Source organism: Perca fluviatilis, chromosome 2 (genome assembly GCF_010015445.1).
Source record: "Perca fluviatilis chromosome 2, GENO_Pfluv_1.0, whole genome shotgun sequence".
In the NCBI taxonomy this organism is placed as follows: domain Eukaryota; kingdom Metazoa; phylum Chordata; class Actinopteri; order Perciformes; family Percidae; genus Perca; species Perca fluviatilis.
Window position 1 is genome coordinate 23,501,987 of NC_053113.1, and position 70,137 is coordinate 23,572,123.

The following is a 70,137-nucleotide window of genomic DNA, read 5'->3' on the forward strand; positions in this document are numbered from 1 at the left end:
GAAAGCCTAAATGAGTAAAATCCAGCAGAATTTCTGTCGGCAATGAAGCAATCCCGGAAGTGGAACGTCGCGAATATAGACTACTATAAATGTAATGTTACTACAGAAACTTGAAGGTTCTGATATACCTGATTTAGAACCATGGTCATACTGTTGACTGTTTCAGGTGTGCTAAATAAATTAGGATTCTAGCAAGGGGGCAAGGTGAACTGATACCAGTCTTGATCAGTCCTGATCAAGCTCATAGTCCTAATGGACACAGAGTCCTCAAGTGTCTCCCAAAGGGACAGGGATGCTGAAACTCTTCTGGCTTTTTTTTTTTTTTTTCATGTGTCCCGACCTGCCCATCTGTCACGGCCAGGCTCGAATAGCAACAATATTGGCAGTGAGCAGGTAGCAGTTCAGCACGTCAGCGCTTCTGCAGACCACATCCCCTGATGGTGCTGTCCTGATAAATGATATCCAGCTGTCATTGAATGGGCAAAGACTTATGCATCTATTCTCTCTCGTATGCACCTATTCTCTCTCGTAATAGAAAGCACTTCTCGTAAAATCCAGAACTGACTCGTTGCTCAATCTGACAACCTGTACACTGGGCTTGTAAAGCAAGTCCCACAGAAACACAGGTGCTTATTCTCTGCCATCCCTCGCACAATCAGCCATCTTTTGAAAAGTGCTAAATATGATAATACCGTTAATTATACAGAGATAAAAATGGTACTGATCCTTGCCTGCAACACACCTTGGAGAAAGTTGTTTTAAGATTAAATCGAAGAGCTTCTTAAATATTAAACGGTTTCCAAAGGGCCATGTGATACATCTTCCTTCCTCTATCAAGGCATCCAACATGTCTTTCTCTCTATACCCATTTTTCTTTGTCAAACAAATTTTGGTAGCTTTGATCGGGATCTTTGGAGGGATGGGGGAAGATGAAGGATATTTTACCACTCCGTATGAGAGAAATTCACCTCAGGCTCAGGGAGGAAAGCCGCCCACACTTCATCTGCCTTACACCTCAAAATAGTAGAAAGAAAAGCTCAAATCAATGAGATACACACACACACACACACACACACACACACACACACACACACACACACACACACACACACACACACACACACACACACACACACACACACACACACACACACACACACACACACACACACACACACACACACACACACACACACACTTTTTTACCCTACAGAAATTCTGTTAAGAGCAACATGATGATAGATGTAACCGATCAGTGGCCATTTTATATATTCTTTAACTGAGAATTAGTGGCACAGATGCACACAAACAAGAACATGGCATCTTGCTAGAAGGGTGCGTGATGGGGTGGGTTTGGGAAAGAGGTTCAAGGGGGAGTTTGTTTCTATGCAATAAATTTAGGTATGAATGAACAGGCAGAATTTGAGGGACATATTTACAGTAGAAGATGGAGCATAAGTTTTTTGCACAAAGCTGTTGCATGTTTGGCTCCTGAACTGCTGTGTCAGGTGAAAAAGTGGTGAATGTAGTTGGTCCTGTAAGAGGCTTTCAGTTCATCCCAACATGCTAGTACAGCTTAGTCCACTGCAGCATTTTATTAAATAGCACAGCTGTCATTTTTGGATGATTCCCTTGCATGCTCTCTGCCTGGACATGACATCCTAAACTCAATGTTTCCACAACCCACAGATAAGTTCAAACACTCAGAGACTTACAGTTCTTGAGTGCCTGTAGTGCTTTGCATGAAGGCCTGTTTTTCTTCTGTGTGAGACTGGAACATATATTAAGCCATAAAACAGAATTTGGCATTCAAGATGTGTTAGACGTATAATTTAATTTGAAAAGCAATTTAACTGAATATTATTACATCACATTAGATCCATCCATTTAAATCTCACTTCTGAAAAACTCATTTTCTTATAGCAGACAAATCTTGTTTTTATACCAGATGTGAAAAATCACCTTTGGATCTGGACCATGTGCCATTGGTCATTATCTAATAATACTGATGAATAAACTCATATTTTTTCTTTCTATAGAAATCAAGGAGACATTTTCTTTTTCTCCTTTCTTCTCTGCATGTGCTATTCTTGTTTTCTCTTAAATGATCAAATCGACTGCATCAACTACCACGTCCTCTGGGCTATTAGGAGGCAATTGAGCAGTTCCCTCTATTTAACCGAAACACACCAATCAATGGCAGCAACATGACAAATGTATTCACAGTATAACTGATGGCAGTTTGGAATATAATGCAGTGGCAGCCTAATTTTTTTAAAGTCAGCTAATTTTTCACTCTAACAGCTTTAGACATGCATCTTGCACTTGTTTGACAAACTTGCTGAAATCTGAAAAGCATTTGCTTGAGGGCGAGCTCTATCCTTTCATTAATAACATGTTCTCATTGGATATTGTATTTTAGGTTTATGCTCTCAATGTGGGGCACTAGTTTTATAAATTATATATATATATATATATATATATATATATATATATATATATATATATATATATATATATATATATATAAAAATTCTCAAATTTGAGAACCATCAAATTTCCATCCAAACAGTAATCGGGGGCGCTGGGGTAGCTCACCTGGTAGAGTGCTCGCCCATATACAGAGGCTCAATACTCAATGCAGCAGCCCCTGGTTCGGTTCTGACCTGCGGCCTTTTACTGCATGTCATTCCCCCTCTCTCTCCTTTCATGTCTAAGCTGTCCTATCAAAAAGAAAGGCCTAAAATAAAAAAAAATCTGCAAAACAATTAATCGATTGTCAAAATAGTTGATGATTAATTTTTGTCTGATTGACTAATCGTTGCAGATCTAATGCCACTGCATGAGACTGCAAAGACTAAACCTAGAACCACAGATGTTGCCACAGAAGGGGCAGGTGAGAGCAGAACCTGGGGATGGAGAAGGTACCTTCAACAGGTGAAGGGAGAAAAACAAGAATGTCTAGTAAACCATACAGTACAACTAACTTTAATTCTATTGTAGTTTTTGCCAAGCAAACATTGTAACTGTAGGACTTAGCCAACCATATTGTATCACCACCCGGGCCATTTGTAGTTCAACCAGGAGAGACTTGTTTTATGTGTCCAAAATCATATCCTATTTACTGTAAATTGTAAGCCATTTTATTTGCACTGGGATTTGTTTGGATGCCTTCAAAAGAAAATAAGTTGATACATCAAATGGGAAACAAAGCAGTCACGAAGTGGAAATATACACTCCTTTTAGTTCAAACATCTAAAACAAACAAATCCAATGTTCAGAGATCTGGGAAATATATTCTGCAAGAAAGCTATGCCTTCTTCTCTTTAATTCTTTTTCCTATGATCTATACAAGAATAACAAGACACTAGCTCTTATTAACACTACCTCACCACAGAGGCAGTAATGGGTTTTTGGGTCTCATTGCTCTAATTGCATCTTTGCTGCAGAAGAAACCAATAAAATCCTTGCTGTTTATGTTTGGGTTTCCTACCAGTTAATACCCATTTAACAGAACACGTTGTCATATTTAGGTGTCATTTTTTGAGAGTTTTAAAAAATGTCTCCATGTGTTCTTGCATCCCACATGGACACATTTTGTGCTCCTGTTCAGAAAGTCTTTCGCTTCATTCAGCAATTTCATGTCTCATAAAATACAGCTTGAAGTAATCTTTAGAACCAGTTGCCAATAATGTCATTGGGAAGTCGGAGGAAACCAAGGTCTTCTGGCTGTGTAGTAATCAAGCGCTGACTCATGATGGCTGCTCCCTCGTTTGCTGCTGAGTTGACTGGTTCTCTCTTTTTAGGACTACACTCTGCTCTTTGGCTAAAACACATCGTTATTCATTTAATGGGAGAATCTACAGCGTCTCTGCCTTTTCCAGCTGAGCCAAGGACAGTGTGAAACAACGTAATTGCACACCTCACGTGTGGATTCTTTTTGTGCATGCTTGATTTTACACTCTTTCTGTGAAGGAAATGAAAGTCAACCGAGAACCACCCTTTATCCAAGAAACACTGTGCTAGCAGACTGTTCATCTCTGTCCTCTCAAGCAGCATAAAAGCTGCACCAAACCAAACAGAGTGAATTGAAGCTCCGATGTGTCACTGTACTTTTTAGATTTGACCTGACATTTTCAGACTCACATCTTTGAGTTTTTATTATGTAACTATTCCAGTATACAGACTGTCAGACTGGTTTCTGGTTGTACGGTTTTGCTGTTTTATGTGCAGTAAGACGATGCGATAAAAACACTTTAGCATAATGGAACAGCTGCTTACTACTCCATAAATGTGGTCCTGGTAATGTAAAAGAAAACGTTCCTGGCATGAAAGTGCTACACAAATAAATTGGTATTTTGTAGCAATTGACATTGTTACAGCTCGATATTGTGACACAAATCTTTCTTTGATATTTTCATGTAATTGTTGTACAAGATGATGGCGTAAAAATGGTAATAACCCTCAAGCTTCTCTTGTCTCTTCTACCAGCCTTCTTCCATCTCACTTTGTGCCAACTACTAAAGTACACTGGATTTATTATATATATATATATATATATATATATATATATATATATATATATATATAAACATACAGTGCCTTGAAAAGTATTCGGCCCCTTGAACTTTTCGACCTTTTGCCACATTTCGGGCCTCAAACAAAGATATAAAACTGTAATTTTTTGTGAAGAATCAACAACAAGTGGGACACAATCATGAAGTGGAACGAAATTTATTGGATATTTCAAACCTTTTAAACAAATAAAAAACTGAAATATTGGGCGGCAAAATTATTCAGCCCCCTTTAAGTTAATACTTTGTAGCACCACCTTTGCCGCGATTACAGCTGTAAGTCGCTTGGGGGGGGGTCTCCATCAGTTTTGCACATCGAGAGACTGACATTTTTGCCCATTCCTCCTTGCAAAACAGCTCGAGCTCAGTGAGGTTGGATGGAGAGCGTTTGTGAACAGCAGTTTTCAGTTCTTTCCACAGATTCTCGATTGGATTCAGGTCTGGACTTTGACTTGGCCATTCTAACACCTGGATATGTTTATTTGTGAACCATTCCATTGTAGATTTTGCTTTATGTTTTGGATCATTGTCTTGTTGGAAGACAAATCTCCGTCCCAGTCTCAGGTCTTTGGCAGACTCCATCAGGTTTTCTTCCAGAATGGTCCTGTATTTGGCTCCATCCATCTTCCCATCAATTTTAACCATCTTCCCTGTCCCTGCGAAGAAAAAGCAGGCCCAAACCATGATGCTGCCACCACCATGTTTGACAGTACGTGGGATGGTGTGTTCAGGGTGATGAGCTGTGTTGCTTTTACGCCAAACATAACGTTTTGCATTGTTGCCAAAAAGTCGATTTTGGTTTCATCTGACCACCGCACCTTCTTCCACATGTTTGGTTTGTGTTCTCCCAGGTGGCTTTTGGCAAACTTTAAACGACACTTTTATGGATATCTTTAAGAAATGGCTTTCTTCTTGCCACTCTTCCATAAAAGCCAGATTTGTGCAGTATACGACTGATTGTTGTCCTATGGACAGAGTCTCCCACCTCAGCTGTAGATCTCTGCAGTTCATCCAGAGTGATCATGGGCCTCTTGGCTGCATCTCTGATCAGTCTTCTCCTGTATGAGCTATGAGCTGAAAGTTTAGAGGGACGGCCGGGTCTCGTTAGATTTGTAGTGGTCTGATACTCCTTCCATTTCAATATTATCGCTTGCACAGTGCTCCTTGGGATGTTTAAAGCTTGCGGAAATCTTTTGTATCCAAATCCGGCTTTTAAACTTCTCACACTACAGTATCTCGGACCTGCCTGGTGTGTTCCTTGTTCTTCATGATGCTCTCCGCGCTTTACACGGACCTCTGAGACTATCACAGAGCAGGTGCATTTATCACGGACTATAATTGATTACACACAGCTGGATTCTATTTATTCATCATTAGTCATTTAGGCCACCATTGGATCATTCAGAGATCCTCACTGAACTTCTGAGAGAGTTTGCTGCACTGAAAGTAAAGGGGCTGAATAATTTTGCACGCCCACTTTTTCAGTTTTTTATTTGTTAAAAAAGTTTGAAATAGCCAATGAATTTCGTTCCACTTCATAATTGGGACCCACTTGTTGTTGATTCTTCACAAAAAATTACAGTTTTATATCTTTATGTTTGAGGCCTGAAATGTGGCAAAAGGTCGAAACGTTCAAGGGGGCCGAATACTTTCGCAAGGCACTGTATGTATATATATATATATATATATATATATATATATATACACAGTACAGGCCAAAAGTTTGGACACACCTTCTCATTCAATGCGTTTACTTTATTTTCATGACTATTTACATTGTAGATTCTCACTGAAGGCATCAAAACTATGAATTAACACATGTGGAATTATGTACTTAACAAAAAAGTGTGGAATAACTGAAAACATGTCTTATATTCTAGTTTCTTCAAAGTAGCCACCCTTCGCTCTGATTACTGCTTTGCACACTCTTGGCATTCTCTTGATGAGCTTCAAAAGGTAGTGACCTGAAATGGTTTTCCAACAGTCTTGAAGGAGTTCCCAGAGATGCTTAGCACTTGTTGGCCCTTTTGCCTTCACTCTGCGGTCCAGCTCACCCCAAACCATCTCGATTGGGTTCAGGTCCAGTGACCGTGGAGGCCAGGTCATCTGGCGCAGCACTCCATCACTCTCCTTCTTGGTCAAATAGCCCTTACACAGCCTGGAGGTGTGTTTGGGGTCATTGTCCTGTTGAAAAATAAATGATGGTCCAACTAAACGCAAACCGGATGGGATGGCATGTCGCTGCAGGATGATGTGGTAGCCATGCTGGTTCAGTATGCCTTCAATTTTGAATAAATCGCCAACAGTGTCACCAGGAAAGCACCCCCACACCATCACACCTCCTCCTCCATGCTTCATGGTGGGAACCAGGCATGTAGAATCCATCCGTTCACCTTTCCTGCATCGCACAAAGACACGGCGGTTTGAACCAAAGATCTCAAATTTGGACTCATCAGACCAAAGCACAGAATTCCACTGGTCTAATGAGCATTCCTTGTGTTTCTTGGCCAAAACAAATCTCTTCTGCTTGTTGCCTCTCCTTAGCAGTGGTTTCCTAGCAGCTACTTGACCATGAAGGCCAGTCTCCTCTTAACAGTTGTTCTAGAGATGTGTCTGCTGCTAGAACTCTGTGTGGCATTCATCTGGTCTCTAATCTGAGCTGCTGTTAACTTGCAATTTCTGAGGTTGGTGACTCAGATGAACTTATCCTCAGCAGCAGAGGTGACTCTTGGTCTTCCTTTCCTGGGGCGGTCCTCATGTGAGCCAGTTTCGTTGTAGTGCTTGATGGTTTTTGCGACTGCACTTGGGGACACATTCAAAGTTTTCGCAATTTTCCGGACTGACTGACCTTCATTTGTTAAAGTAATGATGGCCACTCATTTCTCTTTACTTAGCTGATTGGTTCTTGCCATAATATGAATTCTAACAGTTGTCCAATAGATGGCTGTGTCTCAACCTGACTTCTGCAATACAACTGATGGTCCCAACCCCATTAATAAGGGAAAAAGTTCCACTAATTAACCCTGATAAAGCACACCTGTGAAGTGAAAACCATTTCAGGTGACTACCTCATGAAGCTCATTGAGAGAACACCAAGGGTTTGCAGCGCTATCAAAAAAGAAAAGGGTGGCTACTTTGAGGAATCTAAAATATAAGACATGTTTTCAGTTATTTCACACTTTTTTGTTAAAGACATAATTCCATATGTGTTCATTCATAGTTTTGATGCCTTCAGTGAGAATCTACAATGTAAATAGTCATGAAAATAAAGAAAACGCATTGAATGAGGTGTGTCCAAACTTTTGGTCTGTACTGTATGTATGTATGTATGTATGTATGTATGTATGTATGGTATGTATGTATATATATATATATATATATATATATATATAAACAGCAATAGAGCAGACAAGAGCCAACACTGAGAACAGCAACACACATCAATTATAGTCATAATCATGTTTTAGAACATTCTTAAATGTGTATTTGTGGCACATTTACAGGCTGCAGATCCAGTCAGAAACAGGTGAAGTGGCATTCTGGATACAATACTAGTCAGGACCATTTACAAAATGCTTACAGAAAAACTACAATTAAAGTGACAAAAACTAGGTGAATGACTATAACAGACAACATTAAAGCTTTCATGTAGTAATATTGATAACTAAGCAGACTCAAAATCCGTTGTAAATAATAATTACACCATTAAAAATTTCTTAAACAATTTTAATAAAAAAAGATTTATAAAACATTTTTCTTAGTACCATTACAAAGTGCTGTAAAAAAAACGCCAAAAAAGACAGAACTAACAACTGAACCAATTATAACTAATTATGATAAAACATTTAACATGAGAGAAGATCAATACCACCTTTATATAAAAGGTACATGAGATGGTTAGTATAGCTTAGCATAAAGACTGAAAACAGGGGGAAACTGCTAGCCTGTCTCTGTCCAAAGCTAAACAAAATCTGCCTACCAACACCTCTAAAGCTCACTATATAACACAGTATACCTTGTTAACTTCCAGGAGTCATCTACTCATCTACCTATTTCTTTAAGGTGCTGAATTTTTGCATTATTTTAAGCTTCAGTGCTTCGTTAAGTTTATTTTCATATTCCTTCTCATGTGGCTTCACTGCGCAGTTTTCATGATACACAAAGCTCGCTGCACTCCTCACATCGAATTTGCGATCAAATGACAATACAAATATCCGTAATTTGCTATTGATATACATGATGAGAAGGATTGGTTTAAGATGGATTCAATTACTATCAATATGTTTCTCCCTGATATGAATAAAAAGCAGTAATGCCAATATTCTGAGACCGATCCATCTATGTGCAGGTGCTGACATTGCACATTGGTTTGGCCCCGCTGCCCTTGTAATACAGTTGGTATTGATCAGCAGCACAGACAAGGCAAGACAAATTGAATCCTGACCACACCAGTTTGCAAAAAAACCCGCTAAATTCACTGTAAGGGCATCAGGTCGGTGGGTTCCAGTTCAATCACTGTCTCTCTCAGTCAGGCAAACATTCAACTGGCGCCTGACATGAAGACAGCCTATCATCACTTTCCTTTGACTGGCAACAGTCCTAGTAATTAGGCACTAATAACTGCAGTGTGCAGAGCTGAGACATGAAATGAACTGTCTGTGCTCTACTGGAGATCCCCACTAGGCATGGCAGCTGGAGAGCTGCACACTGCACAGTCGGGAAAATGCATGTGTAGGGGGTGAGAAAGGTGTATGTGTGTGCGGATAGTGTGTAGGAAAGAACAATGTGAGCATGTGTGCACATGCCGTATACGCATGCATGAGTGTTCATCTTTTTTATTTCATTTTCATTCGCATGACTTCAGCTGACTATCCACATTGTAGGGTCAGATAAGAACAGACTAACAGGGAGAAACAGCTAGCCTGTCTCTATCCAAACGTAACAAAATCCAACTACCAGTAACTCTAAAACTCACAAATGCGTAAAGACATTATGTTGTGGTTTTACGCAAAGTCATGTGCCTGGACTATTTCTTTGCCAGGAGGAGAAACTTCCAGAAATCTCTGCTGGTTGTCTGGCATCCTCACAGTGACAACAAGATTCTAGGAAGTTGCTGTTTCCTGCCAAGAAATAGTCAGGCACATTATCCTCCACAACTTGTCATCTTTTCACATTGGTTTCCTTCAGAGCCAGGCTAGCCGTTTCCCCTACTTTTAGCCTTTATGCTAAGCTAAGTGAAAGGGATGCTGGGTTTAGCTTCATAGTTTCCGTACAGACATGAGAGCAGTATCAATCTCCTCAACCAGCTCTTTTCTTTTGCATCTAAAATGGTAAAAAATAACTCAATAGTCAGACCTTCTTTTTTTCGGATCTTGAAAATAGAGAATACATGTTGTGATCTACTGTATCAGGACACACTTTGGTGCCTAATGTCTTCCAGCACTGATCTAGTGTATCAGTGTTTTTCTTCTCCTTTCACAAACACACAGTATGCATCTCATTAGCTCTACCCTAGTTTGTCTTCAGTGAGCTATGTGCTAATAGAGGCTGATTGGCTCTGTGGCTTTCAGTGCCCAGCAGCTAGCACTTATTATAAAAATGGCTCGGCACACTCTGATGAGCAGCAGCGTTTCGCCACGCAGGAACCCAGCCTCAGCAGACGATACTTCGCCGAGATGGGGAGCATCACAGAAACGGACAGTGAAAGGAAGTGTGACAGCAGTTGGGAGCCCCGCAGAGGAGGGGATTTTAAAGCAAGGACGTAAAGAGGAAGACAAAAGAAGAGTGTGGAATGACGGAGAGAGACAATAGGTGTAGATCACGAAGAAGAGGATCCAAGGCAGGCCGAGCCGTCAGGTTTTCCCTGTGTGAGATTTCATTATGTGGCTGTCTCTGGCTCTCCAGTGTTGGCTGTGCTCACAGGATTAAATTAGGTTGCCAACCACATAAAAACAAAGAGAATGTCCCCAGGCTTTTTGACACAATGTTTGTTTAGAGTGTGTGAGGATGTGCACACACACACACACACACAGACACACACACACAAATCAGTGATGGTTGGCCACATATAAGAACTACAATATGTAGTAAAGCTTGAATGTACAAAGAAGGCAGCTGAAAGGACAAGAGGTTAATGTTGCTTTACACTAGTTTTATTATTATAAAACATCCATCTTACCAGCCTGTATCACAAATTTAGACTGCAACATAGAACAGTAGCTCCATACCTCAATTACTGTTGAAAAATTGCAGATTTGTCCATTCAAAATTCCATTGTCGCATACATTTGTTGACCTTTCGAAAGTTAAAAGAGCACGCTCCTTCATGATAGAGAAGGCATAGTGAGGACTTATGCCATGACTGCTTTGTATAATAAATATAAGGAATATGCATGTTAGTTATGGGTCATATAAATCACTCAGTGCTATTCCAGCAGAAGCAGCACAATTTTAACTTTGCACTCACGCATCCCACACTGACCAGCATTACAAGAGCTGCACTTGGAACGGGCCAGCTGTATGGTTGTACTTTAATCCAACATGTGGAGACAAGAGACGGAGCGCTAAACGATTCAATGGCTCGAGGCTTACAAACAGAACAACCTAATACAAGAGGAATGAGGTTGCTTTTTATTTGTACCTTCTAGCTCTGTACTGGGACTTGGCCCCTGATCCACAGATGAACTACTAGACAGAAAGTTATGATGGAGCTCAATCCAAAATACACCACTTCCAAAATCCAATGCTGATGGAATACTGTATGTAAAGGTGGAAAATCGACAACTGAATGTTGAATTCTCACAAAATACCCATCTTAAAATTACATGTAAGGCTGAGAATTTGGACAGAAAATACCAGTTGCATATTTCATTTTTATAGAAAGTGATGAAATAAACTTTGCATAAGAAAATACATTGTGGAACAAAAGCTAATGGAACAGAACCTGGAAGTGAGATCAAGACTTGAGAAAACATGAACATTTATCTCATGTCTGTGACAGGAGGCACTGTTCTCTTACTATCAGCCTCATTACATATTAGGACACACTACTTCTGGCATTGGCACTAAACGTTGGCACTGAATTGCCCAAAATGTACGTAATTCCTAGATATACTAGGCTGGTGTTTGTAGGAAGGATGATCTTCGGTTGTTCAGCCTGAGCTACACAAGAAGTAGCCTCCTACACCCACCATTAATGTTGCTCTTTGCCTTTCAACAGAAAGAGCTCCTTCAGAAGTTCTTGCTCTTGAACAGAGAAAGACACTATTTTTTATTTTACTTTCAGATACTTGTTCTGAAGCAATAGGAAGTTTGTTTTTTGAGTCCAAAGAACCATGATTCCAAAGCAAAAGGATCAGCCGATGGCAGCGTCCTCGAGTGTGAGCTCCTCCTTTGAACTCTGCTGCGCTCGCCTTTTCATCTTCCTCATCATCTCCACTTCTTCTCTTCAACACCTCTTTCAGTCTCCTCTCAAATCCCTCCTCTTCCTCAGTCAGTTCCTTCCTGAAGCTCTCATCAGACTTCACCACTCTAAATCAGCTCACTCTTCTTTCTCAGTTTGACCAAGACCTGAGCATGCACTAGGGCACGATATTGGAGGCAATGATAATTTTTTTTACCATTATTCAAATTTTCGTTGAAAATATTAAAATCTTATACTATTTTATATTTATTTATTTAATTTATAGAGTGATGTTTTCTTTAGTGTGTAGGATACATTTTGTAGGCTGAAACATATCTTGGCTTTAACAAATATTGCACCCCCCTGCGATTTGGATATTGCAATTGTCCATATTGCGATTTCAATAAAATTGCGATTAATTGTGCAGCCCTAGCATGCACATTTGCACAAGACTCATTTTTCATAGCATGGCTACTTTAGTTAGAAGTTAGTATTCACTTTCTTCTGTCCCTTTACATAGCTCAGTATCTTGTTATTTCCATCGCCAGCTGTCCTAGTCTACCTGGACTTCGTTTCACTGAAAGGCACCTTTGATCATCTCACCCTTCTTCTTCCAAGCAGCTCTGATCTGTTTGTTCTCCTCCTTCTCCTTCCTTTCTTTATATGTCGCTGCATTCAGTGTCATCGTGTTTGCACCATACAGTATGTTCTCTTCTTTTTGCGTTCCTTCTTCTTAATGTTTTTGTAAACATTATGTCGTTATATAGCACTGAGCTGAAAGCCTGAACATATTTTGTGGATTTATTAATTTTATTTATTTATCATTTAGTTAACTGCACAAATTAAACTCTTGTCACACTAGGCTGAAAAATTGACTATTATCTCCTTCTCCCAAGATCATATCTGGCTAAGTCCAATCCCAAAGGCAAAAATATGTGTTGGAAAGAACATCCAGTACATATAGAGCTAATGTGGAAGGATATCATTTATTGTTGCCAGTCAAAGCAAACAGTATGATTTGTGTGTAAGTCATGGGCATGTTCTTCTTCATGGTGCTAGTGATACATATCTGGGGTCAGGTAAACTGCAGGCAGCAAACTACAACTGCAGCTCAGCTTCCTTCTGTGGAGTCTGAAATAACATAATGATAAATATAAATCACTTCCCTCTGCAGATACAATCATACTGTATGGTACATGTGTGAAAGCACATAGTGCTTTATAGTGCTGCAGAGTGGATGTGGATGTGTGGGCTATGTCACTACTCGACTGTGCATCATATACAGCATCTCTGATGTCCCTTTGCAGGGCACTGTGACTGTGAATTATACTGCTATATGCTCCTGTTGTTCAAGCGGTGTGTACTGTGAAACTCTGTAAGCTGTCACTAAGTCTTCACCAGTGTCACAAATAGAAATAGCTGCCTTCTTTGTACATTCAAGCTTTACTACATATTGTAGTTCTTATATGTGGCCAACCATCACTGATTTGTGTGTGTGTGTGTCTGTGTGTGTCACACACTCTAAACAAACATTGTGTCAAAAAGCCTGGAGACATTCTCTTTGGAAAACAGAAAAAAAAATCTGTGTGCATCTATTCTACTCACTGATTCAAGGGACTGTGAATTCTACTGCATGCGAATAATACAAAAACAGGTTCGGAAACTTTTTCCAGCCCTAAAATTTGAACTAATCTAATGAAAACAAATGACTTCTTATCAGGCCAACAGAAGCAGTGCTGCAGTGAATATCTGTAGGTATTTTATAGTATAGCTACATAAACGAACCCCAGTCTAAATCTGAGCTTAAGATCATATCATACTATAGCAGTTAATTCTATCGGGACAGTATATGTGGTATGTCTTGTGTTGTGCTTTAAACAATAACGTGGTATTCTAAATGTTTCTTTTTGTCAATAAATCCTGGTAAGGAACAAAACAAACAATGTGCAAGTCTGTTTCATGCTTTCCGGCTTCCCTAACCCTCTCTGTGGCACTAATCTCCCTACCCACTTAAGACTTTTGAAAGTAGGTTACACATTTCATTTAAACCACTTTCTTTAAAAAAGGCAAAAAATGTTCTTAAGCAGTTGGACATTGTAGTTTTTAGCACACATTACTCAAACAGTAGTAAATTAGTTTTTAACTGCGGTGTAATACATATTTAGTGCTCTAGGGCAGTAGTTCACAACCTTTTCGAGTCACGACCCCCCAGAATAATCAGGTTGGCGTTTGCGACACCCCCGCACCCTCTCCTTGACGACGACGACAATGTCTCAGGTGCTCCAGGCACTGTGAATTTTTGATGCGTTCTGTGACTTTTTTCACTCCCCCTGACCCGCCGGCACAGCACACATGAAAGGTACCAAACTCACACAGTAATGTAAACACCATTTCTCAGTCTTAAATAAGTTATTTTTTTTCCTCCACAACCATTTGGTGAACCCCGGAAATGATCTTGGGACCCCTTTGGGGATCCCAACCCCCAGGTTGAGAACGACTTCTGTAGGGAGCAGCAAGATGGTGTACTGTATGAGTCAGAAAAGCATGAAACCCAAGGCACTGTTGCTGAAGACAATATTAAAATGCCTTATTGATGCAGCTTATGCATAGCAAAAGGTAAAAAAATACGCACCTACGCGTTGCGGCACACAGGCCTTCAGGGTGACTAACCAGAAGTGAGATACAAACAAGAAATATATAGAACAAAGCCAGGAAGTGACATCATACTCAAAACCATATTAACATGGCGAATTAATCAGAATAAAAGTCCCAAAGTACTAAATAAAAGTGGAAAAATAATTATGTGTATGTGTGATTGACTCAAAATAAACTACACTATCCATGATCATGGTAATGAAAGAACATGTTACCCAGTGCAGGTTTGTTTATGCTATTTTTTTGGGCTCTTGACAACAATGAAGCTCTATGGCACCGAGGAATACATAGCACCAGGCTTTGTCTACACAAACAATACTTAATAGTAGAATCAATTCATCACTAGTTCCAGTCTTGCTGTGGGATTTGTTGACAGTAAGAAAAATACAAAATATTGCCAACCGTTTCCTTTAAACTGTGAAAAGTGAAGATATGTTTACTCTGGGCGGCTGTTTTACCTGAGTATTCAATGTGTGGAGTTTACTACATCAGGATAAATAAAATAGTCAGATGTTTATTTTACAACAAACCCATTTTGGATGTTGTAACATTGTGATTATAATGCATTTCTGGAACTGTCTTTGTATCAACTGCATCCATGTTGTATTTACTGCATGAGTATTGACAAAAACTATTGAACAGGCTTGATAGCTAAATAACCTAAATGACACACTTTGTTTTGTTTTTTTCCGAAATGCTCAGCTACAGTATTAACTACCTCAGTGACTTTACATTTTTAAACAAAAAGTTGTACAGTTATGGTCATGATAAAAGTGATGATGAGGATGATGATAGCGATCTAAAATATTCTGAATATCTATATTGTTCATTCACATACATTTCCAACTGGGTTTGTAAAAGGGGTTTATTTTTATCCACATTGCCTTGCGGTAAGAAGAGCACTGAGGTCACTCTCTTTGTTCCTGTGTTTTAAACTGCTGTGCTGGGGTTGGCTTCTTCAGACAGAGAGAGATGAAAGGGAAACAGTTTGTGGTACAAATATTCTCTGTTTCTCCTTTGATGGAGATGCTTCATGGCGGAGATATAGAAGTGTAATGTCGTTGACCACACACACCAGGTTTGTTAACTTTCACATTTTGACCGTAAGATAACACACTTTTTAGATCGGTTTCTCCTCTCGCGTTATTATGCTTAAGTGGAAAACTGATCACAAAACATAGCCAGACACTGTAAAAACATGTTACCCACTATTGCTGTAGCATTTTTTTTCAGATGGAAGAAATGAGGTTGATTCATAATCATAAAGCATAACAATACTATTACCAGGATCTTAATGATCAACAGCACCACTTTTATACTTGTTACATTTTATTCAGTACAGTTTGGGACCCCCTTGAAAACAAGATGGTACATCTCAAAGGGTTTATCCTGATATGCTTTTTAAGAAATAAAAATAAAAAGCAGTTTTGGCTCCAGGCACAAAAGAGCGGAAGCAATATCAGACAATATTACATCACATATGGCGGCTGGCAACATGGATATTCTTTTAGAGACAATTAAAATGACAGACAGTATGGTCTCATTTGAGCTTCCAAACAAAACAGCTAAATTATTAAAATCTTGGAGAAATCAATGCAAATGTCTCCAAAAGGCCTAGTTAACATACATTTACATATGTGTGTGCAACACATCAACACACACACACACACACACACACACACACACACACACACACACACACACACACACACACACACACACACACACACACACACACACAGTGTAAAAAGTTTTAAAATAAATAGATGCTGTGCATCTCTCTGAGGGAGGATATTCAACACAACAAAGCAGAATAAAGATGTTCATCGGAAAAATTCAAAGTCAAAACCCTGATGGAAATATAACAGAACGGCATCACAAACTTGCACAGTGGAATGTGATATGAGATACAGACAGAAAAGATGAGCAGTGGACAACATGATATAGTCAATCAAGATAATAACGGCTTCAGCTTTTAGTCACTATGCATTACGCATGGATTTCGCAGCCTGGAGTGCAGTGTGGTTGTAACATTACAGGAGTAAGAACTACAGTCTGAACTTGGATTGTACAACATGTTGAGTCTTATTTTGAAGACTGTAAAAGCCCTGATGGTGATACAGTAAGTGCAATATCTCATACAGATGTTAGGAAAATTTGATTTTACATATTACTGTCTTGATAATATTAAAACTGCATAAGAATGACATATTAAAATGATTTCAGTCCCAAAAGATAACATGGGAGCCACTAATCTATCCTGGTCTGCCTGGAGCCTGAGGACAGGACATGCACTCCCTGACCAGATATAGGAGACGTCATCGACTTTGACCAGATAGAACAGACGACATCAACATTGTATTATCACTTTGTATTATCACTGCATATCATTAATTATAAAAAGCGCCTGTAGAGAGCTTCTCGTCAGTCACTTTTCTGTACTTATGCTGTGAGTGCTGTAAACTGATTCTACTTGCAAGTAAAAACGAACGAATCTTCAGTGTTTCTGTCTATTCATTGATAATAAAATTATTCTAACAGATAACATGCATCCTAAAGAAAATATTAACTGAAACAGAGTTCAACAAAAGATTTAGCTAAACCTTCATCCGTCATTTTTATGTATATAAACAAGTTCAACATTTACCACTGTAGAGACGGCAATGTAACAATCCACTATGGTCTGAGCAGTCAATTCAGGTGCCACACGAGTGATGTACTGTACGAACCTTACATGAGTGACTTCAGAGTCGTGGTTATTAATCCTGGATCTATTTTATTCAGGTAGGATACAGGCACACATACATGCACACAGCCAGCATCCATTTCCCTTTATAAGCCCCTTCTATCTATTGTACACAATATGCAATCCTTTGCTCCTCCGACTTAAACATCATGTCTTGCCTTCAGGTGGTGTTCACGGTCTCCTGTGGGTCTACCATCTGTTTCCCAAAATGTATGACGTCTCTCTGCCACTAGCTGACTGACAATGTTCTTGCTTGTAAATGTTTCACTGCCATCTACCCCATGGACAAAACCAGTTATGTTCTTTTTAGATTATATTTGTGCTTTATTGGCCTTTATGGGATAGGACAGCTGAAGACAGGAAAGCAGGAGAGAGAGGGGGATGACATAGGTAGTTTACAGACGTAAACATCTCCATACTCAACATCTGAAAAAGTGTAAGGCAATAACCAGATGAATGACTCGCCGATCCTCCATGCATGCTTGTTTATGTGGAGCCACAAAGCCACACTATTAAGGCGTTGCAGGACTTTAAACCACTTCCTCTTGTGTGATATGACCAGCGTTTTTTAACTTCTCTGCAGTTAATGTAAAGAAGGTGTCTTGCACACTGTTAAGGAAAACATAAGCCCAGCTATAACGCTACACTGCAGGCATCACATATTGTGTTGTGCTTCGCTAACTTCTTAAAGCAACACCAAAGCACTTTTCCTCTTCGGCCCCCCTACGGGTTGGAAGCGGAATTGTCCATTACCGCTGTCATTCGAACTACAGATCCGCCGGTAGAGAGCCACAAAGCGAATGCAGAAGTGCCGTTCACCCTGTTACGAGTTGATGAACCACTGAAACGATTTTGGAAACATTATTTTAAAGGTACAAAAGAATCTTTGGTGTTGCTTTAAGCTTCCACACAGACCTCAGCAACATCTGCAAAAACAACACAACTTCCTTCCCTCAAGCTATGTGAAGCAGAGGAATAGGAGGAACATTTTTGCAGAACAAGGACCACAAAGCAATTTTTCAGTGCAAATTTACTCTAGCTTGTTAGATGCTTACCCATAGATAGTTACCCAGATAGTTACCCAGAGACACACAGGTCAGGTCAGAGCAGCAGAGATGTTAGGCTTCATTTGTAATCGGTTTCCTCTTCTCCCATCCATCAAGACCCCATTGGGACTTCACTGGTGCTCTAGTGACAGTCCATAAGAAAGCTTAACAGCCTTCAAGTTGCATACACAATAGAGCTTTGTGAATATTGGTGCTGTTTCTCTTTGTCTGAAACTATTCCTATTTAGAAGTGCAGGAACCAGAGGTTACAATGGATTTTGGACCCGAGTTGCCGCTTGCTTTTTGAACGCTCAATTTGACAAACACCGCCTGTATTGAATTTTTTAAATGGATATATGGATTTAGGACAAATGATAATTAGCTACCTCAATTTGTGAGATGGATGCTGAAAGGGTTGAACGGGAGGGAATGGAAAGAGCTGGATGTAGTTAGATTGATGCAAAAGCATTATACAAGCCTGCTAGAAATAGGCACTATTCTATCTGAAAAATCACCAGCACTTTTTCTTTCAACAAAAAAATTTAATGAAGTTAAAACGCAAAGCTCGTTCTCGTGGAGGCAATACATTTAACATGCGGTTGTTTGGGACACCAGAAATCTCATTTGCTTATTATATCACAGTAAACCTTTATTAGATATAATGCTATAAAAATGTGATGATGCCCGGCAAATCACAACACATTTCATGAAATAAAAAATAAACTATAAAATGTAAAGTCATTATTTAAACATTATAGCAGATTTAAAAAAGCACATTATGTTACAGTAAAGCACCCCAGACAAACTATAAATCCCCGTTTATGAAAGGGAAGATAAAAAGGCAGAACATCATTTTACTTTTAGAGCTTTTGTTATGAAGCTCACACCCATGCACTATTGCACACACTCAGGTGGGAGTCTCAATGATACATGTAGTGAAATAACAATTTCTCCTAATGACATGATGACTGGTGCATGAAATGCCTCCCAACGCTCATTTGTGTTAAAGGAGAGAGAAGCTCTGTTTGGCTGATTCTGATGAAAAGGGCTTACACAGCTTATGAATATTTGAAGGAGTTGGGTGGTGACTTGGGAGACACATTTGCCCACGGCATTCCTATTGGTTTATTGGTGACGTGATGACACGGAGGAGTTGGGCTTAACACTTTATAAAGCTTCTCTGTCTGCAGCGAGCCACTCTTTTAAAAGACCACTGTTGCTGAAACTTCTCATCCCGCAACTCACGTAGTGGAAGCAGCCGAGAAACCTCGACATTACCGTCCATCATGAGCGAGGTAGGACTATTTTGTGTTTTGAAACAAAGAAACGTCGGGGATAACCCAATTACGCACGATGGGTGCGCTAATGCGCAGAGGGAAACATCATTTATGAGAGATTTAACAGCCAGACAAACTGCTGCTGTTATCGACGACGGATTCCTGTTAACTGATCAGATTTCTGATCCGACATTTACTGTTGTAGCGCGGATATAATTTATTACAGAGTGTAAAATGCAGCACAGCTGCTCTGTCAAAGTGTAGGGAACACCAGGGCGCATCTGTGCGTCGGGCTACTACTCCGCCTGAAGCGACACTATAGTGGAGTTACGATAGGTAACGGTATCTATTTTTCACTACAATGGTTCAGACCTACTTCACGTTCGGTCATGATTTGATACTAAAACACAACAAAAACTATGTGGCGAAAACGAGCGCACTGTAAACAGGTTTAGAAGCCTATTGTGAAAGAAGTGAGCTTTTTTTTTTTTTTAGGAAAACAGTAATTTAAATTCTCATATTGTTACAGTGTACCAGTTTGTGGATGAGAGTACATTGTGGCAGTGCGGGTGGATATACACACCACCTATACTGTATATTACTGTAGTTGTTTCTCTCGGTATAAATAACCCACCACAGGGGGTTACAGTTTGCAACTGCCGTTAGGTTTTCCCACAGCTCGCAGCTCGCTCCCCTCTGATTCCATACAGTCACAGATGTCCCAGCTCAATGCATTTGAAAGTGGAGTGAGGAGGGTATTAATAGCTCTCTTTTTTTGCATAGTTTTTATTCTGCAGAAACTCAAAAGTGCAATGCTCTGGAGCATTCTGCTAATGTCACTAGTAGAATTTTTGTGTGTGTAGTTTGACACTAATTTGGGAAGTGTCAGTCGAGGGTATATTTGACTAAATATCATGATAGTGATGCAGTCTTGACATAAGGACCCAAAAAGCTGATCATGTCTTAAAAAGAAAAAGGTGCTCTAATCTATTCTCAACATACTGGCGTTTATTTTATTTTTTTGCTCATCAGTTAAGAGTGACACTATCATAAGACTTATCTGCACCCAAGTGACACCTAGTTGTTGGTGTTTGAAATATTTGCGACACGTCAGAACATTGTGGGACATCAGTTATGTTAAGAAAACACCTTTCAGTTGTGCGCAGCGGGGATGATGACAAGTCACATTCCATTTCAGTCAGTCGATGCAAGTTGTGAATGACAATTCAGTTCACATCTAATCTCAATTATAAATGTTATGGAATGAAAATAATAGTAAACAGCACTTACGGAAAATTGTATGTATTTTTGAGAAAATCTGCTAAATTGTGCTTCTCACTGCTGCGGCTCATTGTTGTGACACTTAAAAAAGAGGGAAGATAAAACATGAATGACTTTGCCTTGTAATTCTGCTCTGAAATTCTGCTTTGACACTTCAAAACAAGCAGTCTATATTCTGCTGCACGTTAGTACAGTAGGCTGCAGTTAAATGCAGTTGCAGGAGTATTGTGTGTTTATGTGGGTATATATTTGTTTTTTAAAAGATGATGTGCATCCATGCAAATTCGTGTTTGTTTACATATGCATAAATGTATGCACAAAGGATAAGTTGAAATGTTAAGAGTCATTTGACTCTGCAGAGTGTAACAGTAGCAGTAAACCTCCTCAGACCTGGCACTTCAAACTCAGAGGTACCCAGGTAAAAATGTCCAAACCGCTTCAGGTTAAAAGGCAGCGTTATTTGAGTTCAATCCTGCAGTCTGGTGGGTATGCATTCGGTCAGTCCTTAAAATGGATTGGTGACAGACATCACCGTACTTCCCTGTGAGCTGTTTATAACAAGTCATTCATCGGCCAGCTAAATAAAAGATGGATTCAATGTGCACACACAACAGGAGCTATAACAGCTTTTAAATAATTAAATCGCTTGCCGGCAGCGAAATCACCTGAGCCTTTTGTTTGTAAAATGAATGTGCAAAGTAAAGAGAAGCTGCCATATCCTGCTGATTAAAAGAGGTGTAATTTTGAGGAAGACGTGAAGCCAGTAACCGACGCAGAGCAGCTCAGCATGTTCTGGATGGATGAGTCTCGCAGTGGTCAGCACTGCAGCGATCCCTCCTTCATCCCCACCACTCTTTGCCCTTGTTCTCTCCACCTCCCTCTTTCTCCCCCTTATCTACACAAACCTGCTCAGAACAAGTAGAATACTCTAGGTAATACTGTCACTATACTTATTTTCAGACACGCTGTTGGATGTTGTCCTCCTCTCCTACTTCAATGCCTAACAAATCTATCTCTTTCTCTCCCTGACCCTGTCTTTCACTGGTTGAAGCCTGGAAATATTGTAAACAAATTAATAACCTAACTAATTCCACTGGTCGGACTGTTCAGCTCTGTTTCAGACTGATACCTCCGGTTCAGGCATGGTCCTCATCCTCAACATGTGCCTTTTTCAGTCGCGGAAAATACTGTTCAATACTCATCTGGATTGAAGCAGCAAACATTCAGTGTAAGAGTAAACATTATTTATAATAATTTTATTTGATTCACAGCTGCTACATCTTGTGTTTTGACCTCGACAACCCAACTGAATTTTACCGCAAACTTGCGACTAGTTAACTTTCTAAAGCAGGCGCAATCGCTTGTTTGCTAAGAGAGGGTCGGTGATTGTGAATGTCCCTCGGACGGACGACAGCATGGAACACACCGAACAGAGTCGAGTCACTGACCTTGCCAGACTGTCCAACGGCTGATTATCGGCTTGGTGTGTCTTGGGCTTTATTTGAGCCGGATGTCCCTCACCTCCCGCTTTCTTTGTTTTGGCATTCTAAACTCCGGTTGATTTATGAGGACTATGGTTAACTGCTCCTCAGATCTCTGCAGGGTAAATTGAGACAGCTATCTGTCCAATCTGAGACTTCTGTTGCACAATAAAACAACTTTTGAATGTACACGTTCCACCAAAACAAGTTCCTTCCCAAGGCTATTTTGCAGAGGCACCGTTGCTTCGTACGGCGCTTAGCACCGCCCAAGAAGATTGTGATTGGTTTAAAGAAATGCTAATAAACCAGAGCACATTTTTCTCCTATCCAGGAATTGTTCTGTGGACTAGCCAGACCTTCCGCTACAGCGTTGTTGAAATAGGTCTGGCAATGCGGGACTATCTATAACGTTAATGCTGCATTCACATAATGTCGACAGAATGGGAAGAGTTACCAGAAAACCCCCATGTTGCAAGATGGTTACCTCCGCTGTTAGCCTTGTGGCCACATCATTTAAATAGTCTAAATTAGCAGCTTTTGGGGGGTTATGTATTTGTGGCAGTTTGTTAACATGTGAAAACCAGATACAAACTGTCCTTTTAATATAGCTGAATCAAATGTATTAGTGTTGGACTACTGGAGTTTAGTTAGCCTACACGTTACTGCCGATGACTTTGCAGCTATTTTGCCAATCTTTTGTTGACCTTCTTGTAGTTCTTTTAGCCAAGTGGGAGATATTAGGTACGCCTCATGTCGTCAAATTGCATCCACGTGGTCTTCACTTGCTTCCCTTCCTCTCGTCTTAGTCTGTCCCACCGAGGAAGAATGGGAGAGACTTGAGGAAATCATGCGAGGAGAGAGGAACAGCTTTTAGCTGCACGGCTTCCGGGAAGGCTGCATTGTGTATCCCTGCTCTTTGGGGCAGGAATAAGAGCTTTGAGACGGCCTTGACGAAGGAGGGCCAGAACAACTTCCGGTTCAAGCGAGGAGCTATCAAATGAGAAACATGAAATTCAGCAATAGTTGCTGTTAGAAATTCTTGTTATCTTAATTCCAACTCAGAGGCTCATAAATACAGTCTAAAAACAGTATGACACAAACGCAGCATGAGCCTGAGCAGTGAGCCAGCGACAGAAGCGGCACACCTGAATGTAATGCAGCCATAATTATTGATATTGATTACACCTGTGCTTCTGTTGCTGTGACATGTCAAAATTGCTGCTGTTAAAAAGGCCCACTACGCTCTGTAAGGCTTTTTAAAAATCACTCAAGAAACGATTTTAATCAAACCCAAAGCGAACCTTACAGAAACATCAACCTTTTGCACTAAAGATGAACGCAAATACAGCAGGATTAAATTCACCAGTTATCAAGGGGACGTCCACAAGGCATTGGAAGTTTGCACAGTTGCCTGTAGGTGGTCACTGTGTTTCTATAGGTAACTTTGCTCTGAAAAAGCCACTGTCAAGAGTTACTGCACATTTCATGGAACATTTTCCAAGGATGCTTGAACTCTTGTTGACTCACAGGTATTTTCGGACTTCAATATTGCACTCGGCTGTTATTTTCCTGCAGTCACTGACTCAAAACTAAGCCGTCTTTCAAGCCAAAAAAGCTCATATGATGGCAGCCTCCTGTAAGAATTAATTTTTCTGTCACTGTCACATCAGCTCTGTCAGTGTTTGTGAGTGCGAGAAGAAGCAGTTCACGCTTTGAAGACAGTGTCTAAATTAAGTCAAAGATATTCTTAGATCTTATTGATCTTACCTCGACACCTCCTATCCATATTCCGCTCTGTGCTAATTAACATCAAAGGAGCGTTGTTACGTACTGCTGTAACTTAATGCACCAATACAGATGTGGTGGGTATGTTTATAAGCAAATATAAGGAAAGTTGTTTGTACAGTATGTGTATGAGTTTTTTCCCACCAATTTTTTAACAAGTTTGCCCAGCTGGGAATGGACAGAAATGCTGATTAGCTTGATTAAAAGCATAAGCATAAACTTAGCCTTGATTGGCTGCCAGATCTTCACTACAAGTACCAGCTTCTTTGGATACTTTTTAATGATAAAAAAAGCCGGTTTTTATGTCGGTGACTGCAGTGAGAAATCATATGTAGTATTCCAGCTACTCTGAATTAGCCCTGCCTTACTTTGAAATTCAACAGCCCATGGACAGGAAACATAAATTTGACAGAAAAAGCGGTTAATCCACTTTAAGCAGAGATTGAAATTTCTGTAAGTACTTAGACTGAAATAACCCTGACCAGGGATGTAACGATGAGGTCATCACATTAATAGTCAGCACAAATCAGACAACTCTGAATAGCTTCTTAAGACATTTGCTTATTAGCAAAGTAAGCCTATTGTACTACACTGCACTCTATATGGTTAATAACTTAGTAGATCTCCCTTAAGCTTTGTTGTTCTTGACCAAATAAGAATTTGAACAAATACCATCACATGACCTCCATTTTCATTTGAGGTCATTATGTGAAGATCTACTTTAGATAATGATTTTTTTCCTCTCTGATGGTGCTCTAAACACTTTTAATCTCAGAGTTCACATTTGTTCTCCATCCCATTTCAAAACTGACATCAGCAGGTTTTACCATGAGTAGCATGAGGTGCTCCATCCGCTGTGTCTGAGGGTAGAAATCAGCATTTATTTTTAGTTTAGCAAAAGCAAGTAATAAATCTGTCCTAGTCTCTCAGATTGGTAAACCTACAACAGGCAGTGGTCTGTCCCTATGTCCAAAATATTAAGCAGCTTTAGAGCATGGACTGCTGGATTAGGGGTATTTTGTGGATTGTGTAGATCTGCTGTGTCACGGTTCTTGTTAGCTGTCCAACAGGCAGATGGACCTCACTTGAAGAGATTTTTTTCCTCCTAAGGGTACACAGGGTTAAATTGGCTTGGCTTTGTAAATAGACTAAAACTTGCAGAAATAAATACTCACCCAGTTGTGATTCATTTATTGTCTGCACTAGCATGTTTGTCCTTTAAAAGTAGTTTTAATGTGATGGACAGTTGAGCATGGTTCTATGGTTTGTTAGCTGGTCCATCACTTTAGCTGGTACATGGACATTCATGGTGTCCAGAGGATGAATCCTACTGACTTTGGTGATCTCCTGACTTTTCCTCTAGCACCACCATGAGGTTGACATTTGTGGTTTTTAGTGAAATTTGGTTCACACATTCATGTCCCCCTCAGGATTATTGTAATAACATTCCCATCAGCCTCAGCTGTACTTTGTGTTCAGTGCTAATTAGCAAATATTAGCATGCTAACACTTTAAAAGGCGCTGTACTTGATATTCAGCACAATAATATAGTAGCAAACAAATACTGACTTCTTGAATGAAAGAATCAATGTGTGTTGTAATCTGAGTTTCTGTGTTCTTTGTTTTGATAGCCGGTCCAGCTGTACATGTATTTAAGTGCATGTGGCCGTGAAAAAATGTAGGTATGTTGGTATGTAATCCCAGCCTGTTTTTTTGAAGATGCCCTTGAAGCCCTTTGAAGATGGTGAACATTGTAAACATATATATACCTTCTGATGTTAGCATTTAACTAACCTGTAGACTCAGTTTAAATTAAGTTAAAATCCATTCAGAGAAAGAAAAAAGAAAGCACACCAAACAGCACTTTCTCATAATGTCACGCTCTTTCTAAAAAGTGCTGTTGCAACATCTCATCTTGATTTTGTAACCATTTAAAAAAGGTCACTGGCATAGCAGTCACTTTGCAAAGGATGTTTTTTTAATTATTATTGAAAAATTAAAAGTTTTAAAAGCATCTTTAAACGGTTAAAATAATTCTTTAATTCCCATTGTAAAACAATTGTATCAACAATCTAATACTATTAGCATATTTATTATTTTCATGTTGATTCATATTATGTTTTCCTCGTGTGTCTAATCAACAAAACACTCCATCAAAAAAAAACACAATCTTTATCAACAGAAAAGAAGATATGAATGGCAATTTACTCAACCGCCATCATAAATCACTAAGATTGCTGTCGAACGCCCAGTGCAACTATTACACACTGGGTGGTTAAGTGACTGGAATGTAAACAGTTTTTGTAATGCATGTGTGGCTGTCTGATTGTTATGCAGCCATAATTTCACAAGCTGTTTACACAAAGCTGACAGGCTCCTGTTCCTCAGTTTCACAGATTGCGATGTAAAGTGAATCAATAAAGTAAATCGACATCTTTATTAAGCCGGTTGCTTTAGTGAAGTGCGTTGGAAGGTGTTTACCGAGCTCTTTTCATCCTGTGGCTGATAGATGATTTGCTGTCAGATTAAACTACATGTATGCAACAACAACATAAGTTGTTAACAACATTAAGTTTCTGTTTTTTAGGTGGATGACAAATTCATTAAAAAACATTTTAAGATTATTTTTGGGGCATTTTACGCCTTTATTTTGATAGGACAGATGAAGACATGAAAGGGGAGAGAGAAGGGGAATGACATGCAGCAAAGGGCTGCAGGACGGAGTCGAACCCGCAACCGCTGCGTCAAGGAGTAAACCTCTATATATTTGCACCTGCTCTACCAACTGAGCTAACCCGGCCACATCTGTAAGCATTTTGAACTATCCGTGTGTATGTCTATGCTGTATACAGCGGAGGACAGTCTGCAACGCCACAGCGTAAACATTATCGCGAGGCCATGGTTGGGTTTAGGAAACGTCACACGCGGGTTGGGTTTAGGAAAAGAAGAAGCGGTTGGGATTAGGAAAAGAAGAATGGGGTTGGGTTTAGGAAACATGACACGTGGGTTAGGGTTAGGTTTAGGTTTAGGAAAAGAAGAATGGTGTTGGGTTTAGGAAAACAACAAACGTGGAAAGGAAACATCACACGGGTTAGGGTTAAAGGTTAGAGACGCGATCCCCACTCTTCTGGGTGAAAATCCTGTGTTTTACCCAGGAAATGTGACACACGGGACAGGATCCCCGGTTTCCTGGTTGAAAGTCCTGTGTTTTAACCGTCCATCTCCCCATGCGAATTTTCGCCCTTTCATACTTCTCACTACGGCGTCAATTCACATGCAATCTCAAGGTAATGTAAGTCAATGGAGTCCAAACGGCATAGATAAACACGCTAAAAAACGAGTATGCGTCTTGATAACACGCCAATAATGACATACGAATTGGCGTATCATACATATGCCACTTCATGAGATCAGTCTGGTTTTGGCTACATTTCTTTTGATTTTGTAAGCAACCTAAAACCAGCCTACTGACGTTGTGTAACCCTTTTTATCAACAATGTCTTCAGCTTGAGAGGATAACGCAAGAAACATATTCACAATGGGAACACACTTCGACACAACACTGGCAACTCAAATGCTCACAATAGGAAGTGGGTGTATCTGGCATCCAAGCCGAAAAGGCAGACTCTGGCAGTTGTGTTATCGGGTAAATATGTCCAAAGCTTATCATCGTTATCGACTTGAATTTTATTGCGACCCCGTTTTGAGATCGTTTTATCGGCCAGTCCTCCATCACAATCATGAAAATCACACATTTCAGCAATGTCAGCAACAGTGCACCATGTACAGTACAGGCCAAAAGTTTGGACACACCTTCTCATTCAATGCGTTTACTTTATTTTCATGACTATTTACATTGTAGATTCTCACTGAAGGCATCAAAACTATGAATGAACACATGTGGAATTATGTACTTAACAAAAAAGTGTGAAATAACTAAAAACATGTCATATTTTAGATTCCTCAAAGTAGCCACCCTTCGCTCTGATTACTGCTTTGCACACTCTTGGCATTCTCTTGATGAGCTTCAAGAGGTAGTCACCTGAAATGGGTTTCCAACAGTCTTGAAGGAGTTCCCAGAGATGCTTAGCACTTGTTGGCCCTTTGCCTTCACTCTGCGGTCCAGCTCACCCCAAACCATCTCGATTGGGTTCAGGTCCGGTGACTGTGGAGGCCAGGTCATCTGGCGCAGCACTCCATCACTCTCCTTCTTGGTCAAATAGCCCTTACACAACCTGGAGGTGTGTTTGGGGTCATTGTCCTGTTGAAAAATAAATGATGGTCCAACTAAACGCAAACCGGATGGGATGGCATGTCGCTGCAGGATGCTGTGGTAGCCATGCTGGTTCAGTATGCCTTCAATTTTGAATAAATCCCCAACAGTTTCACCAACAAAGCACCCCCCACACCATCACACCTCCTCCTCCATGCTTCACGGTGGGAACCAGGCATGTAAAATCCATCCGTTCACCTTTTCTGCGTCGCACAAAGACACGGTGGTTGGAACCAACAATCTCAAATTTGGACTCATCAGACCAAAGCACAGATTTCCACTGGTCTAATGTCCATTCCTTGTGTTTCTTGGCCAAAACAAATCTCTTCTGCTTGTTGCCTCTCCTTAGCAGTGGTTTCCTAGCAGCTACTTGACCATGAAGGCCTAATTTGCGCAGTCTCCTCTTAACAGTTAGTTGTTCTAGAGATGTGTCTGCTGCTAGAACTCTGTGTGGCATTCATCTGGTCTCTAATCTGAGCTGCTGTTAACTTGTGATTTCTGAGGCTGGTGACTCGGATGAACTTATCCTCAGCAGCAGAGGTGACTCTTGGTCTTCCTTTCCTGGGTCGGTCCTCATGTGAGCCAGTTTCGTTGTAGCGCTTGATGGTTTTTGCGACTGCACTTGGGGACACATTCAAAGTTTTTGCAATTTTCCGGACTGACTGACCTTCATTTGTTAAAGTAACGATGGCCACTCGTTTCGCTTTACTTAGCTGATTGGTTCTTGCCATAATATGAATTCTAACAGTTGTCCAATAGGGCTGTCAGCTGTGTATCAACCTGACTTCTGCACAACACAACTGATGGTCCCAACCCCATTTAATAAGGGAAAAAATGTCCCTAATTAACCCTGACAAGGCACACCTGTGAAGTGAAAACCATTTCAGGTGACTACCTCATGAAGCTCATGAGACTGCACTACTCAGTATGACACGATGTGCCCTGCTATGACATGAACTTCCACGATTACCTTCGAAGTCACTGTTCCATTATCTTTAATGTGACAGATTATGATTATCTGCCACTGTTCATCACACCCACAACCGTCCCCGTCAGACACCGCCTACCAAGAGTCTGCCGAGGTTTCTTCCTAAAAGGGAGTTTTTTCTTGCCACTGTCGCAATAGCCACTGCTAATGCTTGCTCTTGAGGGAATTACTGTAATTGTTGGGGTTTTGGAATTTATAGAGTGTGGTCTAGACCTACTCTATCTGTAAAGTGTCTCAAGATAACTCTTGTTATGATTTGATACTATAAATAAAATTGAATTGAATTGAGAGAACACCAAGGGTTTGCAGCGCTATCAAAAAAGCAAAGGGTGGCTACTTTGAGGAATCTAAAATATAAGACATGTTTTCAGTTATTTCACACTTTTTTGTTAAGTACATAATTCCATATGTGTTCATTCATAGTTTTGATGCCTTTATTGAAAATCTACAATGTAAATAGTCATGAAAATAAAGAAAATGCATTGAATGAGAAGGTGTGTCCAAACCTTTGGCCTGTACTATATGTGTGATGGTGTGTAGGTTTCAGTCCTTCACCTTATGAATGGAGTGGGTGGGGAAGGGCTGAATTAGCAGAGCGACTTAACTGCTGTACGCTGCAAATTTAACTCCCACAAAATCATTACAGCCTAACACTCTACAGATTTGAGGCTGACAATAACACTTCAGGAACTGCAGGGGTCTGCAGGCCAATCTAATGAATTAGGAGGTTACAGAAACGGGTTTGTGACTGCAGGGTCCCCAGTTTAGATATCAAGATGAATGGAAAAATCTTGAAACATGAATTTGTAACCGGTTTTATTCCCTCAGTCATCACTATCAATGTGGTTTTGGGAAATGCAACCTCAGTTATAAAAGGAGTAAATAGGTTTTTCCCACCTCCCCATCCACTCCCTCAGGCTCTACATTAGACTGTGTTCTTATTGTTAATTTGTTTGGTTAAATAGGTTGCAACAGTTTTTTTTTCTCCTTTTTTATAGTTATCTTATAGCTTTTATTTCTTGTAAAACATCAATTGACAAAGTTGCTAATGTATGCATTCTTAAACATATTAACCAATATTTAGACTTTAATTACTGGTTTTGAGATGGTAGTGGGTGCAGGAACAAGACATTAAATGAGGGTAAAACTACTTTTGTGTGCATTATCCAACCTTGAATCACAATGTTAGTGTTCATAATAAGATTTCTGTGTTCAAGGAGAATGAAAGATAAAACTGTGTCTGAAGCTGAAATGTAAAGCAGTTTGATTTCCAGGTTGAACTTTTCATTCAGCACTTCCAAGACCTAAACTGAGGTCAGGTTAGAAGCCGGTTTCTTACTGTAAAGAATAAAGAGGAGCCAGGTTCATCATGGGGTTATAATACACAATTTGTCTATAAAATGAATTGCAGCAAGTTAAAATTTTAACTTGTAAGTGGCTTGTAATTTTTCTTTTTGGTGTAAAACAACACATACTGTAAGGTGTATAGTACCCTTGGTAATGTTAAATGGCAGGTTAAGCAGCGTCTTTATTCTCCATTGAGAAGGTTTTGGTGGCTGCTCATCTCTTTTACACATTTCTCCAGCTGACTTTGTTCTTCAGCTGTTGTGTCAAATCAGCAAATTACCTTTGACTCCACAGAACATTTTGAACGTTCCTCCTGGCAGATTTTGTTTCTTAATGACTTGTGTCTTAATTGTCAGTTATTATTATGAGCTGCAGAGTAGAAGTAGCTGCAACAGGAAGAAGCTGGAGTATGCTGATTTGTACTATTATGTTTCCATTTTAAGTAGGTTGTGTGCACACTTTCATAATTTGTAATTGTAATAAATGTTTTAAAATAAATATCTAAACTCATATCTTCAGCTTACTGAAAATACTTGACTTTACCGAACTACAAAATTGATTTTAATATAAGTATGTTTCCCTTAGTAGACAGTGGCATCAGCTTTCTGCAGCACTGTGCTGGACTGGTTAGGGTAAAAAGCTGTAGTTTAATTAATGGTATTCTGTGCTCTTCTCTTAATGGACTAAATGGATTCTAACTGCTGTGCTCAATTCTAAAGAAGCTTATGTGAAAAAAGAAAACATGCTGCTCAAATTTAACATTGGGTCTCTTTGGATGTTAGAGTAACAAAGATGAGCCAAACTGGCAATAAATCTCGACACTTGATTAATTTGGGACTGACTTGCCCAGTAGATCCATATTTTACTGTTTATGCTCCTGGATATTGATGCCAACATATAAAATCCTCTTCTGGGTCCATTCCTAATAAACAGCAAGACTTGTTTTTGGACAGACGTTGAGCACACTAGGAGTTAGTATTGAAACTCTTTCTTCCTTTATAAATCCTGCAGGACCCTCATGTCCCGCAGGTCTTTTCTAGCACTGTCTATCCTCAAAGCGACTCTGTCACAAATCTCTTTCGTCTGAGCAGGAACACGCTGGAAGCCAACACATGCCCTCTGCAGATGTCACTAGAAATTTACTACAGCTTTTGAGGAAGTGTTTTATAAGACAGTGCCTCAGAACCACATTTAAACACGATGAGGCATTTAAAGGCAAATCGTGCTGGTTTGATTAGTTTGCATGATACAAAAATAGGAAGAGGTGGAAGAAATTTGGAGCAGTCGGTCTGAGGGTTTCCTGCAGCTTTTCAGTTTCCTCTTCACAAAAAATTGTTGGAGCTGAAACCATGATGTGCTCATGATCCTGAGCTGATGGTTTCAACAGTTTCTACTTTCACTGGAAGACCAGCGACTCATTTGTTTCTGCCTTACGCTTGAAAAACAGATAGAAGAAGAGGCAGTTTGGCCTTATGTTCTTTCAGCTTGACTTGTCTGTGGCCTACTTCTGCTTTTTTAAATTCTTAATGGCCATTGAGTGTGGCAGGGAACTCTTGCACTCTGTAAGCTGCCAAGTCTTAAAATAACCCCAGAAACGGATGAACAGTATTATTAAATTATTCCCCCAATTCCTCACCCTTCATTTTCCTCCACCACTCTACTTTGATTTAAATTACTAAGCTATACACTTCAAATGGTGTGGTGTTTAGGAACCCACTGGGCATGGAGAAAGTATCCAAACTATGCGTTGATCCTGATTCCTTTATTATCACATCAAATACCTGGCTCTCTCTTCCCTGGGAAGTTGTTCAATGAGATGTTTCTACTCGACAGTCTCTGGTGGGACACCACAAGCAGGGACAGATTCATCATTCCTCATAATTAGGGTCTTAATTTGAACACCTTGCTCTTCTCAGTTCATTTGCAAAGCTACTCTCCTGCTGCTTGGCCCACAAAAGCAGACTGGAGCGTTATCTGGGTCGCCTGGTTACGTATCGAAAATACTCCCTGTATCACGTGGACCCTCCTCGCCACTGATGGGCACTTGGCACTGGATTGGAGCAACAGTCACCCGCCAACAAGCTGGCCTTCCTCTAAGCAAGCCGGGCTCTCTGGGTCTTTAGTTGTCGAGCCCAAAATGATCAGTGTTGCTGAGCCAGATAAAGTAGCTGAAGCCAAAACATCAATCATCGCATTATGCCAGCCATGCTTATGAATCGGCTATTACAGATTAACAAACTAAGAAGCTTTCGGGTTCCACAATATTGATTTTTTCATTCTCATCTGCTCCGAAAAGTGAGATGCTTCAATGTCCCACGCAACAGAGTTAAGCCACGCTGCAGAAAAAAACGCTATCTCAAAACAATTTCAGATTTCCCGATTGAAATATAATTTTTCATGAGGAAGAAGAACCAAAAAGTTTTTGAATCAGCACATAGAGGCGAGACAGTGAAGGCGTGCAGGCAGGGCTACATTCAAATCTTTTTGAACTGCACAGTGAAGTTAAACTAGTACTAGAAGGTGATAGTAGTTTCACTTGTTTTCGCTATAGGCAATAACTATAAGAAAACTTCCAGTATATTTTTTACAGTTTTACAGCAAGAGTCAGTTTATATTTTGGTCATTCGATTTTCATTTCATAAACAGGTATTAAAAAACAAAAAACAAATGGTTATAGGATTTGGGTTTTAAAATACAAAATTTGAAATTGAAATACAAGGCGTTTTTTTCCTTTTCATGGTCAAAAGGGACCTCCGGTGCTGGGTCTAATATTAGCTGTGGTTGTTTTCGTCAAGTAGCAGCTAGCTAGCAGCTAGCCATCAGCCCATTGTGACCATAGGTTGTGACCCGGGTCCCCGGTGGTTCGTGTGCAAAGCTAGTGTGACCCGCACTAGCTAACATTAGCTGGGTATCAGACGAATCTGCCGAGCTTGTGTTTTATTCATGGGTGTATTAAGGTTTTATTTCCTTTGGCAGATAGTGATATGGTTTGATAAACTAAGCCAGGGAGGCTAGCTGCTTTTAGTCTGAGTCTGTAAGATAACCAAACTTAATTTAAATATAACGTGCAAATAGGGGAAAAAATGTGTAACGTTATATAAAATAAAGCCCCCTGAAATAAATAAAAGTAAAACATATGTATTTAGGCTATTAAACTATATTGACTAATTTATATCTTTATATGTATTGCCTCATTTATTCATTTCAGGATGTATTTCATAGCCATATTTATATTTGTTAAAGAGGTGCAAAAAAAACCCGGAGGATCAGTCGAAGCTAAGCGGAAGCTAAGCGAAAGCTAAGTGGAAACTAACTTCAGCGTGGTGTCAGATGAGTCTATGGTCACATCAAGTTTGAGTGCAAAGTCTCCTCACATTTCTTGCAGAAAATGCTCTTGCACCCCCATTTCCCTGTGATATGCGCACAGAGATTTCTGCACATGACAGGCCTTTTTTTTCGTCATGTCTAAAATGACATCAGAGTAGGAATCCAAAGTAATTTTAGCCTACAGGTGCTGAAAGCAACACTGGTACACTTGCGCTGTTGCCTTGGAAATGACAACATCCGGTCTCTGAATATAAAAAAACAGGCCTTTTTTCATTTCTGTTTTCTAGTGGTTTTATTTTTTGTCATATCAAATAGAAAATGAAAATCAAAGCATATTTTAAATTTCTCTCATCCCCTTTTGACAATGAAAAGGAAAAAACGCCTTGTATTTCAATTTTAAAATTTTGTATTTTAAAATGAAAATCAAATAACCATTTGTTTTTTAACACCTGTTTATGAAATTAAAATTGAATGATCAAAAGATACACTGGCCAGCAAGAAAGGGAATACGCATTTTTCCCAAAATGTCAAACTATTCTTTTGAATCAACTGAAATCTTGATGTCTGTTGAGTCCACCTGATTTCTGTACCTTGTTGAACCAAGGGCACTTGCTGTGAAAACAAGTGTTGCTATCTCACCCCATTGACTTGATTGTGTTTATTGTGATTTAATTGAAAAACATATTCTCGCTCTCACCACACAATTAAATGTGTTGCAAAAAGAAGTACTGCACAGCTTCTGTAAATCAGCTGGCTGATTGAACCAAAACCCCGGCTGATCACAGGAAACTCCCTCATCTATTTACTGGCAGGCTGGTGGTTTGTTGCTCCTTTCATCACAGCAACACGCTCTGTGGCAGCACACTTTACAATCCCAAAGTGAGAAAACCAATCCCCAGAGATTGGCGAAACCCACACTAATGAAAGAGACGACGAAAAATGTAATCTCGCCAATTTCAAGGCTCATTAAGTTGTGTAACAGACGGGAGTTTGAAGAAATAATTTGAAGAGTAGCTATAATGTGTTTCTTCCCCCTCCCCTCCTTTCCTCAGTGCTTTTCTCAGTGGAAATTGCTGTGAATCAAAGTATTTTTTACCACAGCACTAGCTGAATTAAAATGAAAACAAATAATTTTTTAATCTAAAGGTTGTTTGTCTTGTGATTTCAGGCTTTTCTGGGGCATGAAGGCATTAGTACTTCTTGGCTTGGTGTCGACCGCATTATGTGAGCAGAGAGTTTCACTGCTGCATTGCAACCCCCGCCCCCTCCTCCAAAATAAAATGTTAGATAAAAAAAAAAAATAAAGAGTCAGTGGGAGTGGTTTCATCACAGCTTTTATCTGCTTTTTGCTTAGACTCATAATTTTACGAAAAGCCCTCCACAGCCTGAAGCTCAGAGGAACACAAAGGAAGCAATACAACTGAGTGGTGTCTCACACACTGACAGGCGTGTGCATTGTGTGGAGGTGGCTGCAGAAAGAGAAAAGTGGAGTAGCTGCAACTGCTTTGCAAAAAAAAAACAGTCAATGTGAAAACATGTGTGTATCATCTTCAATGTTAGCACCTTACAACTGTTCACCTCAGGAGTCCTGGCTGCCACAGAGGAAATGGCAAGTGTACACCGGAGTTTCTAGTCCCTGTGGTTTGCCAGGCAAGACCATGCCAAGGTCCCAGCATCGCCAGTCACAGTCAAACAGCTGATGTTTATGACAAGCAAATCAGCTGCTCATCCTCTACCCCCCGCTGACTTGCTGTACTTGTCCAAGAGGCTCCGCTGAGAAGACTCCACATTTGAGTTGTAGATAGTAAAAGACACCAACCTATCTTCATCTCAGAGTCATTCCCACACCTACAACGCTCAGCATGGAGATTAACAGGAGCCCTCGTGTTGAGAAATGGCTTTATTTCTGTAAAATCTACACTAGGTGGATACCCTGAATAGAATGTGGAAAAGGTGCGAGAGCATTTTAGCATAACAAGTATTATCAAATGATTTAATGAGAAAATCAAGCTACCTGAATTTCCTCAGTGCCAAAGGCTGCAGAGGTGGATTATGGCACCTAATTCAGTCGGAGAGTGACGATTCTCAAAATCCATTCGATTTAAACATTTTCTTTACAGCAGTGATGGGAATGCCACAATAAGAGCCACTATAAGCCAGAAGTTACAACAACAGTTGGAGTTTTTCAAAATGAATTAATTACAAGTGAAAGCACCATTAGTTTACCGAGTTGCAAGTGAACGATCCATGAAGTCCTATTGGAGCCCACATGCTTTACCTTCGTTGCGTTTACATAACTCACTCACTGGGAAGTAGGGCTGTGACGATAAACGCATCACCGCGTAGGACAACACAAACTGAAAAGGAATAAAAACCGGGCGCTAAATGGAAGGGGGACGTCATTTAATGTTTGCTACTGATGTACAACTACATCACGCATTGTAAAGTTATTTTATTAATGAAATAGCAGACTGAAGTGGCGTATGACACGCCAATTCGTATGCCATTTTTGGTCGTGGGATCAAGACGCAAACTCATTTTTGAGTGTGTTTATCAACGCCGTTTGGCCTCCATTGACTTACGTTAACTTGCGATTGCGTGTGAATTTACGCTGTAGAGAGCAGTATGAAATGCCGAAAATCTGCATAGGGGGGTTATTCGGGGTGGTGGATGGTTCAAACACAGGACTTTCACCCAGGAGACCGGGGATCGTGTCCCGCGTGTAACGTTTCCTAAACTCAAATGTCGCTTTCTTCTTTTACTAAACCCAACCCGTCCGCTATATACGGCGCTTAAAATGCGTACAGTTAACACGCCACTTGGCTTTAGAAAGTGGCGTGTATGTTTACATGATAACACGCCAAGTGGCGTGTATGTTTACGTCCGCTGTATACAGCGTAGAAATACATGCGGATAGCTCAAAATGCGTACCGATAACACGCCACTTGGCTTAAGAAAGTGGGCGTGTATGTTTATGCCAAGTCATGATGTCATGTTGGGAATAGACATAATACATACCTGAGGTATTGGGGTTGGTTTTGAATCATTTACAATCCCGTAATTGTCTCTATCTGTTGAAAGCCAGACTGAGATGGACTCGGGTTTCACCCATCGTCGGTCGCTCTCCCTTTTAGCTTTTAGTTGTTCTTCGTTTAATTTCCTTTTTTTCTGTGATGGTCCTGCCCCAGTATCAGCCATAACTACAACAGATAACTTCTAATATAAAATGAAAATACAATAAGGCCTATATAAAGAAATCTCCTGTTACCCTTTACCTGGCTGGATACAATAACACAGGCTTTTCCAGTGTTACACCGAAATCTGTGACCCATCAGAATGTGTGACTGTAGAGCCGGTCTGCCTGCTGTAAATCATTTTGTGAATTTGCAAGAAAAATCGGACCTGTTGCAAAGGCATTAATAAAAACTATATAAAAATTGCGTTCTTTTCAAGTCTCATTTGCTGTTACAGGTAATTTATGATTATCAGACAAACACAGTTTCAGAAACCTTGAAAAGTTACATATATGTAGTTACTTAAAAAAAAAAAATTTAGGCTTAAGTACTTGTTATATCTACAGATAATGTTTAATATAATACACGGTATGGGAGGGAAAGACATTTCTCTGCAGGAGTATTTTCTAGTTCAGTTTCGCCATTATCTCAGACTCCAGCAGTGGCCATGGTGTCTGGAAAAGAGCAGCTGCAGGCTACCAGTAATCTAACGTTAGCCTGTGTCTTTAGCTGCATACTACCAGCCGGTAAGCTACGCTGTGTCTTTTTTTTCTTCTTTTTTTCGGAGAGAAATAAATACTGGGGGAATCGCCGATCCTGCTTTTGATTTCAATTTTTGATTTAAAATCCAAATCGTGACACATCTATAATACAAGCATCTATTTGCCTTTCAAATGGGTTTTTTATGTATTAATTACTGTGGTCAAACTACTGTCTGTCTTTTCAGAGAAACAATTTCCCAGGGAATGTCAGTAATTATGTTTCATGGTAATTACTGACCTCTGTGCTGCATTGCAACAGTAAGAACCCATCCGTTTCCACTTCATTTTTACCCGGACATGAACTAGCTGCTCAACAAAAAAAAAAACTCTGCAGCAGGGAGTTATTGACCCAGCACTGATTTGGCAGTGTTTCAGTATGCCCTGTAGCCTTTATGACAGTATGGTTTATGTAACTGCCAATGGAGCTCATACAGATGAGTAGTCTGTAGCACACAACTGTGCACACGTGAAAACACTCGTAGTAAAGGGCGCACACACACACACACACACACACACACACACACACACACACACACACACACACACACACACACACACACACAGGCCTTCAGCAGAGCAGCATCCTCCATATGTTAAACGTCGTTTCAGAGGAAGCAGAGTTACAAACCGATACCAACACCTCACTGTAATAGAAACAGGGCGTCTTTTCCACCCACATTTTCCCCCCACATGTCCCTCCATATCAGTGAGATAAATAAGTGTTGATATTTTGCTATGCACCAGTGCAACCAAGACATTAAATCAACTGACTGATTGTGAGGATCTCTCACAGGATCACGCACTGACGGAGTATGGCCAAATGCAGTGCACTACTACCCGAATGCTGCCCTCAAAACTGTCAAAATGTTGAGTGTGGAACGCTGGACACTACTTGCCCTCAACGTTCGGCATCTTTGCTATGGAGCGGAAGCTACCGCAGCACAAACGTAATTTCAAACTTGTGTAAATGGCGGGCGAGAAAGCTGCAGTTGTTGCCATTGAAACAGCGAAAACTGAACTATACAAATGTAGTTTATACATATATTTTTGTTAATGTGTTTTAGTACCATACTGTAGTCAGATAGTGGCAAAACATCTGACTATTGCCCAGGTGAAATTTACCATTAAAAAGAAGAAGAGTAATTTCTGGTCAGTGCATAATAGCTGTGCACGTTTTGAGACGTCATTACCCTGTCAAAATGTACGCACTATACAAGGGAGTACAGTGTACACAGTGTACTACATGTAAGTGTACTCACGGATAGGGATGTCACGAGAACCGATACCAACAACCAAAATTCTGAAAATGTGCCGGTACTCATTTTTCCAGGTTCCCGGGGGACGCAATCCTTCCGGACCTGACGGGGGCAGTATATACGCCTAACGTTAAAAATGTTCTAGACTGCCTCTAAATGCTGAAGAAGAACACTGACCAGCATGGAAAAACATTGAATAGCCCCTCATCTCCCTGTATGGCTTGACCGCATTCAGCTTCTGGCTTTACCGTACATCTACGGCGGCAGCTTTCACAACTTTACCTGGAACTCCCAAACCTCAAGTGAGTCCATTTCTCTCTGCCGTTGTCCATCACAACCTAATGTGTGCTCTGATAGGGCATAACAAAAATTGTTTGGTTCTGGTTGGTTGTCAGTTGAGGTCATGGGTCAATAGGGAATTTATTTTATTTTAAATTTTTATTTTTTTCCCAATGGCAGCAAGGCAAAAAAATGTTTCTCCCTTTACAGATGGATACTCTATTTTTTCATAACATAGCCTACCTGTTACTACATGTACAGTTGTCGCTTAGTAAATTGAAAACATGGTAAGGCGTCATTCACTTGCATATTAAGTAGCCACATGTATCTGTTTTGGTGTTATAATACAGCCACAGGTTTACCGCTCCAGGAAAGGATGGTTCGTTTAGACAGCAGCTAAGTTTACAAGAGTTTGTCCAAAATTCAAGATTCGCTGCAAACTAAGATAAACAGTTAGACTACAAACTGACATCTTTCATTTTAGCTTGTTTGTAAAAAGTCGCTATTTGCAGAGTAGAGCTGTGTTTGCAGAGTAGAGCTGTGTTTGCACAGAGCGGTGGACAATAGTGGACAGCGCAGACTGAAATATCGGCTACTTACAGTAACGAGTGTAGCGTTAGTTCATCTGCCGCCAGTGGCAGTAAATAATGTATAATCTGTATCGTTTCCAATCAGTTACATGTGCTGCGTCAAGTAACGCAAACACATCGGCTCTGCTGTGTGTTTGTGTGTGTGTGTAGCGCGGGCATTGCTGTTCAGAATCGCGTTTATCTTCCATAATGCAACGCTTGTATCCAAATGAATTGTGTTGCGAAGTTGTCATTAGCTTCACTTGCTGTAACGTTAGAGCACTCTAAAGGCTGTTTACCTTTCATTTGATCGTGTTTACGTGCCATCCTCTTGAACGATATTAAACAGTAGCGCTGTAGCTGGCCGGTGAGTGCTGCTTGAAGGCGCCGTCCTCACACTGCTGCTGCTGCCGTAAACCTGGACACGGCAACGTTAAGTGCCACTGCGGCGACATCGGGTCCTCTTCCAGCATTGCTGGAGGACAACAGGCATCTTGCATTGCAAGAGTGCTGTACAAAAAATGTATTATAGTTCGCCTCAAACTTTTTATTTGTATTTATTTAATTCGTATAATTTCTTCCCCAAGCTCATAAAATAAATTTGGGTCGTACATAAATTGACAGGGTCGGTCGGAAACCGGAACCAAAAATTATTTTTCTTAGGCCTAGCGCTTGTTTTAACGGACCTCTATAACATCAGTTAAATTTAACCAGCCCGGTTCTTTGTGAAAAACAACAACGGCAGAGAGAAACAGGCATAACTACTGTAAACATGCTTGCTGTCTGGGAGTTCCGGGTGAACTCATGAAAGACGGTACTGTACACTGGCTGTGTGGTGATGCCAGGCTTCAAAGCAACGGGCTGTGGGGTCCAGAAGACTGACGTTTTCGTTTTTTTGTAAATCACGCTCTCCTTGCCCCCTCCACTCCACACCATAACAGAAAGTTGAAACTAAAAGAAAACACTGAAAGAAGAGTGACATGACGCTGCCGCCCCCAATATTTAAATAAAGGAATTAATTTAATGTAAAGTATTATTATTTTCTTCTTTTTTTTTTTCTTCTCACACACACACACACACACACACACACACACACACACACACACACACACACACACACACACACACACACACACACACACACACACACACACACACACACACACACACACACACACACACACACACACACACAGGTATCGACTTTAGTATTGAGTATCGTGTACTTTTGTTTGTATCGGTACTGAATACTAGATTGTTGGTATCGTGACATCCCTACTCACAGAAGTATCCACATTGAGACACACTTATAATCTGCCTATCAGCGCCTCTAAAGATCAGAAATTAACATGTCTGTTTAACCTGTACACAAAGCAAAGTGTAAAAACAGGATGTCTTGCCGTCACCACATATCAGGCCAGCTGTTTCCCCTTTTCCTAAAATAAGCCAACTGGCTGCAGCTTCATATTTACCGTATAGACTCAAGTGGGGTATTTTCTCATTTAAGCGAATAAGCGTATTTCCCAAAATTTTCAACTATTCCTTCACAGTATAGTTTTATTAAAACTTCAACTATTCATATTGGTTGTTAATTACACTAGTATATACTGTTGAATAAACAGACTAGCATAAGGCTCCATGTGTCAGTGTGGATCTGCTTTATTTAGGCGTAACATTAAATTTGAGAGTGCAGGCTTGATTTTGGGATTGAATGGACATTAAAGCTATAGTGCGTAGTATCTGTCGCCCCCATGAGGATTTCTAGGTAATGACAACAAAATTCTCAGTGCATCCACATGATACAAGCCTTCCGTGATCGCGCAGCACCCAAACCCCTCCTCCAAGCAGTTGCTAGTAGCCAAGAAGGACACGGAGGATTAAAAAAACATGATGGACCCTTCAGAAGAGGTAATTATCTTCACTTGAGGGAAAGTCGCCGGACGACACAATCTTCTGAACATAGCCATACTGAGAAGTACAGAGAGAGTTGTGTGGAGATGATAGTCTTAATTAGCATGGTAGCAACTCATTTGGCAATGACTTGAATGTAACGGATGTTCATTAATATCAAAAAGTTATGCACTGAAGCTTTAATCTTGACGTCCATTGAAATGGAAATAGGAATTTAATAAACGTAATTTTCACTCAAATTTACCACAATAACTTAAAGCGCTTGCCTGCAGCATTCTATTCCTATTCTGCAGGCTAGATAACTGAGTATGGCTTGGAGTGAGGAAAATAAAGGCTCGCTCTCAGCAGAATGAAAGGAGGTGGATGTTTTTAAAGGATTGTCTCTGAAAACCTCAACGCTCTCTCTTCTCTCAGTCCCCCGATTAATGTGCCCAATCACAGACAAAACATATTTACATTTCTCTAATTTGCAATGTGCTTACAGTCCATGCACACTGAGTCTTCTATTATTTTGCTTCACTCTCCCTGTGTTTGAGTGTGTGCCTGTATTCTTGTCTGCATGTGTGTGTTTATTTTTCTCCTGGAAGCATCCTAATTGAAAGCCTGGAGGCACAAATTTTTATGCAGCCACTATGGAGTTTGCCGGCAGTATGCTACAGTAGCATTACTGTTGTGTGTGTATTTCACCGAAAGGCACACAAAAACACACACATAAAAACACAGTTTGTTGACCTTGTATCCCTCAGTCTGTTAATGATTAATGAGATGCACAATATGTATCTCTCTGGTCTCCATCTCCTTTCTCAACGTCACATAATCACTGTTTTTTTAACTTGATTGGTTTTTCATCTACTTGTTTCACCTTCTAACAGTGTGTCTGTGTGCACTTGTGTAGATGTGTCAACAAGCGTGCAGATTTGTTCGCCAGTGTGTGTGCGTGTTTTCATGTGCACGTTTATCTGCAGAGCGAGGATAGCCCCTTTCCCCCTCAGTAATCTTACTTATCGAGCTGCTGTTATTGCAGTTTACGTTTGGCTCGGCCCCAGAGCTGCTCAGCTGTAATGGTTCCTCCTCTCTTCACCGGATGGTTGTTAATTAAGTTTGTTTACCTGTTAAACCTTGGAGAGCCGGTTCTGAGTAAAAAAATTGTGATCATCATGGCCGAGCAGCGCTCACATTTAGTAATTGCTATCGTAGAGAGATTCAAAGGTTTATAAATGGTGCTGTCATGTTAAAACCGCAAAACTCTAATTTTATTTGTCATAGTGCTTTTTACTATGGATGAAAACAACTTTACAACCATCAGTTTCATGAACATTTTTCAAGCATGCTCTGGAGGTGTTCAGTATAAGAACAAATTATTTTTTATGTATATTTTTGTTATAGGAATACAGTAGCTCAAATGGATCCTAAGAATCAGAACATGAAGAACATTAATCTATAAGATATGAACCAACTGGTCCATGCTTTTAAATCTTCTTTTAGGCCTATGGGAATGTGTAAATAATGGAAAAGCCTATACAGTATAGACTTTGCAGCTGGTCTCTGTGTAATAAAATATTAATCTTGTTGCAACAGTGCTGTAATGTTACATCAACATTATATCTCCAAAAGCAAACATGAGTAACTTAACCAGATGAGCTTGAGGGCAGTTTTGTTGGCAGTGCTCACTCAGCTGGTGCTATAATAGTTTTTGGGAGCCACATTAATGTGTTGTGAAGGATAAGCTACAGTAGCTCTAACACAGGCACTAGTTCATTTCATGGCCATTACAAGTGGCTGATGGAGAGACTCAGCTATTCTCTTTGAGCTGGGATTAGTAGCAGGGAAGAACAAAACTGTCCTGTTATCTGGCTCGGATATTTGTTTGGAGCTACAAGAGGGTGGAAGAGAGCTCAGCTGTGTGACTGTAATGTGAAAAACCACAAAGCAATTCCATAAGTCGTTTCACTTCGGGTTTTTTTCCTGACAGACAAATGAAAAGAGGGAAGAGGTAGCATTCTGATTAGCTCGACGGGTAAACATAAACTGTGGTGTTGAAAGCCCATCTCACACGTTTTGCTTTTTTTTATAAACAAATTCAGAATTTCATTAAAGACCAGCTTCAAAATAGACATTTCTTACCAAAAGGTATGAGTGTGTTGTGCGTGGATGCTTGAAACCCCCTCTCCACCCATCCCTCTCCCCAGCATCAAAGCACAGCACACGCTGTTTGAAATTCATTGAAAGCTTTGGATTAATAATGCAGAAAGAGAGGCTCAGAAAAGAGGATACATGATGCCTTCTCGATTCCTCAGCTATTAAAGCATGGAAACCCTTCTGACATGAACAAATGGGAAAACTTTGAATGAGCGAGGGAACAGCTGTGAAAAGGTTGCGGTGACAGTAGCTCGAGCTAAATCTCCTAGGAGGCAGCCAGATACATGCTACCTAAATGAAACCATTTCCTTGCTCTGTTTGTTACTGTGCCAACTCCCCAGTGCTTTCCCTCTACGTGTTCAAGATGGAATAAAAAAAATCAATTCATATGAAATGCTTGATTAAAATACAAGCAATTTTCTTTCACAGATGTTACAAAGTGCTTAACAAAAATACAAAAACAAAGCTTTAACAAGACAAAAATATTAACCGTAGAGGAAGTATTACACAAGGTCATCTTTTAAAGATATTATCTTTAAGCTCAAAAAAAGCGGAGGTAAAAATAATTAACAGCGTCCTCTGCTTGGTTATTGTGAGGTTAGTGACAACTCCAGGAAGTCACGCCCGGCCCAAAAATATTGCAGTACATTAGCCCTCCTTAAAACTACAAATTGCTTTTACCCTTTAGTTTTTGTATGAATCAAACAACCAATAAAGTCCTTTTTAACCTTTGGATGGAGCCAAGTCAGCTGTTTTCCCCTTTTTTCAGTATTTATGCTAAATTAAGCTAACCGTATTTTGGCTGTGGCTTTATATTACATAGCGTATTACAGTGGCATCTATTTTCTCATCCAACTCTCGGCAAGAAAGCAAATAAGCGCTTTTCCCAGAATGCCACCTATTTTGTTTAAGTTTAAGGGCATTTTGAGGTATGATAATAAACTTTTGTCACTACCAGGCTCTAGAAACTTATTTGATTGCAAAGACTGGAAGCCTAACTGCTGCAGTCCTAACTCTCCATCTCTCCCCCCTATTTTCTTTCCCCAGACAAGAGCAGGCAGCCAGACAGTTGATTCTGGTCATTTATCTTCCCAATGCCAATGTTTGTATAAGTATGTGTTAACTGCAGAGGGAGGTATTGATCCTGCTATCCTCTCTTTATCCTCTGTTCCTTTTTCACTACTGAAAAAAAAATCCCATCATCACAGCTCCCACCCAGGCTTGTGCATACGAAAACACAAGCTGACAACCTGTCTCCCATCTGGCAATAAACTGTGCAAGTTGATGATAAGGAGGGTGACACTGTAATTCCTGCAAAAATTGAATATGAGAGATTTTTCTTCCCTGCACATATATGGCCGGGTTTAAAACTGACACATTGATTGATCTCACGCCTTCAACCTCGTCTACCATCGTGTGTGGTTTCAGACAGAAATCATAAACATGACAATATATGTTATTAACAACATCAATTTTAACTCACTATCTGGTTTGTACAGTTTCTGGGAGTTTCCACAGGGGGCATTTCCTCCAGTGTTCACTTATAAATGTATTACATACTGAATAATTTGGTGAGTTGCGTTTGTGGCAGTGACCGAGTGGTAAAGTTTGGAGGTTTTGCACTCCTTCTCTCCACTGAATCCCACCTGCTCTTTGGTTGTGGCTGTGAAGATAAATGGGCCACCAAGGCAGTCCCAAACACCGGCCTAGGGACATCAGTTATAACAGGGAGAGCTAACACCAAATTAATTAGCAATGGGCTGATATAGAGGAGCTGCCAACAAGAGGTTCATTTGATGCTATCAGGTTTATAGCTGCATTAGCACTGCAACAAATCTCCTTTTTATCATCAGTCTTTAATGTCTATAATTAATTCCTACAATATTATGGTCTTGAAAGAGCAGCAGTAAGACCCTTTAAATGAGAATTTTGCAAATATTTGCATCTGTATCTTAAAAGGTGCACTATGAGTTCCTGCATGATCACTTCTGTTGACGTTCCAAGATATTTCAAACAAAACAGCAAGCTCGCCCCTCCCACCATGTTTCCGTAACGGTCATGACTAACAGACTACCTGTCACTAACCCCCAACCATCTTGTCAGTGATTGGCTGGAATGTGGTTTGTTGTATTTTGGTGCACAGCCTGTGCCCCTAGTGTTTGTTTGACGCTTACGACCTCTGTGTTGTCTCCCGAGACCGGCTTTTTTTACAGTGTATTCAGGGGGTAGGCAGCTAGCCGATCAAGGAGAGATGCCTACGATTTGAGACAAAAATGAAATTGTGCTCATAGTGCACCTTTAACCCTTGTGGTGTCTTCCTGGCAACCATGCACTTGGCCTCTCAGGTCAAAATGGAAAATAAACACTTTGACGCTTTTTCCGATGATTTTGACACTTTATTTTATTTTTTTCTACTTTTGATACTTTTTTTCACTACCACCAGTACATACTATACGAACACCAACTTATAACCACTAGTTTTATACTTATTTTTGGAATTCATGGTCAATAAACCTTGTTTGTATTAAATTCTACCTAATTTGTGAGTTACAAAAGCTGAAATTATGAATTATTTTGACTAATATTAAAGGAACGTATGTTGATGGATAATCAGAGACTTTTGTATGACAAAGTTTAGTCACAATACTGTTTTGAAACCATTTCAATTGTTTTTCACATGCTATAAAAGAAGAGCGTTGTAGGGAACAATTTTTGAGTAATTTGGTTAAAAAGAAACCCATATTTCTGATAGACATTTTGAAAACATGTCAAATTTGACCAGAGGACAACATGAGGGTTAAACCAGAACCCTCTTGTAAAACAACTAATGTAGACATGAATGTAACGTAACATAAAACATAATTTTTGTATGGATTAAACTAATTGTGTTAATTTGTGAAGTGCTGGTCAGCACGTGTTACCTTCAGACAGAGCCGGGTTAGCCGTTTATCCCCATTTACAGTCTCAATGCGAAGATAATATAAATAGCTGTTGGCTTGGCTGTAGCTTCATATTTAATAGGTGGGATTCCGAGATGATGTAACTTCTCACCACATCCTCTTCCTCCTTACTTCATTTTGCTCGTTTTCTTTGCCATACTTCCTCTGGCTCCTTTATCATTCCCTGTGATATGCCTTCTCTCTCTTGCTCTCATGCATGTTAAAAGAAGGACTATAATATGGTTCTAAGAATAGCTTTTCCCAATCTGCTCATTGTGATGAAGTGCCACTCCTGTACTCCTCTCTAACACGATATCTCCTTTACGCTTTTCACGCCTCTAATGCTGTCGGCACCTAACACAACCCTGCAGACCTCAGTGTGGAAGTATAGGGATTTTATTTCAACATGCTCTTAACATAAAAATAAACCATATTATATTATATTATATATACACAAGACACAGACACAGACACAGACACACAAAACACACACACACACACACACACACACACACACACACACACACACACACACACACACACACACACACACACACACACATATATAAATATAGATGACCAATTATTTTCACCATATTTAACATTCATGTCAGCAGAGTCAGGTAGTGGACATCTCATTAGGAGTTAAAACTCTTTCAGCTCCCTTGCGTTAACTCTATTTTTAAGTCACGTCAGAAGAAATGAGGGGGACACAGCCACTCTGTGTGCTATTTCTCTGGAGATCGTTGCCTATTTGCAGTTCAATATGAGGAAAGCGAGTGTGTTTGGAATATAGAAGTAATAAGGCGTGGGAAATAAATGCCTGCAGGATAATGAAAGTTGACATTTAGATAAATGTTGCTGCATTAGTATGTAAGAGTATAATGATTATGATATACTGGCTAAGTGTGGCTATGTACCATTATGCAACATCACTTCTGAAAAGTCATTTGTTTAGCAAGAGAGTTTACAATACCTGGTAAGACATTGTATTTGTATTTGGTTCTTTATGGCTCTACCGTACAGTCGGTAGTTTTCTCATCTGCATCCATCGATCTGCCCATTTCTTACACTTCTGTATCTTGTGATGTGCAGTGAATTTAAATGAGAGAGTGAATATGATTATTACGATATGGCCAAGAACCACCAACACCGTATAATCAGTATGAATTCTCACAGTTTCTGTTCCCCCCCCTCTCTTTAAAATGACCATACATTGTTTTTGAATAAAACCCTTCATATATGCAGAATGTACGGATATTATATCCATGTGTAATATATTTAGTAGTATATATTGATGCAACTAGGTACATTATTTCATAAAGATTTTATTTATAAATAAAGGGTGGCTAAAATGCCTTAGGATTTATTCAATGAGTTTTATCTCATTGTGGAAATCTTCATCTTGATGAATTGTAATCCCTAAATCAAAGCTGTAAGTTAATCAAGGTAGTTACATGGTTTAAGGACCCCTATTTACTTCTTTTACTCTGAAAAATGGGTACAACAAAACATAAATACAGTGTGAACAAGTTAATTTCCTTAATATAAATATTTTTATTTTATATAAATATTTTTCTGACCTCTGTTGTGTCACAGTTCCAAACTGTAGTAAACAGCAACACCTCTGGCACTGTTTCACTACTGTATACCGTATATTGTCTTTAGATCTTTTTACTGTCAAAGGGTCCACAGCCTGCAGGGTCTCCTTTTCCTGGCTTATGTGGTCAGATTAAGGGGACGACACTGGCTGGCAGTTTAGCCCCCAGTAGATGTCAGAACAATCATGAGGACAAGGCTTGATTAGTAAAGGGCACAGAGCAGTGGTGCGTATTCAGTTCATTTAGATATGATGACAGGACTGTGGGAAATTGTCTATTGTTTTGCTGATGTCTGGTGGATTTTAATTTGAAGAAAATGTACTGTAAAATGAAATGTCCATGTTATTCACTTTTTTTCTGTTTTGTTGTTTTTGCGATGCAGAGACAAGGATCTGGAGCAGCTGCTGGCAACAACAAGACATCTGGAGCAGAAGGTACAAAATCGTATAATACTGGAATTTTTTTTTATTTGTGTTAGCAACATTATGTTCAAGACCAATTTTAACAGCCCCTAAATGGAGCGTTATAAACTTTGACCATTTTTCTAAATAAAACAACTGGACAACTTGCAGTAGGGGATATTAGGGGAGATGGAAAGAGAGACAGAATGACTGAAGCGAAGACAGGATGACAGGGTTAGTGGGCCACAGTTTACAGTACATGTGGGCCCATGTATGTAAGATTAGCTATAAAGGGCATGATTTACAGTAACAGGGTTTGAAGGACCGCTGCCAGCAGAGTACACACACACACACACACACACACACACACACACACACACACACACACACACACACACACACACACACACACACACACACACACACACACACACACACACACACACACACACACACACACACACACACACACACACACACACACACCCTCAGGGCTTTCCGTCAGATCTCATCATGCTCCAATGACAGGGTCAGGGTGCCATGGCATCATTTACATGACATGGAGAACATTTCATAACAAGCATTTGAATGAGTTAATTTGTTATTTTTTATCAGTTGTCTTCATTTCTGTCATACCTGATGCCCTCAAGCTCTAAAACTGTGCCAAAAATATACAACAATGCAATGGAGGACTTTAGCATGCATCATGCCTTACAGCAAATCAACTTTGCTAATAGCTTAGGGTTTCACAGGGGGTTATATATTGTACCACTTTACAGTTTTCATATAAATCTCTTGACAAAGCTGAGGATCACTGTTAGCTGTAATGTCCGGACTCAGCTGGGTAAAATAACATGGACACCAGGAGCCAAAACTGAGATGACCATCATCTCCTGTAAATCCAACTCTCTGATGATTGCCTCCCTGAGCAGAGATATCTGTATCAGTTCTGTCCTGGGGGAAATAAAGATCAGCTCCACGCACCAAGTGCATTACAAATCATGTTTATTGTTGAGCTTTCTGTCATTAAAACTATCATAGCAAAGCAAATAAAGACTTCAACGAGAAAACTAATATCTTCCCTGCCTTCACCTCCTCTAAATCATGGCAGTGATTTGGTGTGTCGCCCTGACTCAGCACCACTTCATAGTTTGAGATGGAAGCAAGAAGAACGAGCTATTTTGATTTTATAAAATAGTGTGCTCTGTGCTTTATTCAATGCATACATACATAATTGATTAATGGAAAGAGGAAACCTAGTCAGTAGTGTAGGGCTAGCATTAAATTGGTCTTCCACAAACGCACAGAATTTTGCATGAAGTGTTTGATTGTCTAAAGAGCTGTTCTTATCTGACAGAAATACTGATGTAAAAGATTGTTTTGTAATGATCAATGCAATTGATGGAACTGGTGGACAAAGCATAACTGCCTTCCTAACTTATTGTATTCGCCCTTTAGCCTATAGATCCTCAGGGGTCCAGTGTTAGCAACGCAGCTTTAGAAACTTCACAGTCTCTCAATCTAAAGAGGTCAAAAAAGGAACCGTTGACCCTCCTGTTGCCACAAATTTAATGAAGAAAGGAATAAAGTCATAGCTTTACAAAAGAGTTAAAGCAATCTCTAAAAATCTTGTTTGATTTTTAAATTTCTTAAACAGTTCATCTAAAACCGTAACAAATAATCCTCTCTGTTTTATGCAGCCAGTAACCTGCCTGGAAAGCCACATTATTCTGGATTGAAGGAATTCTTAAACCAAGTTCACACAACCACTGACCCTGTCTGAAAAACTAATCTCCCTATTAAAAAGCGTACAGCAACATTATTCACAGACACCAATTTATGGGTTCCAGATTACCTCAAGCAGTTGGCTCAGTTGAAACACCGTGTTGCAGGAGACTAATTTCTCACTGCCTGTAGGATTCAGGTCCACCTTTTCATTCACTTAATAAAAAGAGTGAAGGAAAGTACACAGCGTGCAGTGCCACACACACACACACACACACACACACACACACACACACACACACACACACACACACACACACACACACACACACACACACACACACACACACACACACACACACACACACACACCTCCTTTGTTGTCTGACCTTGACTATTAATTGGATGCCTGGAAAAAGGCCTCCTCTTAATGTAAAGAGAGATTGAGAGAGAGAGAGAGAGAGAAAAAAAAAAAAAAAAAAAAAAAGAAAAAAAAAAAAAAAAAAAAAAAAAAAAAAGCAGGAAGGAGAGAGTAATGTTATTGACTCTCACCCACTCTGCATACCCCCAGCACAGTCTTTAGAGACTACCTCTCACAGGCTCAAGGATAGCCACACAGAGACGTATTCATATTCACTGGAATGCATTGAGCACAGGGTACAAGTACATGCAACTGTGATGCACCTCAGACATGCAGCAGTGTCTGTTTGCCTGATAACTAAGTGGGAAGCTGGAGGATGGACGTGTTTATTGTAAAGAGAACCGCCCAAGATTAAATGTTTATCAAACTTGTTTGTGCTGCATCGTGCTGTTTACTTCCAGTAATGTACAATGTACAAAATACAAACTGTACTGGATACATTCAGAGTCAGGGGACGTTCAGTGTTGTTGATGATGTTTATTCTTTATTTTAAAAAGTTGGGAGTATTCACTGTTGCGGACATTTTGCCTTTTTTCTAGCACCGTTAAGCTACCGTAAATGAAACTCAATGCAGGAAGGAATATAATGTTTCACATTAAAAGTTTTCCAGCAACTCAAAGGGTATATAATCCATCCCATTCCTTGGAGACTTTTAATTTGAAAAATCAGAAGAAAGTGTCTATTTTATTGACAGCAACTTAACAGCTCTCAAAAAAAAAAAAGAGTAGAGTCAAAGCAACTGTGAATGTAAATGAATCAATAAATGAGTGAATGAATGAATGAATGAAACCCCCGTTTGTTTAGAAACTCATAGCAGCAGATTGGCAAGTTTGGAATGACTTTGTTGTTGTGTTAATGGACTAAGTGCTGTAAAAATGTACATTAGGCTACATTAAAGCTATCAAAGTGCAGGTAATTTCACCTTTCTTTAACGTTTTCCCCCCGTCCTTAATTAGTGACATGGCATTTTTTTTTGTTTATGCTGTTTAAGGTGATTTGAGACCAAAATAAAAAATACTCAAGAAATGCACACTGTACTTGCTGTACTTGAGTGTGTGTACTTTGTTACTTTCCACCACCTCCATTCAAACACCCTCACAGACTCCTGTCCGCCACAAAAAAGTAATCTTCTGTGACATTGGTTGACATGGTTGGAGTCCAGAGGTTTATGTGTGTGTGGGCCATATGCTCCATTTGTTCACTGACCTTATGAGACCAAGCACAACACAGACTGTGCTTGGTCTCAGTCAGTGCAACAGCTGGGGACGCATGGGCTTACTAGAGCTCAACATCATACTCTACAAACTAGCACTGGTAATCCTTTGGTATGATGCTATCATACAGTATGTGAAATTATCATCTGCTTGCACACTGATGAAAACTTCTCCATGTCTTTATGTACATGTTATGCTTGCAGAGTATTGTTAAAGAACAATGTGGAAACTGCTACTCCAACAGCACCCCCCCCCCGGTTCAAACAGGCACAAGCGTAATTTCAAATTTGCTCACCTCAGAGATCAAAGTCATCCTTTTTATAATTGGCTTGCAACAAGCTCTCAAAAGTGAAGACGACCCATTTTCTACACACTTTTTTTAAATTAGCTTTACTGTACTCAATTATAGCCATGATGAATTTGTCTTATTCTGTTAGATATTGTTAGTAAATGCACACTGTAATCGCTGTTTCAGAAGCTTTCAGGGCTAGAAAGAGCTGGAACCACACATTTCCTCTGTCTTTTGAACATCCCACGTTTTTTTCCAAATGTGTGACCACATCCAAGTAGGTTACACAGACGCTTCCTCGCCAAAGCAAAATACAAGTCAACACATTGTGAAAAACCGAGCACACAGTAGCAATTAATACAGAACCAGCCATTAATGTGTATGTGTATTGATTGCTTTGGTCTCTTTTGCTGCCCCTCTGGTGTTTCAAGGCCTGAGGGGTCGCTGATATTTTCCTTTCAAACAATGACTCACCTACACACACACACACACACACACACACACACACACACACACACACACACACACACACACACACACACACACACACACACACACACACACACACACACACACACACACACACACACACACTTCAGAAATGACCATGTAGTTCTATGGCTATATCTTTTCTCCAAGCCCTCTCCCATTTTGTACCGTCTCTGTACAGTTCTGATGTTGAGCCGTAAAGCTCCGGGTGCCCACAATTGGCAACAATAAGTTTGTCCTCCATTTCTGATTCTCAGTGACGTTAGGAGAATCTTAGTCTGGCTCAACAGATGTACAGTAGCTCCGTCGCCCGATGTCCCTCCCCTCTCACTATCTCCACCGTCGGGACTTAGCACTGCCCAGGACAGTTGTGATTGGTTTAAAGAAGTTCAAGAAAAATAAAGATTTCCCCTATCTCAGAATAGATAGGCAGTGTAGCCAGACTACACTGCAGCACTGATACAGCCTGTGGAAAAAGGTCTGCCAATGCGAGACTAGGAGAATCTCAATGCCGTTGATCATTTTTTGCTTGAGTCGAAACATTTCAACTCGTGGACACATCGACTTTGTATGTAATTGCGCGGCGCAAAAAGATGGCTTTGCTTTGAGCTGAACCCACCTTAAGAGAAACATAGCAAATGTGCAGCAAGGGACATTTTAGTGACAAATATACAAACCTCATGCATGACTGCAGCATCTTAAGCCCAAACAGATGTCCACATACTGTTTAGAACACTTTAATACAGAGTCTCACTTTTCTTTCCACAATCTGTCTTTCTTGTCTCAAGGTCTAAAAGTCCTTCTTTAATGCCTCTCGTCCTCCGCTTCCACAAATCCCTCTCATGGCTCAACTGGTTTTAAGCAGTGAAATCAATAAGACGTCCCAGCTTTCACTGGTCTTCAGAGCAGCTTTAAAAATATATTTTGAAACACAGCCAACCAAGGATGGTCTTATCTCGTCACTTATGAACCCATTCCATCCAAACTATAGATAAAGTTGGCAACATGCAGGAAAGTCATGTCTGAAGAAACCCATTTAGCCCCAACCCTACAAGCATGTAGGCTTCTTTTCAAGCAGATGCCACACACCAACACCATAAATAAATACATTTTACTTCCTCGCTGAAAAGCACAGTCAAGATGATCCAGACTGCCACTCTGACAGCAGATATAACACTCCTATTATGGGGAAGACAGGGACACTGAAACTGCTGCAAGAGGAAATAGGTTTGTAATCCGTACTCTGTGTGTGTGTGTGTGTGTGTGTGTGTGTGTGTGTGTGTGTGTGTGTGTGTGTGTGTGTGTGTGTGTGTGTGTCGAGGAAGAGAGAAATCCTTGAACTGAAGAGAATGATCCATCATTGTCACATTCAGCCACTGCCTCCTGTCTTGTAAAAATTGATGAAAATCTGCCCTCAGGACTCAAAGCCTTTCGTGAAGATAATGACATGTTTTTTTAGATGAATAATTCCACTGAAATATTTAACTGGACTTGATTAGATTGTGTGGTTACAATAACATGTACAGCACACACCTGAATGAAAACTAAATTCAATTTGCAGACAATTGTACTGATACACAACATGGAAGAAATGCTGCTTTGAAGCGATCCCTCTTAAAACTTCAAAGATCAAAAACCAGATGGATGCCAAAGTATTTTCACTGATTTGTAGGGCTGTGTATTGGCAAGAATTTGGCGATACGATATGTATCACGATACATGGGTCATGATTCAATATATTGCAATATATTGCGATACTGTGCGTATGGCGATATATTATATATAAAGTATAATTTTAGAAAAACTAATATAAAAAAAGACATGATGTTCATAAAAGTCAAAGAAGATTATTTTAGGTAAACAATTCAATACACAGAAAATCAAACTGCCAGTTTGGGATTGTGGTTCACAGGTTCTTAGTGAGCAAATTTTGATATGCTAAAGTAGGCCAAAGTTCAGCCATAGCTACGTTGTTAGCTTCTAGCAAAAAGTCAGGCAGTGCTAGGCACTGTTAGGCAAGGACACTAGTGGTGTGTCTCATAGCCATCTAGTGGTAGGGGGTTTAAACACAACATGAACATGAACCACTGTCTTACATGAATAATGAATAAAAAGAGTTATTTAAAAAAAAAAAAAAAAAAAAAATCGATATTGCATTTTTGAAAATCGATACAGTATTGCAAAATAAAATATCGTGATACTCCAGTGTATCGATTTTTTCTTACACCCCTACTGATTTGTGCTTGCATTTTAGAAATCAAACGTTACTATGTGCTACATTGTCAGACTGAAAGAAGAAATTCCATCAAACTTAAGAATATTTTGAAAATAAACCATGTCAAGTTGTAAAAAAGAAACACTCTTTTGTAGTGCTGATGAAACTTAATTTTTCCCTCCAGACATGCACACGAGACACAGTAGCGTCAGGCAGGGCGCTGAAGTGGCGCTTCCATTAGCTGATTGCCATTCATGTTTCATGATCACTGGCTCTTTCACAGCTGCGTAGTGACCATACATAACATTTCTGACCATAACCCTGCTGATGCACTAATGCCCGAGGTGACGCAGCTCCCTCCAACACCCCAACCTCCTCCCTATATTCTGCATTTTGTTGATTTAACTAAGATTTAATGTTCATTTACTTTTGTGGCGGGGGTACTTGTCCTCCCAGCAGAATCCTTGTTGTTGCTTGGATTCTTTGAGACCTCCCTCAAAGAGCAGAGCCTTTTCTGACGAATCTAGAGTCTGGGATATTATCAAACCAAACTAGTTTGAACGATGTGTCGCTTGACCACGTCAGAAGGAAAACTGTTTCAGACGTTGCTCTGACAACCTGACAAGCACTCTGGTAGAAGCATACTGACCTCATTACTTTATCACTATCTGCTATAAATGGTCAGAAATGTCTCAGACTACAATAAATTAAACTTCTTTCATTACTTCCTTGAGCTGCACGTTTCCTGTTGTCAAAACTACAATATTCCTTCCAGCACTTGAAGACAGCACTGGATCACATCCTGCGTACGTGCCTCCACTCTCCACGCGGACAATCTAAACAGCTTTTTAAAAAAAAAAAAAAAAAAAAGAGGTCACCAGCTTGTATTACAAAAGATTATGAGCATGTCTGGTGTTGACATGGCGGAGGGTACAGTTCAATAGCTAATGCTGCTGGGATGAAAGCAGCAGGCATTAGAGCGTTGAAAAATTCAATATCAATTAATGCAGCATTCAAAGCTCGTCTTGACACAGCAGTTAGTGTTTTCCCCCTTGAACAGCAAGAGAGAGGCACTCAAGCTCAGTCTCAAGGGAACCCAAGGATTAGCTGCACAGTCAATACGTGAGTCGCCCCTCTTCTCTCTCTCTCTCTCTCTCTCTCTCTCTCTCTCTCTCATGTTTATCTACAGTAGGCTCTGCTGATCAAACTCAAGCAGGTCAATCCTTTGCAGGAGCAAATAAATGGAAGAGCCCCCATGCTGAGCTTTGCAGAGAAACAATTAAGAGAGAGAAAAATTAAAAAAGGTTAAAACAGCTAACGGATGATTAGGTTTCATCTCAGCGTGAGAATCATTAATGTCTGTCAGTGCAGACTGGTAAATGGCTAAACAGGGACTGATAATGAAAATGATTTCACATTAGCTACAGTGTATATATAAATAAACATAAGTCTGTCATAAGCATCCTGTATGTAAAAGCAGTGCAAGGATCACAGTTTTCTCCAAGCCAGAGAAACACGTGTTTCCTGATTGTTATTCCTGGTGACTTAAGATGTCGCAGACAGACGTTTGAGCCACAGTGAAACCTGCTTGGGTAAATGTTAGCTTGTTTTGGCCTTTCGAAGTAGTGAATATCCCTGCTTCATTATAGCCTACAGCTCTGTTGCGGTCCTTTCAGCACCATGTTCCTGCGCTACAGCAAAGAATTAACAGCAGATTACACAATTTTAGTCAATAAAAGACAAAATCAGGAACACCACCGATTGGTGTATTTTGCATGACGCTCCTACAATTGCTATTCTTGGTTTATGTGTAAATGATTAAGTGGTCATGGATGGAAGTATTTTACAACACACTTTTATGCATTAATGAAATGAAGTTTCCTACTTCAAAAATATATATTTTGCTTGCATTTGCCTGTATCATAGAAATAATGTGTGGATAATGATGCTTTCATGTTAACAGTCAATTTAATATGTAAACAAGCCTTCACAGCGTAAAAAAACAAACATGTTACATAATTACAAATGTAGCCTACATGTTATGCATTTTTAAAATACCTGCAGTCATATATTGTATTGCATTTCCTGTTTAAAAACCAGGTCAAGTCACAATATAATTACACTATGTCCAGGTAGAGAGGTAAAACATAAATTTTCTGAGGTCAGTTCATGGGTAAATGATCTTTTCTAAGAGTTTCAATATTCTTCTGTACTTCTACGATCTTTAGGATTTCATTGACCAGGAGATGAAAGCTCTTCTTTCCTAATGCTTGCTGAAACCAGCTGGTATCAGTTTTTACTGGGATTACATTTGTGTCCTCTTGGTCAGTGTTGGCTGAGCTCCAGAGGGCAATAAGAACTGGAGATCAATTCATGCTTTGGCTTTTGACCAGGGAGACAACTGCAAGACTGCAAGAGCTGAAAAAAAGACTTGAAGCTGAAGCTGCATGATTCGTGCAAAGTTACCGTCCTCACCGGCTGATGATCCATGTAGAAGACATTCAAATAATGAAACTGCGTTATGTTTGTATTGCAGTGTGTTTTTGTAGAGCTAGTTAGTCCTAAACATGTGATAACTAAAAATGTAAGTTTAAATGTAAAAATGTCAGTGTAAAATAGTCATGAACCTTGATGTGAAGTTAAGATTTTTCATAAGCTTTGGGTATTGCAATTTCAGCAAACAGTAGCTTCGTTCGTCTTATGTAAATAAATGTAAGTGATGTGATGAAAGTAGCTCTTGGCCACTTTCAATATTTTAAAGTAGCCCTTAGATGAAGAAAGGTTGAAAGACCCCTGCATTAGAGCTAAGAAACACTGTTCAATCCATTCCTTACACTTTGCTGTTCTGTTTTTGGTTTTGTACAGGCAGAAAAGACACCCTCCAAAGTCTTTATTTAGTATCACTCTTACTAGAGCCAAATGTACCCCACTTCAGCATTTGGACAAATCCAAAGATTGACAGGACTGCCATGCCTTGTTACGGTTGCTAAGTTATGATTGGACAATGCTGTCCAAGGGAAGGAACTTGGCCATGTGACTCAGACCAATCTTAGTACACTGCTGTGACCCATCATTTCCTTTTCTTTACAGATGCGTCCAAGACGGACGTCCCAGAAGACTTTGACATTGACATGGAAAACCCGGAGACCGAGAAGGCGGCTGTCGCCATCCAGTCCCAGTTCAGGAAGTTCCAGAAGAAGAAGCGTGTTGAGAAGTCCTAGTGAGCGCCACGTTGCTCTGCCACTGTGTGTAGAGACGGCAGGTGGAAGCGACGGCACAGTGACGATGGTGTGACATTTGCATGTAAACAAATTCATACCTGTTGGAACTCCAGGGGTTGTGAAGGGGGGGGGGGGGAGAGAATGCAATAGCCTGTTTATCATATGACATGTCTGTCATTTCTTAATTATTATAATTACTATAATTTATTATTGGACTGTTGTATCAATAAATTAGTTAACAGAAAGAGTTAAAAAGAAAATCTGGTTCTGGTTCTGTTCCATGTATGATGAAGTCTAGCTGGTGTTTGTGTTAGAATATGTTTTTGTACTTATCCCAGCCTCAATAGTTATACCTGCAACATCCCTTTCTGTACTGCTTAGGACTACGTTTCCCAAAAACACCTGTATATGTGTGATTAGATGGAGCAAAAGCTGACGTTAGAGTGAAGGTTTTAGGAAACTTAGCCTAGAGCTTTCCATCCTGAACAGAACATTTCACCCAGAGGCATTTTTCTTACCCGCATGGTACTATCAAGGTGTGTATCAGTGTACATTGAATAAATAAAGACTCTGTGTGGAACATGTGTACAGTCTATGTAAATACCCAAATTTGACACACACCTCGAGCTACATATCAGAAAAGCCTGCTAGGGTATGTGTAATATATATATATATATATATATATATATATATATATATATATATATATATATATATATATATATATATACATACATATATATATATATACATATATACATACACTACACACATATACTCTGCAGGGATAGCAGTGGGATTTAGACTAGACATATATATGATGACAAACTATAAATAGAAACCTCTTCAGAATGCGCTCGGCTGAATCTATTCCCTCTCAGCTTGATGACCTTCTCCATGTAGAGCAAGCCAACTGATTGACTGATTCCCACTGAGCTGTTCTGGCACTTTAAAACAATTACCCAACAACATGCACCTGCATCAATAGTTTATATTTTAGGTCAGGATAATACAGCAGGTTGATATTTATTATGGAGTACAGAATGGTTTGAAAAGGCTAATTCTGTCTTTCTTGAGTTTTTCATAGAAATCTGAGAGAGCACTGGCATTTGATTGACATTCTTGTCTTGTTGCCTAGCTTCTGCTCCATACTTTGTTTGACTTTCCTTCTGCTGTAAATAACTGGACAGTCAAGATTTTGGCTGCAAGGCAGCAGTTACAAACAAGCCTTACACCTTTCAAAGTTTATTACAGAACAGCAGACAGCTTCCATCAATATACAATTTTGTAATATGTGCTGCCTCAGCAAGCACAATATACAGTATACTGGCACATTATGTGGTCTCCATCATTGGCCTGCATGAGGAAAAATTAGAAAGCATTCAAACACTGGGTCGCTATGCTTTTACTATCTAGTAATTGTTGACTCTATTACTCCAACTCTGAGTGAACTCCAGGCGAACTCTCTGTTCCTCACCACAGGGCTTCAGGTGCTGCTAGCATATCACTCCGCCCAAGTAGCAGAAGTAGCAGTGCTTCGCCTTTCTGAGAATATAGTTCCCAGTTTGTATACGGTTAGAAGACGGCTGTGTCTCATATGACCTTGTTATTTGTACACCCTGTGACTATACAAATCACAACATGTAAATAGGAAAATGTTGGCGTTATTTTGTCACCTATTCGGAGCATTGGGCTTAGTTGGAACCAGTTACCTCCAGGATCTGTGCTAGGCTTAGCTAGCGCTGGGGCTGTCAGACAGAGTTACGACACGCACGGAGATGAGAAGGGTATGTATGGACTTGTCTAACTCTGGGGGTTACTGTGAATAAGCTAAAGTCCCAATAAGTCGCCGTGTTCCTTTAACTTTTCATCGTAGCACCATCATCAGATCAGAATTTAAATTAGTACAATACATTGGTGTTTCTTGTCTTGTGTCCACATTAGCAGGATGAACACATCACTTTAAAATTTTATTACCTGCATTTTTTATTTTGTGATGGATACCAAGGTTTTTAATAATGCCCCATCCCCCAAAACCTTTATAAAAAGGGGCATTCATTTACATTACAATGTTTCTAATAACAAAGAGGTGTTTGAGGTTTGTATTTAGGATCACTCTTAATAAGAATTCTGCTCCAATGAGAACTTTGAACCAGCAGTTAAACAACATATATGTGACTATAACCTTAATCTAGAAAAATAACTTGTTTTACACTTTACAAGATAGGAATTTAAACTGTCAAAGGCTAAGCTGCAGTTGCACTGATTATCTTACAATCAGGATCATGACACTGCACAAGGATGGGTCACTGAACTGTATTATATCAGGGTCAGTGATGACCTTTGTACCCCAGGGAATTGATCCTCACAGCAGAGCAGCTTTGTAAGCCTGGGAGGATTAAACTGCCATGACAAGTTTACCTGTTTCCTTGATATGCTCAGCCAGATGGTTGATCCATCCATTGTATTTTATATATAGTTTAAATTTCCATAAAACAGATGCAATGCTTATGTGTGATTTTCCTGCTAATAAATCTATACAAAGCAGGTTTGGTGTAGAGCTGGGCAATATATCGATATTATATCAATATCGTGATATGAGACTAGATATCGTCTTAGATTTTGGATATCGTAATATGGCATAAGTGTTGTCTTTTCCTGGTTTTAAAGGCTGCATTACAGTAAAGTGATGATATTTTCTGAACTTACTGAATTATTTGCCTTTACACTTAGTCATTATATTCACATTACCGATGATTATTTATCAAAAATCTCATAGTGTAAATATTTTGTGAAAACACCAAAAGTCAACGCTACAATATCGTTGCGGTGTCGATATCGAGGTATTTGGTCAAAAATATCTTATTTATAATATCTATTTCATTTTCTCCATATCGCCCAGCCCTAGTTTGGTGCCATTGTCTTGGTCTCTAAAAAGCAAAAAACATAGTGACCTTTATATTTCCAGTGAAGGTCATTATCTCATGGAAATTAAGACTCCCTGTTGTTGCTTGTTTGTTTGCCTGCCTGCTTGTTTTATTTTCCACCCAGATGACTACTGAAATCCTGACAAGTCATCCAAAGGCCCACAGAGAATAACAGTCCTCTCGAGGCTCTGCTAGTCTTGTCCTTGTGTTTTGTGGGATGGTGTGGAACAGAAATAGAATTTAAATCAAGTATTAACATATGGAGATTTTCTTCTGATCTTGCATAACGACACGCCTCTCTCTATTCTCGTCTGTGCTGCTCCTACCTGATGTAGAGAGGCAGATTGGGAGGTTGACAGTGAACTGTGTCATCACCTCTGGGTGCTCACTTCATCACTGGAGTATTACTGGAAGGTGTACTTATCTCACCTAACAATTAGAGATAGATTACAGTACCACAGTCTCCAGACAGACAACTATTTTGAAGTGATGTTTGGAGCAGAGTTTGGAAGTCAACCGAGGCACCTTACCTTGTGCATTTTAATATGTTCTGAGTAAATACAGCAGGGATATACAGTAGACCAATCTGGTAGTTTTCAACCTGGGTCTTTAAAGGAATCTATCGTTATTCAGTGGCAGCCCATCACAGAAAATTCAGGTGAATGGTTCCAGAAATCCTACTGCTCCGAATTGTGACAAAAGTGACAAAATAACGCCAACATGTTCCTATTTACATGTTGTGATTTGTAGAGTCACAGCGTGTACAAAAAACAACGTAACATGAGACACAGCCATCTTCTAGCTGTAAACAAACCGGGAACTATATTCTCAGACAGGCTTGCTGCAAAGCAAATCATTTCGCCCAAGTACTATATTCTTCTGCCTGAGAATATAGTTCCCGGTTTGTTTACGGTTAGAAGATGGCTGTGTCCTCATGTTACGTTGTTTTTTGTACACGCTGTGACTTACATAAATCACAACATGTAAATAGGTACATGTTGGTGTTATTTTGTCACCTATCCGAGCAGTAGGATTACTGGAACCATTCCGCCTATTCGTGCTGGCCTGCGCCGCGTGGAGCCGCCAAAACAGCTTTACAGCACGCACGGAGATGAGAAGGGTATGTATCGATTTGTCTAACTCTGGGGGTTACGGTGAATAAGCTAAATTCCCAATAAGTCGGCGTGTTCCTTTAATAACTATGGTTTGGTTAGCCAGCAAGTTGCCCCAGAAGTAGATATCTATGCAGTTAGCTACAATAGCTAACTAGATATTCTGTATCTAAAGTGGGGTTAACAAGTTTACTTTTTGTCATCTGACAGCTGAGTATCATCTCTAGACTCTAGATAAGGAGTCATGGCTGCGGTGGTTTTGTACTTTTGTACTGTATATGTTCTTAGCAACATAATTGTCAGTAAACCGACAGCAGCCTCAAACTTAAGCTGCTTAATTCAGAGTAGAGAGGTACAGTACAACAGAGCACAGTTAGGTTGATCCTGTCAAGGGTGAGGTCGTCTACAGACTGGAGACATTATTTAGTGTACAACTAGGCCTGTCACGATAGTCAATAAATCAATTAATCGCACGATAAAAAAAATGAGCTCAATAATTTTTCCGGCCGCAATAATTTCCATTTGCATGCTTGTTTGTTTTTCTCGTCTCTCTCTACCAAAGAGACTAGAGGACCACTCTCGGTTCCTTAGCGTAACGAGGAATGAACCCTCTTGTCAGTTGCATGGTCTTTGTGGGGGCGGGACTCCTGGCGGAGAGAGAGACAGAGACAGAAAACTCTAGTTGAGATTTGGAGCAGGGTTTTCCGCAGCACTTTGCAGTTAAGGTGCCGTCAAAAAACTAAAAAGTATATGAGCGATATCAACCGTGTTACTCGGCGTCCCGTTTTCTCACTTTCATTTCAAACCACACAGCTGACAACCTGCAGGTGTATTTAGTGTTAAATAATTGTAAAATGTAGTACAGAGTCTGTAGTCTATCGCACAAACACTCGAGGAATGCAGCAAACTTTTGACAGCCAGTAGGCTATGAATTGCCTGGGAGAACATGCGTGTCACAAACGGCAATTCCACAACTGTACATCAGCGTGAAAGACGACATACTAAAGGAGATCAAAGACATATTGTGGATATTTAAAATGTCTTCCAGTTCCAGTGTTAAATATTCTTTAGAAATAAAAGTGTATTGATCTTTGAAAAAGTGTACCTGCATTATTATGCCATTATCATTAGATGCAAATTGGTCTCTCAACCACAATATTATCGTTTATCGCAATAATTTCTGGGACAATTTATCGTCCAGCAAAATTTGTTATCGTGACAGGCCTATGTACAACATATAAATACAGTATATTAGCGTGTTTTATATTGCAATATGATAAGTATCAAGTGCTATCAGTAGGACTACAGCATTACAATCAATAGCTATGGCTAATGGGCTTACCCATTGTTAATATTTTACCAACAGTGTTTGCTACGTTCAAACTTTATGACTGTGACTCTATTTACGGTTTACCAAACTGTTTTTTTTCTGTGCATAAAACAGTGTTTTTCAACTCCAGTTCAATTAGTAGCAGTTACAGTTACAGTATAGAGCTACGGCTCATGGCATTTTCATCAGTTAGGATATCTTGAGCTTTAGGGCAAAGCTAATGTTCCGAAGCAGCTGATGACCAATGACCCACAGCTTTAAGCGTAGATACAGGGGTGACAGTTGCTGCAGCTGTAGCCGCTCCAGCACATAATGAGTGAGCAGTACAAAGTCTCTGAGCCTGCAAAACAGGCAGATTACGATGATGAGAAGTCACTGGCTTCTACTCCTTTGTGGCTCAGGCTGGGACGACGATGTCATTTTAGATAACAAAATAGTAATCAGAATAACTTAATGTTTCTGGTCACATTCCAAGTGCTTAAGATAGATGCTGAAATAGTGTCAACCTAAACAGTATGTGTGCTACAGGATGATCATGTGAGGGGCGAAAGGATTTTAAGCATTTAATAAACCAATCACTTTTGAAAAACAAATTAAAAGATATAATGAAAACTGATTCTATGTCTGTATTAAAACTAAAAACACCCAATGTGAACCAGTGTCTGAAAAAGTTAAAGATTAATTCTGCCCAAAATGACACTCTGTGTGTGATGATGGAGTGTATTTTTCATTTTATCTTCAGATTTGAACAATGTCTGGATGCAAAACTGGGTCCTGAAGACGGTTCTGTAACTTGTTGCAAATCTCTGAGGTCAATTCATAATTTTGTGAAGAAATTATGATGCCACAATATATAAACATATTTGAAGGAGTACGGCATTTTGAGGACATTCATTAGACACTGTGGATTAACCTAAAGGTCAAGAAATGTTTCAGAATATAATGTCCAAATAATGTCCCATTTTTCCTCCATCATTGGTCAGAAAATAATATACACAGTCACAGTGGACTTATAGGTTAGAACAGTTACATCTCTCTACATAAATAGCTGGAAATGCTGTTGTTTTTATGGAAATAAAGAATCTTCCTTTATTGAAATCGGGAAATCAGTTGAGAGATTAGATTAACAGTTGCAGATGTAATATAATAGTTATCATATTAACAACAAATATATGTCTGTAATACTGTACTATCTAGGTTAGAATAAACTACAAATGTAAAGGCAGTATTATTTGACCAAAGTACTAGAAGAGCTATACATGCCACTCCTGCTAATTATATGTGATGATTTAACTTAAAGAAACCATCCAAGTGATAAGTAACTCTTAGGTTTTGGGTAGATTGACATTTCGTGCTTCTAGGTCTTTGGTTTATCTTGGCTAGTTGCCATTTCTTGGAGGATTATTAGGGGTCCAAGCCCAAGGGCGCATCCGCGTGTTGCAAGGCAATGCAGTTCACATCTCCATCGGAGCGTGGAACCCTATTGTTTTTCTACTGATTCTTCTTCTTCTTCGCCTAAAACTCCGGCTACAGCCGAAACCGTACATGGTGGGGGGTTGCCATTTTCAGGACTGGTCCAAAACTCCGCAAGGACCTCAGACGTAAAAATGTACCCACTTCCACCACTAGGTAGCGCTATAGCAGAAAAAACGCGTTTGGCCCTATAACTCCCACACTGTACACCCGACATTCAAAATCCATACATCGACGCGTTCCCTGGATCCAACTGAATCACGTGATATAGGCCACGCCCATTTCCGCCTAGACTTTTGTGTGAAAAATCGTGATTTATCAAAAACCTACTTTTTTGAACTCCTCATAGACCGTGAGACTGATCTGCACGAAACTTGGAATGTAGCATCTCCAGACTGACCTGACAAAAAGTTATGAAAATAATTTTTATAAGATAAAAATTGCGCATATAGCGCACAAACTAATTTGTGTAGCTAACTACGAAAACACCAACTTTGCAGTATCTCGTCTAAAATAAATGCTATCAACGCCAAACTTTTGTTTCTTCTTTGCCATGACCCTATGGAGGTCCCCCACACGTTTTACGAAAATTGGTCACTAGGTGGCGCTACAACTCCAAAAAGTTTATATCTCATGAACGGCTCATCCGATTTTTACGAAATATGATGGGTGCCATCTAGGGACACTCCTGAGGCTAACCCTAGAGTGGGGTACTGAGAGGTCAAAGTGGGCGTGGCCTGTGGGACCCATGTCTAAATTTACCACTTACACTAATGTGAACAACTTTAAATTTACAGGGTAGATGGACAATGGGCCATGGATCACACCTACCAAAAATTACACGTGGACCACTTGGTGGCGCTATAATGTTTTTTTGTCTTTAACTCCCACATTACACATCCCACATTAGAAATTCTTACATGGACGTGTTCCCTGGATCCAAATGAATCACCTGATACATGCCACGCCCATTTCCGCTTAAAAGTTTTTAAGGGGGCGACTGGCGCAGCTCCCTGGGGCGTCGGGGATGACTGGCATCGGAGGCGACTGGCATCGAAGGCTTGGGCCCCATCATAAGTGCTTGCAGTTGTAGTGTTAATTATTTTTAATATATACAGTTACCAGTCAAAAGTTTGGACATGCTTTCTCATTCACTTGAATGGGAAAGCGTGTCCAAACAAGTAATGAGTGCACAAGAAGATCACTGAGCTGACAACCCGCCCTCTTGCAATCCATCATTGTTCAATGATGAAATATGATGCAATACTCTGAAAGATTTACTCTTATTTAATTTGCCAGTAGTACAGTCCTACTGAAAGGTCCCTTTTGAGATACCAGCTACATAGGTCACTCTAAGGCCCTGTGTTGACAGCTTGAGCTCAAATCAGATCAGTTATTTGAGCAGTTGGTGGAAGCTTATCTAAAGCACATTACAATACCAGGAGTGAATCCAGCAGCTGTAGTGAGATTCAAACCCCCGGACGCTGGTTGTATTAGTGCCCTGCTCCACACACAGCTTTATTAAAGATCAAAAGCTAACTCCTTTTTATGTAGCACGCTACAATAGCTCATCTTTTTGTGATACAATGCATTCAACAGACTCCGTGTCCAATTATCTATGACCAATTGTGTGGGATTAATGGCCCCTTTAGACACCGACCTCTCTTAATAAGACTCTCCATTTAATTGTAGTCATTACATGGGACACTTTAAGACCATGTCTGTCCATGGACGTCTGTCCTTCAGACATCAATATTGTCCAAACATTTAACATGTAATCTGTAATATTGCAATTACTTCAGTTCTATAAGGAAAACTTATCCTATTTAGATTACTATATTTTTGCACAATGTATTTGAATCTACAGGATGTAATTTATATGGCAGGGTTGACTAAATTAATCTTTAGATAATCAAGTTATTAAGTTAGTCCTCTTTCACTCAGAATAAGCACATTTTTAAATAACTCAAAAGATTATCACTTAATTTGCTGTTTATTATCTGTGTTTGCCTGTAAGTCAAATATGTCTGCAGGTTTAAGAAATGCAATAGACAGCAGAGAGCTCAGAGAAGGGTAAACTTGTGTCTTTATCTTAACTGAAGACTGAAGCTCTAATGAAAATACACGTTTAAAAAGGCTGTAGCTATCATACCACGTGTAAGCTGTCCTCGATTACTTTGATTCCTTGACCATCAATCTCAAAAGGATACGCATTTGCCTTAAGTTTCAGACTTTCTATAGGAAAAACAGATGTGGTGGTAACCAGTTAGCTTCTGTTTGCCCTATCTGAGAAAATAACCTCATGGGAAACAGTTTTCTTGTGCTCCTCAGGTCCTTTACTGAAGGACAGACAGACTATACTGGATGAATAAAGTAATATGAGACAGAGGGAATGGAGATGGAGGTCAAAACAGAGTAGAGAAGAAAAATAATGATTAGGGTTGTGTTGTGTGAACACAGGGGGAAAATCCTTCCGTTTCATGCTCTCTAAATTACCCCCCTGTCTCCTGCCAACTCTTCAGGCACCTCATTATGAAACCCAGTTGGGAGTATGCTATTCCTAACCTGCTTCTGCAAACTGACATTCCACGTCACGCCATGGTATCCTCGGTGGACAGTTAAAAGAAACTGATTCCCGGGGCTACTTGGTTGACAGGGTACGTGGAAATATTGTAGCTCAACTAATATGAAAAAATGGAAATTACAATTTGGTTTTAGAAATGCTGTATATCCACATATTAAATCAGCTGTAGCCAGAACACCAGAATGAGTGCGTAAAAACTTAATGGCAACAATAAGTTATCCTTGTGTGACACAGATGATCCTATTTACATAACATGTACACGGTGTGTACATATACAGCAACATGACATATAGCCTAATCAGTGTGTGTAAAGGACAAATAGCTGAAACAGTAGGTCAACAAGTAGGTCAATGGATAAATGGATGAAATAGCTTAGAGTAACAAATTAATTGGCAGAAAGCTAAAAGTAATGGATAAATAGTTAAAAAATGTGAGCTAAAAGAACGGTTGAAATAGTTAGCAAAAAGTAGGCTACATAAGTGAAAAAGCTAGTAGTTGATAAATCAGTGGCATAGAAAACATTATGGGGCAGGCATGTGAAAAACATTTCCATGATCATCCAGCTATCCCAAATCTACTCTGGTGCTACCAAAACAACAAAATACTTTTCTTTTATTTTGGCCTATCAATATTACTATCAGATCATGAGCACAATCTTGACATAATAGGTGGCGTTAGTGTGATAAACTCTCAGAGTAAAAAATGACAGACCTAAACAACAAAGCCAACCAGACCAAAACAAACACCATCTAGCACCTTACCAACTCACATCACAATCTTAACCGCTCTCAACGCAAAGCCAACACAACGTTAGTGACAAACAATAGGCTACAACAATCTCAAAACACATGCACCTTTCCGCATCACATTCATTTATAATGACCATTATTGTCATTCATGGCCCACGACGGGCATCAAAGTAGCGTTTTATCTTACCGTGGGTGACTTCTGGCTGCCAGTTCACATCAAGGTGCAGGCGGTGTATAGCTTGTTGAATATGGAGATGATTTCTTCACTAATCCAATTAATCTGCCAGCTCATGTTCCAGTGACAGTAAAGTTAAGTTGTCCATTGATGAAGAGAAGCGTCTTAATCCTATTTGTTGTAGAAAACAGTCCATCCACAGAAGTTTGGCAACGACCCCATGAAGAATTTCCCGATTGTATTTTGTGCTTCAGCTAACGTGAACACACATATGCTGGCGGTAAAGCCTGCTGCTTTAGCTTCATTTACGACAAATCCTCAATGTTTAGTTAACTTCTTCCTCCTACTGTTTGGATGGGTATTTGGCATATTAACATAATTTAGTAGTTTTTAATTTACCGCAAATTAGGAATATTTATGCATCGACAGCAACCATACAGCGCACACAAACTTTATAACATGCAACAGGTCAAAGGTCAACTCCGCCCACACTGATATTCTGGACTTTTAATTGGCCAGAATATACTAGCGGCATCTCCCGAAAACAAATCGTTAAAAAATACAAACATATTAACACACATAACAACAAACCCTTATTTACTTTTATTAGCTAAAAGTAAAACGGTTGAAATCTTCAAATAGTTAGTTAACTAGTTTCTGCCATTCCAAGAGGTAAATGCAAGCTTGTCCAAACTGACAGAAAAATATTATTGTTGAAACAAAATTGACAGCGCTACATCCAACTGAAAATCACCTTTGAACACTTGGATGGGTGTTGTCGATGAAGGGGCACTTGAGTTCATCTGACAGGGCTGTGGGGGTACATCAGGCAATAATTGGTGCGCATTCGACAATCTTATTAGATTTGAAACCTCCTTTTCCCATTTTTCTATCTCAGAGTTCCCCTTTTTGGCTGCTGTGCGCGTGGGAGTGTGATAATGGCCTGCAGCCAGGAGTCCCACACATCCTGCTTCTTCCTAATGCATGAGGCCAACTGCACAGTCATAAAGTCTTCTCAGTGCGTAGGTGGGCCATCTATCTTCATTATACTACCTCAAACCAGTGAGGGGAGTGCACAGATAAAAAAGAAACTGCAATTATTGTAATCCATCCACAGTAAATTTTTATCTCTAGTGTGACCATTTTCTAGGAATTATTTATA

The 70,137-nt window shown here is 39.8% G+C and overlaps 1 protein-coding gene across 1 annotated transcript; it reads left to right on the forward strand.

The window, feature by feature from the left end:
- Positions 1–19,505: 19,505 nt before the first annotated feature.
- Positions 19,506–59,209, forward strand: pcp4b (Purkinje cell protein 4b). The gene is made up of 3 exons (XM_039825256.1): positions 19,506–19,717; positions 49,033–49,084; positions 58,495–59,209. The coding sequence occupies exons 1-3, from the start codon at positions 19,709–19,711 to the stop codon at positions 58,623–58,625; spliced, it is 192 nt and encodes a 63-aa protein (XP_039681190.1). The 5' UTR covers positions 19,506–19,708; the 3' UTR covers positions 58,626–59,209.
- The last annotated feature ends 10,928 nt before the right edge of the window (positions 59,210–70,137 follow it).

Bases quoted from the DNA above. Each gene is read 5' to 3' on its own strand.
- pcp4b (XM_039825256.1), top strand. The intron at 49,085-58,494 runs GTACAAAATCGT...TTTTCTTTACAG, and splicing joins CAAGACATCTGGAGCAGAAG to ATGCGTCCAAGACGGACGTC.